At 58.0% G+C, this 68,304-nt stretch overlaps 1 protein-coding gene across 1 annotated transcript; it reads right to left on the minus strand.

Moving 5' to 3' along the window:
- Positions 1–20,181: 20,181 nt before the first annotated feature.
- HIVEP3 (HIVEP zinc finger 3) lies at positions 20,182–60,578 on the minus strand. Its single transcript, XM_056122797.1, has 6 exons — positions 55,015–60,578; positions 51,192–51,337; positions 33,825–34,000; positions 27,756–27,842; positions 22,942–23,816; positions 20,182–20,979 (listed from the first exon to the last, which is right to left on the minus strand). Exons 1-6 carry the CDS (start codon positions 60,112–60,114, stop codon positions 20,182–20,184), a joined length of 7,182 nt encoding a protein of 2,393 aa, XP_055978772.1. The 5' UTR covers positions 60,115–60,578.
- Between the last annotated feature and the right edge of the window lie 7,726 nt (positions 60,579–68,304).

The raw sequence follows: 68,304 nt of genomic DNA on the forward strand, positions 1-68,304 counted from the left end.
CCAGAGGCCTGGGCTTTCCTGCCCCATTCCCAGGAAGCCCGAGCTGGGAAGGACCCGGGAGGGCTCCCCTGGGTGCTGGGGGTGGGGTGGGGGGGAGTTGTCGGGGCCGTTGGGACTGAAGTGGCTGCCTGGGGCTGGCTCGGGTGTGAGGGTGAGTCAGGGGCCAACCCAGTCCCCCCTGGAACCTCTGAGGCTGCCAGCTTCAAAGCTCTGTGACTCAGGCACCAGACCTGCCCCCTGTCCCTACAGAACGGTGCCCAGCACGGTGGCAGGCCAGAGGCAGAGTAGGGCAGGGCTCTGCTGTCCCCCATCAGAGCTCTTGTCTGTCTCTCATTAGCGCGAGACACGGGAGACCCCAGTATGAACTTCCTGGGGGTCAGAGGCCACATCCAGCAGAAGAAAAAGCCCACCTCACAGCTCCCAGGACTTTTTTTTTCTTTTCGGGTCACACCCGGCGATGCTCAGGGGTTCCTCCTGGCTCTGCACTCAGGAATTACTCCTGGTGGTGCTCGGGGGACCATATGGGATGCTGGGAATCGAACCCGGGTTGGCCGCGTGCAAGGCAAACGCCCTCCCCGCTGTATTATCACTCCAGTCCCTCCCAGGATTTTTTGAGGCAACTGCCCAGAGGTTCGTCCAGTTGCCCGAGACCAAAGGACTCTATCCGCCGACCTCTCCCAACCCTTCCCCACCCAGACATGGGATCCACTGGACTCCCATTGAGGACACACTCCTGGGAGGAGCGGGGTTGTGTGCACGTGTTTGGATGTGGCAAGAAATCCAACCTATATGCCACCGGTTCAATCCTCTTCGGTGCCCCCCCCCCCCCCCCCCGCTCTGGTCACACAGTCTCTCTACAGGGCAACCCCTGGCCTTGTCCTTGGCAGACAAGAAGTGTGCAGAGGCCAAGCTGGTCTCCTGGAACCTGGCCCCAGCTGCCAGTCTGTATCTGGCTCAGGCCCGGTCAGGATGAGGGACCTTGCTGGCCACAAGTACTTGTTCTGGTGTCCACTCTGCTTGGGTCTTTCTTTCCTAACCTCAGCCGTGCTGACCTAGCGTCAAGGACTTGATGATGGTCTCCTGTCCTAACTGGCTCTCCTCTGCTCAACCTTTAAGACCCATCTCAGGGACTAAGTGATAGTACAGTGGGGAGGGCGTTTGCCTTGAGCTCAGCCAACTCAGGTTTGATCCCTGGCATCCCATATGGTCCCCCGAGCATCACCAGGAATGATTCCTGAGTGCAGAGACAGAAGTAACCCCTGAGCATCGCCAGGAGTGACCCAAAAAGCCCCCCCCCCACCCAAAAAAAGCCCTATCACAGATTGTTGCCTCCCTCAGGAAGCCCTCCAGTTCTACCAGCGACTGGATTCCTCAGAAGTGTCCCTTTCCTCCTTCATTCTCACCTCCAGCGGCGGCTGGCTGGCCTTCCTCCTGCCACAGGGCAACCTCAAGGAGCAAGGGGCAGGCTCTGATCCTGGCTTCAGGCTGAGCGGGCTTGGAGGCATCCAGCCGGCCTCTCTGGTCATGTCCCTCCTCCTCTCCTGTTTCCTCACCTATAGAGTGGGGGTGATGGCAGCACCCTGGATGGGACTCCAGACAGGGGGAAGTTAGAAAGGGCGGCTCACTGTGGTCAGGACTCAAGCCTGGCCTGCAACCCGGGTCCATTTCCAAATTCTCGCTCTGCCCCTGGTCCAGCTCAGGTTCCATAAAACCGTGTCGTACGGGAGATGGGGAAAGTCAGAGCAGTTCTGTCCTGCCTGTGCATCCCACACTGGCCCAGCCCCTGCCCGCTGGGCCCTACTGCTGGGCCCTATTCTCCTGCGTGACGGCATCCCACCGAGACCAAGGGGTCTCGGGCTGATTGGCAGCACAGTGCTCTCTGCACTGAGCACCAGGAACAGGGTGCAGGCAGCGTGCTGTCCCGAAGGCGTGTGGGCTTCCAGCAGGGTTCTGAGGCGCCCTTGCAGGGCACACGAGCTCTGGAGTCTTCACCAGGCCGTCTCTGACCTGGAGGGGAAGGGATCTTGGTCCCAGGGCGGGCCAGAGTGACACGGTAAGCAGAGTGGCTGCAGGCAAGCCCCAGCTCCTGCACCCCACTTCTAGACAAACAAGGTGCTCTGGGGTCCCTGGCAAACCAGACAGTGTGTAGAAAAGCCTCTTCAGAGAACCCTGGGCCCATAAAGACGTGCAGAGTCTAGCCGGCACGGGAATTATCAGTGCTGGGAGCCCTTCCTGGATGTCATTTGTGCATTAGAGGAAGAAGCAGATCTGCTGCTGCCCATCTCCCCGTCCTTCCTGGACGCCTCTCTGGCTTCCTGGGAGCCTGATGCTTTAGGAATTAATCAGAGCTACTGTTTGTCCTCGGAAACACTGACTCATGTCAGGTCCCAGGTGCTAGAGGCTGCACCAGCCCTGCATGTGTGTGTGTGTTATCGCAGCCAATCACCAAGGTGGGGGAGGGTGCTCGCCCATCATCCCCATGTGGAAGGGCTAGCGCAGGACAGCCTGCTGAGGCCATGTAGCCATGTGAATCTCCCAGGCCAACCTCGGGCTGAGAGAAAGAGAGAGAGAGAGAGAGAGAGAGAGAGAGAGAGAGGTGTATGTGAGAGAGTATGTGCATATGTGAGGATAGTATGTGTGAGTTTTTGTGAGTGTGTGAGTGAGAGTGTATGTGTGTGTGTGGTGTATATGTGAGAGAGTGTGTGTTTGTGAGTGTGAGTATGTGTGTGTGAGTTTGTGTGAGTGTGTGAGAGGAGTGTAATTGAGAGTATGTGTGCGTGAGTTTGTGTGAGTGTATGTGTGAGTGTGTGTGATAGCATATGTCTGTGAGTGTGTGAGTATGTCTGTGTGAGTGTATGTTTGTGTCTGTGTTTATGTGTATGTGTGTGTGTTTGTGTGTGTATATGTGTGTAAGAGAGTGTGTGAGTGTATGCGAGAGAGTATGTGTGTGAGTGTGTTGGTATGAATGTGGATGTGTGTGTGTTTTAGTGTGTGTGAGACTGTGTGAGTGTGTGAATATGTGTGTGAGTTTGTGTGAGAGTGTGTTAGTGTGTGGAGTGCTAGTCGAATCCAGGGTCTCACATTGCCTCTAACGCAAGGTGCCCACCACACAGCCATATCACTGACCGTCTCAACCTCTACCTTGACCTCAGTGATCCCATTTAGAACCCTAAAGGATCACTGGTTTATTCTGATTGCCCTCCATTTTTCAGTTGGGGAAACAGAGGCACCTGTCCAAGGCCCCTTTCTGGGTCTTTCTGTCAGAGGCAGAGAATGCCCTTAATCCGGCCATGTGGTTGGACCAGGGAGCCTGGGCTCAGTATTGGGGGGTTTCAATGGGAAAGCGCCCCATGCCTCTGCGGCTGCTGGGACTCTGCAGCCGGGGGCACTGTGACGCTTGGTGGGGGTGGGGCGGGGGGCGGAGGCTGTTTATGTAGTGAGCTTTGTGCTGGGCATGAGGTGAGCAGTGAGTCAGGGTGGCAGGCCCTGAGCAGGCGGGCAGGCTGTAGGGGCAGACCAGGCCGGCCCGGGCCAGGGCTGGGGTCCCCTGGAAGAGGAGGTTTGGGTAAGGCAGGCTTGAGTCACAGCGGCGAGATGGGGCAGGGAGCTGGCATGGCCCGATGACCTCACGCTCTTGCTGGTGCTTGGCAGGAAGCCTGGGGCCCAGGCGGGCCTGGGAGGCCCACCCCACTGGACAGGCATGCCCCTCCTGGCTACCCCCAGCCAGGGGAGGTCTGTGGTGGGACCCCGAGGCTGCCTGGGCGGCAGTGGGTACAGGGCACAGGGCAGGGCCTGGGTCAGCCCGTCAGCTTTGTTCTCTCTCTGTCCTTCAGACTCACATGGAGGTCTTCTCACTGAGGAGAGCTGTCTTAGCCTTGGCACACAAGCTGGCATCACGGCACAGGGAGGGAATCCCTCAACAGCCTGGAGCCCACAGAGGGCAGCGGGCGGTGGACCCACACACCCGCATCCTGGTTTCGGGCCGCGTGGGCTTGGCTGAGCGCCTACAATCTCGGGGTCCCCGTTTTCCCACGTGCCAGATACGGCGGCTGCTGGCTCCCAGGAGGATGGGCAGAGGGTTCCAAGGCACCCACCACCCTGGGCTAGACCTGGAAAGGAGGATAACAGGAGCCATTCGACCCCCACCCCCACCCCCACCCCCACCCCCAAACCTGCCTGGCAGACACTCCGGAAACACCCACCTCCCTCCAGCAACACCCCAAGGCTGGTCCAGAGACTATGAGCATGTTCAAGGCCTCCTGGCAGCTGCTGACTGGTCCCATCCTCTGACGGGAAGGGGGTCTTTATCTCTTCAGATAAGAGGTCCGGATAGGCTCGAAAGGCCTTGGATTAGGATGAATTCTGGGGGTGGGCAGGAGAGAGCCAGAACCGGGCTGGTTCAGGGACTGGAGAGCAACCACGGCGAGCCGCCTCCTCAGCCTGAGCTTGCCCGCCACATGCCGCCAGCCTTGGAACCCACGCCCCAGGCACGGGGCAGCTCGCAATCCTGTGTGGTGCTGGTGACCGTGGGTGCGGTGTCCACGTGCCTGCCTTCCCTCTGCCTGCCTTCATTTGATTCTCCCAAGGGTGTGGGATGCAAGCGGGGCCTGGCCTGAGTGGGGTTCGGGTACCCTGGGTACACAAGCCCAGGTGATCTACCAGGGTCTTGGGGCCCCAAGGCCATGCCCTTTGGCCTCATGTAACCTAGAGGCTGAGTCTGCACTGGGGTACACTGGGTCACAATGTTCTTTATATACAATAATGGAGAGAGAGAGAGAGAGAGAGAAAAAAAAAGAGGAAACTCGAGGGTCTCGGTTGTTCTAATATTTAGGGAGTGGGCGCCCACAGATAGGGGCGTTTGTTTGGGCTGGGGACCCGGGAGTGGGGAGCGCCCAGGAGGAAGGTTTGGGGCCTAAAACCCAGTGGGGTTGAAACATCTCTGGTGAAGAGGAAGAAGGCAGGTTTAGTCCCCACTGACCTTCCTGTGTGCCCCTGTGGTTAGTGACGTGTGTGTGTGTGTGTGTGTGTGTGTGTGTGTGTGTGTGTGTGTGTGTATGGGGGGTTGTCTAAATGTCAGCCCACAGGGAAGGGTGGACAAGCTGCCTGCCTCTGTCAAGACATTTGGGCAAGACCTGGAACAAGAGGAAGCCTTCCCACTGAGGAAGCGAGTTGGTGAGTGCCCAGGAGAGCACGGCGTGTCCCATGAGACAGGACGGGGAGCTGGAAGCCTCACCTGCAGGGCTGGGAGCTTTCCTGAGCCCAGACCAGCGCTCCGAGGATCTTCCTCCCAGTGGACACACAAACACTGCAGGGGGAGCTGCCACTGAGGGTCAGGCCTCACCCTACAAGGTCAGGCCTCTGCCCAGCACCCAGAGCTCCAGAGAGCACCCCTTCTCTGAAGCAGCCCGATACTTTGGTGTTGCTGTTTCTCTCAATCACTGAGGGAGGGGGGCACAGGGTGGAAGATTTTGGAACCGAATCCACCTTCCCAGCAGCCCCCTCGACTAACAGGGGAGGGGATGGGTTTAATAAGGCGAAGGCAGTACGTGTGTGTGGGAGTGGGGGGGGGACCCTGGAAGGATCCCACCGTACCCCAGGTGCTCCAGCACTCAGAGGACAACGCCGCTCAAACTCCAGTTCTGCACCATTCCTCTTCCGCCTCAAGCAAAACAATGCCTGCGCCTCCATTTTCCTTCCTGCCTCAGTTTCCCTATCTCTAAAATCGGAGCGGGGGTGGGGTGGGGTGGGGGGGGGGAGGGAGATAGTAATACCTTCCTTACAGGATCACTTGAGACCTGAGATCATTCACTCCAAGTGCCTCCCAATCGCTCCGGCCCGTTTTCCTCCGGCCAATGGGGAAACTGAGGCTCCGCCACAAGCAGTGCCCCGGGGGCAGGGGTTCATCCCCAGCCCTCTCCGCCTCCCACCCTCCCTCCCCTGGTGGCCACCCAGTGCCCCGAGGCCGCCTGACCTTTCCCGGGCACCCCGTCCGCCTCCCTCCCCTTGGCCGCTCATGCCTGTTTTGGGAAACCCTTGGCAGCAGGCGAGCCCCGGCGCTGCCCGCCCGCCCGCGCGCTGGCCAGTGGGCCGCGCTCTGCAGGGCCCGCCCTCTGCTCGCGACCAATTTTGGGCAAAGCGGCGGCGGCTGCGCGCGGCTACGTGCGGGCGGTGAGTCAGCGCCCAGGAACGCGCAGGACGCTTTGTTCCCCGCGGTGCGCTCGGCCGGCGAACGTGCTGGGACCCGGGCGCGGCGCGCCTGACATCACCGCGCGGGCAGCGCGGCCACGTGCGCCCCCCCACCCATCCACCCCGCCGCAGGCCCCCGCTGGGGGGACCCGGGGGCCAGCCCGGCCCTGCCCGGCCTGGCCGCTCCCCTGCCCCAGCGGCGCGGCGGCTCTGGCTCAGCTGAAAGGGGGGCTGGCAACCCACCCGCACCCCCCACCCCGCCCCGCCGCGCAGCCCCGACCCGGTCAATGGGAAGCGTCGGGTGGGGCCACGCGGCGTGGAAGGGACAGGCCTGTCCGGCCCTTGGCGGTTCTTCCCCGGCCCGTGCCGCGGGCCCTTCTCCACCCCGGCCTCCTGCGTCCCTCACCCTCGTTGGGCAGGGCTCTGCGGGTTACAGGGACAGGCCAGTGCTGGGTCACGGGGTCTCCCAGGGCCTCGCAGGGGCCTCTGAGTCTGGAAGCCGCAGCTGGCCCAGAGGCTGCCGGGCTGAACCTGAAGCGTCCTCAGCGACGCCTTGGGGCGGGCATTGCTCCCTGTGGAAACTGAGGCTCGGAGAGGCCAAGCCACTGCCCACACTTGAGTGCTGGTGGAGCAGGTGGGAACGTAGGGCTGCCCGCTTCCCGATTTGTGTGGCCCCCTCCTGGGCCCTGGGTTTCGAGGTGCTCTGCCTAGAGGCCTGCCCCGTGGGGCCTCGGCTGGGCCCTGCTCTCTGGAGTCCTCCCGTCAGGGTACTGTCCTTCCCCTTAGCATTCGGAAGCTGGACCCTGCAGGACGGCCACTGGGAAGGAGGGACCCACGGATGGGATTTTTGCCACACTCTCTCCACTCCTTCCTCCCCAGGGTTCGCGACGCCAGGGCATAGCCCCAACCCCAGAGTCCCCAGCAAATAGAAGAGGCTGGAGCAGGGGTCAGCTGGCCCCAGGCAGTTGTCCTGCATGGGCTCTGCAGGTAGGCGGGCCTTTTCGGGGGTCCCAGTCAGCCCCTCCTACTGCTCCTTGTTCTCCCCCTCTTGAGATGGGGGCTGGCTGCTCCCACTCCAGGCTTGCCCTGGTGCCCACTTGAAAAGGCTCTCTCAGTACCCCGACATGTCCCCCCACTCTGGCTCACTAGTCCTCTGTGGTTGCACTAGCTGAAGAGGCTGGAATCCCCAGATGCCTCCCAATCTGGCCCCCCTGCCTGGGTGCAGGGGCAGGTGGGGTGGGGTGGGGAGGAGGGTCTTACAATGGACCCAAGCTGTTGCTTGAACAGTGAGGCTGCTGCAGACCCCGGATGTCCCTGGGCCACAGAGGGACTTTGGGGCAGCTGCCAGCTGTGCTCTGCCTTGTGCATCCTTGCTGACAAGAGTGGAGGGATGGAGGCAGAGGTCCCCAGCTGCAAAGCCCCGAGGCAGAGACCCTCAGGTTGCACCCTGAGCCCTGGAGTCAGTGAGCCCCCGGGGCTGGACAGGTCACCTCACCTCTGTGCCCTTGACCCCGCTTCTTCTTCTTAGGCTTTCGGGGTCACTCCCGGGGATGCTCAGGGGTTACTTACTCCCGACTTTGCACTCAGGAATCACTCCTGGCGGTGCTCGGAGGACCCTATGGGATGCCAAGGCTTGAACCTACATTGGCTGCGTGCAAGGCAAACACCCTCCCCACTGGACTATCGCTCTGACCTCTGACGATGGAGTTAATCAATGATGCTTTCCTTAGCTTTTGTTGGCTCATACTCCCCGAGTTCTAGTGACTCCCACATCTGCCCCTCGTGTCCCTTGGCTTGAGTCAGTGACACCTGCAGACCTCTGCAGGTGCGCCTTCTACTGGTCCTCAGCGTGGAAGACCATCCGTCTGCTCCTCCAGCTCAGCCCAGCCACGGGGCCCAACTCACCAGGCAGATGGGCTTCTGCCATGCTCAAGGCTGAGCAACAGAACCTGCTCTCTGCCTCGGATGGAGGACCGGAGAGGGTCAGTGAGACCTTTGGGCCTCCAGGTCCCAGATGCTCTTAAGGGCACGGGGTGAGGGGAGCAACGGCAGGGAGCACATGCTCCCCCACCCAGTTCCTGGCACCGGGGGGCCCCGCCTGCCCGGCCTGGCACACCTGCCCAGATTCCTGTGCGTGTGGTTTCCCTGGGCCTCTCCCTCACGTCCGCTGGCAGAGCGTCCCCCGCTGTCTGCATTCCTCTGCCGTGAAGACGGTCACCCAAGGGCCGGGCTGGTGAGGATGTGTGGGGACACGGCCGCGGGCACCTGCCTCTCTGTGCCCATGCATGGGAAGGCAGCGGTGTGTGCATGTGGCTGTGCTCTGTGTGCGTGTGTATATGGGCATGAGCGTGTGTGTGCAGGGTCGTGCCCTGCGTGTGTGCGTGTGTGGATGTATGGGGATGGGGGGCGGGCACCGATACCTCGAGAGCATGCGTGAGTGCATGGGGGTGGGGGCATATTGTGCAGAAGGGAAGTCCCTGATTCTGGGGGTCCCACTGGCCCGTGGGCAGGGGTATCGCTCAGGCCTCCCATCCCTGAGGACCCCCCCACAAGTATGGGGGTCCATGACCGAGTGTGTCCTTGCTCAGCCCCTGGAGGAAGCGGGAGGAAGCGGGAACCGGGGAGTAGAATTACAACTGACCGCGCTGACCCGGCCAAGCTCAGCTGTCCAGGTCTCTCCCTAACTGGCCCTGATTTACCCACCTCAAAGCGGCCTCGGGAGGATGTGGGGCTTGCCGAGGGCTGCTCACTGGCTCGGGCTTACAGTGGCTAAGTGCAGCAATCCGCACTTGCCAGACACTAGAGGCCCTCGTGGGGTGGGGACGCAAGACGGCCGTTCCCCTAGTACCGAGGTCTCCTCGGCTCTGGCTGGGTGACCATCTGTGCATGCTGTGTATCTACTGTCCACCACCCCTCACTCCTGCAAGGGGCTGTGTAGCACGGGTAACACCATACCACCATACAGGACCCTGCCCAGTATTGCAGCACCATCTGCGAGAACTGAAGCTCGCGGGATCCTTCTCACATGGGAGCTGGGGAAACTGAGGCACGGGTCTGTTCCGTGCCTTGCCCAAATTCCGCAGCCTGGTGAGAGTGGGCCTGACCTGTGGTCTTCCCCAAGGGCCTCCACGTGCAGGAGGAGACCACCATCTCCCCCGCTTTCTGCAAGGTGGGCTCCAGCCCCACCCTCCACGCAGGCCACCGGACTCAGAGACAGGGAAAGTGAGTCAGGGCTGGCGTGGGGAAGAGCCCATTGTGGCCCGTGTGTGCGCTCCCAGCCTGGGCTTCTGGCCCGCCCCGCCCCCCCCCCCCCCCCCCCCCCGAGAGCAGGGAGGAAGGGCTGCCCCAGAGTTTGCAGGTGGGGAGCCCTGGCAGGAGGCGGGGCGGGGCTGGCAGCGGGCACCAGTGGGCAGGCGGGTGAAGGGGAGCCTGCGCGGGGCTGGAGGGAGGCTGGGAGCCGGTTTTCCCAGGCCGTGTCTGAGTAATCCTGTGTCTATATTTATCTCCTCCTTTCTTGGGTGAGCAAACAGAGCCCCACGCCAGCCCGGCCCGCCACCCCCCGTGCCGGCACGTTTCCCTCAGCTGCCGGGTGGCCCTGGAGAGCTCCAGCGTCTGGGCCCTGTGCTCAGAACAGGGGCGACCCCGACACTCGAACCCAGTGACCTCACAACAGGTTGCACCTGTGTCCGTCAGCCACAGCCTGGGCTGCAGAGTCCTCCTGGGGAAGGCCCTCCTGCAGTGCCCCAGAACTCAGGTCCCTGGGTCCCTAACACAGGCTCACAGGCCTGCCATGCTGCTGCCCCAATGGCACCTCCTTGACCCCCAACTCCCCCAGGATCCGAACCCCACAGGACCTGCGTGGGGCAGGGGGTGAGACTCTGAAGCCAGACTTTTTTTTTTCCTTTTTGGGTCACACTGGCAATGCACAGAGGTCACTCCTGGCTCTGCACTCAGGAATTACTCCTGGCAGTGCTCAGGGGACCATATGGGATGCTGGGAATTGAACCCGGGTTGGCCGCGTGCAAGGCAAATGCCTTACCCGCTGTGCTATCACTCCAGCCCCTGAAGCCAGACTTCTTAAACACGCCCGTGACCCCGTCAGGCTGAGTGGGGAAGAGGTTTCTGCATGCACAGGAGCGAGAACAGATTCACACTCAGCCGTGTTGCAGGTCTGCAGTGTTTCTGGCAGCGCTTGGGAGAGTTGTGTGTCTTGGTGAAGATGATTCGTGTAGGTAGAGGGATTTTCAGAAACTCTGAGCTAGGACCCAGCTCAGTCTGACCCCAGTGGGGGGTGGTCCTGCTACCCCGACCGTCGCTCTCTGCTAGTGTCTCTTTGCCTGGTGAGCAGGCCTCGTTCCTCTGCTTCCTGGGGACCATGAGGCACCGTAGCTGGGGATGGGTGGGCTCTGCCCCCTGCTCCTGCTGCCCCGGCTTGACCAAGGCCCATGTGTTTGCCTGCAACCCTCCCATCATGCAGCCCCACGGCCCAGACTGAGGGGTGCCTGCACCAGGGACCCAAGGAGCGTGAGAGGCAGGCCCTGTCGCTTGGGCCCACCTTTCTCCATGGCTAGGGCAGGCAGACACATGTGGCCACAGGCAGGATGGGAAGAAAAGGGCGTTGTGGCCAGATGAACCAGGCCCGGTCCCAGAGCCCCTTGCTGACTGCTCTGCTGCCCTGAGATTCTGACTCTCGTCCCAGGGTGGGTGGGTGGGGGGGGGTGCCATCTCTGTGACCTTGGGGAGCCCTGGGCCGGGTGCACGTGCACCACAGCCTGCTTGCTCCCAGGCTGGATTAAGCAGAGTCCGAGGACGTGCCGGGCTGGCAGGCCCCCGGGCGGGGCGGGTGCCGGCGCTGGGGCTGCCCTATGCCGGCTCTGGTCTGGGCTGCGGCAAGGCCTTGTATGGCGCTGGCAGGGTGCGCGGCGGCGGCACCCATTGGCTGGGCTGGCACTCCCAGCCTGGGCTGCCCGGGCCCCAAACCACGGTAACCAGAGCCGCGGGAGCTGGTGGATTAGCGTGCCTGCCTGCCCTCCCGCCAGCCCGCCACCGCCATTGGGGCTGCTCTTTTCTTTCCTAAAAAGGCAGAGCCGGGCAGCTGAGCCGGGGCCGGGGCTGGAGGAGGGTGGGTCGGCTGGCGCAGGTGCTCTGCCCAGGGTTTTGGGAATCGTAGCCCTGGCCCGGGGCCAGCCTCTTCCCGGCTTCAGACCCGAGTTTTCTCACCCTTTGTCGGGGGCCCGTGGGCTGCTGGAGCTCCCAAGAGTGTCCGGCAGATGGGGGAAGATGTCTCGGACCCTGGTTTTCGGGCCACTTGGTAGCCCAGAGGCCCCGACATCTTTGTAGGAAGTGAACGACTTCCCAAATGGGGAGCCCACCTCGAAGCTCAGCCCTGCCCCTGAGGCCTGCATGGGGGAGAAGCTGCCCCACTTCCTCCAGAGGTGATGAGGGGGGGGGATGCCCCATCCAGGTCTCATGCCCAGGTGCCCCCCGCCTGTCCCCTCAGCTCTGTGCACCGGAAGTGTTTCCCTCTCATCACTGTCCTGCTCTCGACAGCCCTGGGTACCTCCAGAACAGACAACGGACTCCAGGTCTTGCACCCAGAGAGGGTCCAGGTTTAAGGGCGAGGCAGGATCCCATTGTCCTCTGGGCCCAGCCCCTCCCCACCTGCCCGTGCCCTTTGCTGCTGGAGGGGTGGGGGGAGAGGTCTAGACACAACGTGCTCTAGAGGCCAGAGGCCCAGCCGAGACCGGAGGGAGGCCCCGCTGCCCCCAGAGCTCCTTCAAGTCACGGCAGGCTGGTTCTCACTTTGCCACTAATTGTGCATGGAAATGGGGACCTCTGGACTTAGGTGGTCTTCTCCAGAAAGAGGACAGTCAGCCTCTGTAGGATAACAGTTTTGTCCTTCCTGCATAGCCTCAGGTAGTTTAGGTTTATTGGGTTGCTCCCATCACAGTGCTCCCAGTCTTCTGTGTTTATTTGTAACTTCTTTCTTTGTGCTCTGTTGACTTGTAAATATCGTTTTTCTCTTCTCCGTGGGCTGGAGCGATAGCACAGCGGTAGGGCGTTTGCCTTGCACGCAGCCAACATGGCCGACCCGAGTTTGATTCCTCCGCCCCTCTCGGAGACCCCGGCAAGCTACCGAGAGTATCTCGCCCTCACGTCAGAGCCTGGCAAGCTACCCCTGACGTATATGATATGCCAAACACAGTAACAACAAGTCTCACGTAGGAGATGTTACTGGGCCCGCTCAAGCAAATCGATGAACAACGGGAGGACCGTGACCGTGACTCTTCTCCGAAGTCCTTTGCATTGTCTATTCAGAGCAATGTCCTTTTTGTATGGACACAAGAAGACATGCTTTTGTAATGTGACTCTCAGTAATATTTCCCTCCTGGGCATCTGTTCTCTCACCTAAGCCTCAGCTGCCCTTTCTTCCTACCGCCCCCCAAAGCAGGGTCCTGAAGAGGGACTGGATTGATCCAGGGCAAGCGGTAAGCTATGTGCTACCCTGGCATCGAGATGGGCCTGGCCAAAGCGTCATAATGCTTAACTATAAGTTAAGAGCTTAGTCATGGACAAATGCAGTCATGATCCAAAAACTAATAACAAGATTTGGACCCTGCTAGGGTTAGGAATGATTAATGTGGCCTGAACGCTGTAGTCCGAGTCTGTGGCAAGATGTTCCCAGGAGAGCTGCCCTACAAGTCTCCGTGTTATCTCTTACTGTGTCCAAGACTCAGAGACTATGAAAACCAGCTCCTGGAAGAGAACAGTGCAGTCTCCTGCCCCCACGCCTGGCTGTCCTCACTGGGGCCCCTTGGAGGGGAGCGGGTTGAGCTTTCCTCCCCGCCCCGACCAGGACTCCGGCAGCCGAAGACCTCCAGGACCACTGGACCACTCTCCGCACACATGAAGGTACTGGCAGAGGGACAAAGCCACGCGGGTTCCGGGGCCGAGATCTCAAAGCCTACTCGGATTGGGGCTGAGCATCCTCCACCCAGATCCTCCAAATTCCAGTAGGTGGGGGTCACACCCACCAACTGGCCCCCTGGCGCCGTGTAATCCCATCAACGGCCAAGATTCAGAGACTATGAAAACCAGCTCAAATGCGGCCGTGCGACATCTTATTATGACATCTTATTATCTCATTCCTACTTTGGACAAACTGGCAGGCTACCGAATGTAGCCTGCCCACACGGCAGAGTCTGGCAAACTCCCCATGGCGTACCCAATATGCCAAATACCAGTAACAATGATGGGTCTCATTCTCCTAAAGAGCCTTGAATATAATCTCAGGGCTAGGATGAAGGAGACGTTACTGGGGCCTGCTTGAGGCAATCGACGAATAACAGGATGGTCGTGATTCGTGATTCTGTGACTGTGTCCATAAAAAAATAGCTACTATAGATATGTTGATAGTTATTGGACTAAGGAAAAGAGGAAAACACCTTAGGAGGTATTTTGCCCTTGGGCAGTCAGGAAGGGCTTTGGAATGCCTTTTAGGTGGTGTTCCCTTTGAACTTGGTGGGCCTTCAGGAAGGGTATTCTTTTGTTGCTTTGGCTACCTGATTGGGTGCAGTGTGAGCCCAGAAGGCAGGGGAGTTGGAGGCAAGAGAGCGGGAGAGAGGAGAGAGCAGGGAGGCCAGATGGACCACTGAGAGGCTAGCAAGGGGAACACGTGCTTGAGAGAGCCTGGGCCCTCCTTAACATAAATTTCTTCTATGGGATAAACTTCCTTGTAATAAACTGCTACGAAGACCAACCAGCCTGGCCCTTGTCTCTTTCTTCGTCTGCCCTTGGCCAACAGGTGTCCCGATCCAGGCCACACACAGCGGCTCAAGAGCACCGAACGCGGGTGGTGAGAACAGAGCCGTCCAGAGAGCCTGTGAACACACAACCTTCAGCGTGTTTAGTTTTTTACAGGCTTTGTCCTGCTGGGTGACTGTCAGGGCTGCCCAGGGATTCTGGAGAAGGCCGCTCCCAGCTATGTCTGTATTTGCTGCCTCTCTAAGCCTCACTGGCCTCCAGAGGCCGAGCCCTGCGGAGGAGCCTCTGGGCAGCTGCTTCCTGGGCATGGCCCTGGCCGTCCATGCCCCCGGTTCTGATGCCAGGTGCCAACCCTGCTCCCTGTGGCCCCTGGCAGGCCAGGCTTTCTCTGGCCCCAATGATGCTAGCCGGCTGGCACCAACCATGCTCCCCTCTGGGCTGCCCTGAGAATCCCGGAGGCGGGGCCGGCTGTTGGGCTATGGCAGCTGTTCCCCATCTCCTGCTCCAGTGGACGGTTCTGGTTCTGGTCTCCAGGTGGAAGAGCTCAGGGGTAGCCACAGGTGCTGGGTTGTCTCCTCTCTTCCCTGGGCACAGGGGGTTGATCCTTCCTCAGGCCAGGTCTCCTGGCTGGCCCACACGGGACACGGGTGAGGGGAGACCAGCTTTGGCACCTTGAGCCCACCGAGTTGGGGGCTGCTGGTTTCTGCAGCTGGATGGCACCATGCCAACAAGGTACCTGGTTCCCCACTGTCCACGGGGGCTCCTGCCCTCTGTGGTCAGCTCCCTGCATGCTGGTTCCTGCCTCTCCATATCCAGGACCCTCCCCGGCGGTCCGTGTCCCTTCACCCACAACTCCTTCCTCTCGGAAATACCTCCGAGCCAACTCACAACCTTCTCTGTTCCTTTCCTGACCTTTGCCCCGCCCCTGACTTTGTCTGTCTTGGCCACCTGGTTTGTTTCCTGCCCAGCCCGTAACTCTGTGGCCCACAGTCCCACACGGCTACTTGCCCATTGCCCCTGGATGCCTCTGTCCTGCCCCCTTAGCCCTGCTAGAGCCTCCGCCACCATGGCCCCGCCCTAGGCCCTGTTCTGTGCCCATGCAGGCCTGAAGCTGGAGAGCCCGCCCGCTGAGCTGGGGCTCCCCCATCACTTTCCCCTGCGTCCTCCAAGCACCTTCCCAAGCCTCCTCCACCCACCGCAGCCTCCTCCCCGCCCTGAACCCCATTCCTAGGGGAAACTCCTCCGTGGGGAAGTCTTCCCCTGCTCCCCTCCCCCGCACCCTCCTCAACCTCGGTCCTGAGGTCACGGCAGGACACCATCAGCACCTCAGTCTTGACCAGGGCCTTCCCATCGGCCCCCAAACACCTTCGAGTCTCTCTGCCCCAAAGCCTATGTCCTTTCAGCTTCTGCCTTGATCATCCCCCTTCCTCACCTTTCCTTTCATGCCCCCCCACCCCCATCTGACCCTGCTCAATGACCCAGTATCGCCAGGCCAGCCCCGGCCTTGCCAGGTCTTCCCAGGTCAGCTGTCAGCCCTGGAGGCCAAGCAAACAGACTTCGTAGGTCCTTAAAGCTGAGCTTCCCGGCAGCCCTGATCCTGGGGCTGCTCATGAGTGTTTGTCCACCTCTGTCCCTGGCTTCCCCTTCCTGCCTGGACCCCAGGATTTTTCCAGGAAAGGTTTCTGGATGGGTCAGAAGCCCTGGCTGTGAGGCTGCCGAGCAAATTCCCGGAGGCCAGCCCGTGTCGGTGTCAGGGTGTCGGGAAGGCACAGTGGAGCTGTGGCTAGAGAATGGTGCTCAAGTCACTGCTTAGGGAAAAGGGTGTGGAAACCTCTGTCTGTCCCTTTTCATCTTTGTACCCTATTTAGTAACCTGCTTGCGCTCACGGAGCCCCGGAGTGGCCCCGGCACGGTCTGATTCTGGGTCTTGCTCTGCGGTGAGCTGAATGGCGTCCCCTTCCCTTTCGTGTCCACATTCTGATCCCCAGAACCTCTGCGTGTGATCTTAGTGGGGGAAAAAGTGCCTGCTGATGCAAGGAAATTCAGGACTTGGAGAAGAGAATCCTGTTGGTTTAGGGGGCACCGCCAGGATCGTTTGGCCAAGCGTCAGGAAAGGAGAGCGGCATGAGCAGGGCGCATGGTGGAGGGTAGGCAGCGACGGGGCAAGGTGGGACACACCCGGACAGGTACGCAGGTACCTGTACCTCTGGGCGCAGGTTCCCCTGAGGCGCTGGGAGGAACAGGCTCTGCCTGCAGATCTCTGGGCTCCAGAAATGCGGAGAGGGTAGACTTCTGTGCTTCCCAGTCCCTGATGGTCCCAGTGGGGGCAGGCTGTAACACTCTAGGGGAGAAATGCGGCCCTGGTGTCCCCCCTCCCCTCACCCCACCCCATGCCAGCACACCCTCCTTGAGCCAGGAAAGCAGCGGCCACAAGACAGCTTCAGCAGGACTGTGGCCCTGTCCTGTACTTCCCATGGGCCTTACCGCTGTGTAGTGAAACAAGCACTCAGGAGGTCAAACGTCCCTCTGATGGTGACATTCTAGGATCCTCCAGAAAAACCAGGAGCCAGGCAAGCAAGGCTATGTTGGGATTTTCAAATTTATTCCAACATGCTGTTTTGTTTGTTTGTTTTTTTTTAAAAAATATCCTCGGGCTGGACACAGCCAGAGCTGTAATAAAGGCCATTATTATACTCATAAAAACATCTCATTCACAGTACAGATGTAATTTACAACGAAGGTCACACACGTCGATACTGAGCAATCTTCTCCTTTTGTATGTCAGACTCTGTGCTTTAGACCTGCATGGATTTTTTTTTGTTCCATTTTTTTTTTTCTTTTGCACTGATATATACCATACCAACATTGCAAGATGCAAGTGTAGAAACTGGAGTTTAAATAAAATTACAGGCAAAACTACCCCATCCCAGCGTGGTCACTGTACATATCTACAGTACGATTTTTGGAATGTATTGCCATTAAGAACATATAAATTCTCTACAGACACTTTCACATACAGAATACGTACACCCTTTAGAAAAAAAAGGCAAATATTTATCTTACAGAGAGCGTGTCATCTCACCTCTGCCTACACGCTTCTTTGTCCTGTTTCCTTTTTCTTCCTTTTGTAACACTAGATTTAGTAAAGTGATCGTAAGTGCCAAAAGCAGTTTTCTAAGGGAGAGTGGGCTGGATTCACGACACAGAAGCAGAATATGTGGAACCGGCCTCCTGGAACTTTCTTCCCCCATCAGGAGTGCAGCTCTGTCTCCCCACATGACTAGCCAGGCAGGACAGCTGCTTTGAGAGGATTTGTCTGGAGAAAGGACAGACGTACAGCTGGTTGGAAGGGGCCCGGCGGGAATGGCACAGGTCGGAAGGCTCTGGAAGGTAACGGTCTGACTTTTTCCCACAGAGGGAGGCCGAGGGTCTTCCGGGTGTAGCAGTGGGACTTAGGAAGGTGGGCGTCGTGGGGCCACCAGACTCAAGCTGGGCAAGGGCGCACTGGGTGTCAGCCTGCAGCAAGGTGTCCCAGAGGCCCACGGGAGAGTGTGGGTGCTGAGGTTGCTGATGGTGGGCCAGGTGGGAGGTGGCTCGGCCTTCCCCTGGCGAGATGCCTCCCACCCTGCCCACTCTTGCAGCCGGAGCAGAACTGTGGCTGGGGCTGGACACGGCGCGTTGTGGTGGGGGACAGAGGGAGAGGGGTGGGGAGGGGGGAGAGGTGTGTGCTGATTTCTCGCTGTGGCCCCTGGGAGTCACAGCATCACAGCCAGACTGGACGCTCGAGGGTTGGGGACTGAGGCACCCTGCAGAGGGCACGGGCTAAGCTCCTCTCCCTCTGAACCGGGAAGGTGCCTACACAGGGGCGGGGCGTGGAGACTGGCAGAGGGTCAGAGCTGTGCCCAGGCACGTGGGTGGCAGGGCTGCGAGGGGGCAGCTGGTGGCGTGGTGTCCAGTCCTCTGGGCACCTGTGCGAAGCTGCTGCCCTCTGGCCGGATGCTTTGGGGTGTCTCTCTGTCCTCGAGGATGAGTGACGGTGATAGGTGATCCCCAGGCGGGCCTGAGTGACAAGTGATCCCCAGGTGGGCCTGAGTGATGGTGAGGGGGGGTCTCCCCTGCTGGGCCCTCCTTCCATGAGGAGGCTTCCCGGAAGGGAAATGGGGATGAGGGCAGGTGGAGGGGTGCTCCCTCCCGGGGTCAGGGCTGGCCGGCACAGCCCTACTGCCTGCTGCTTTGCAGGTCTGGGTTGAGGACTGAGCCCGGGAGGCCACAAAGCGACCAAAGCAATGTCCCATCCCAGCACCCAGGCTCAGGGCTCAGAGCTGGCAGGAAGGGGGCACCCTGAGAGCTCAGGGTGTGGGAGAGTCAGTTCCTTCCACTCCCCGCCAGGCCAAACAGTTCCAATGTGCTCAAGGGGGCTTGCTGGCCGCTCCCAGGTGGGCCAGGGCCCCGGATGCGGGGTTAGGCAGCTGGTGGCATTGCTAGCAAGCTCCCCGTCTCCTGGGCACCCCGCCGGGAGGCACTTCTCGGCAGGCCCGTTAGTTAGGCTTAGCTCTGGGAGAGACCAAGAGGAGCTGAACGAGGTGGCCTGGTGTTGGCTGCACCTGGGAGCAGGTAGGACGGACGGACGGACAGACGGACGTCTGAGCTGGGTCTGGGCAGCGCTCACCTGGCGCATCCGAATCAGGTCTGAACCACGCAAGAGCACAGCGCTTCCGGCCCAGTACTGGGAGCCGCCGGGGCGGCCCCTGCTCCGGAAGGTGGCACTGGGGCATACTGTGGTGCCCGTGCCCTCACCCTGGGGACAACAACGGTTTCTGGAAGGTTGAGGACAGCCCCGTCTCCCTCCCGGACAGGATGAATGAGCCAGACCTTAAGTTCCCTGGTTCACCTTGAAGCTTTGCGTTCTAATCAGGGTATTTTTACATTACAAAGCAGGTTTCCGCCCCAGGTAATGCCAGGGAGTTTCTCGAAGGCCCAAAGGGGCTGGCGAAGGGGCTTGACTAGGACAGATTGCTCTGGAGGAGGATTCAAGAGACTCCAGGAAAACTGAGACAGTTGCCGGTGCACAGGCCTGACGAGGCCCATCAGAGGGACAGACCCCACCCTCTCTCTTTCTCGCTCTCCAGTTTAAACTTTCGAGTTCTAAAGATTTCAGCCCAAGTGAGCGAACAGGCTTGGGCCACGCCCCCACGCGTGGTCTGGGCATTTCCTGGGGAGAGTGTGTGTGCTGGGGGATGGTTCTGGAAAGCCCCGCCACTGAGGCACATACAGCCCTTTGACCCCTGGGGTCCAGGCACCAGGGAGCCTCGGAGGAGGCAGGGCTGGGCTCCCCTGGGGGACAGTCTGTAGCACAGGGAGGGAGCCTGAGACCAGGCGTGGGGGAGGGGCCGCTTTCCCAGCCCAGGGGTGAGGGTGGGGGGCTCCGAGGGCAGGGTCCGGGGCAGTTGTGGGGGTATCACCAGAAAGCAGGATGAGCCCCTGACTCATCCTGAGTGGGTGCTGGCGGGGTTGGGGGAGGGGGGTCGGGACCTTATTCGCGCCCATCCTTCCTAGATGACGTCCTAGGAGAAGAAAGTTGGGTTTTCCGGGGCCAGCCTACGGTGGCTGCGTGGGGTCCCCTGCCTGCCTGTGGCCCCCTTCCCGGGACTCCTGGCCCTTCTGCTGATAGAGGCGGGAGGTCCTCAGGCGGAGGGGGACACAGCAGCAAAAAGTAGGAACCGTGGAGATCTATACAGCGGAGTGCTTGCTTGTGCCTTTAATAATACATATTTTTAAAGTTGTGTGGTGATTCTTCTCTCCCTCAATTTCCTCAGCAATGGGTCGCCTTTTGCCAGCCTGGCTGGGGGTGGCAGAGGGGGTGCTGACCACTCTGGTGGCCCAGGAGGCGGGTGAGGTGACACCCCCCGCCCCCAACACATCCTTTCTCAAAAAAAAAAGCACAAAATATTCACAGCCTCAAAACTCCGTGTGTGTGTGTGTGTGTGTGTGTGTGTGTGTGTGTGTGTGTGTTTAGTCTCTTTTCAAGCAACACAAGGTGTAGAAAAGGCACAGGGAACTGCATACGTGGGACGAGCTGACAGGCGGCGGCACAGAAGCGGCTTGGACGAATGGGCAGATGGACGGGCGGACGGGTGTTCAGACATCCGAGGGAGCCACGGGAGCAGGACGATTCGAGAGAAACGTCTGTTGCTGGACGCTGGAAGCCGGATGTTGAAGCGGTCGAGAGAGGCTAGGTGCTGGGGGGGCCCTCGCCCTTCCCTGGCTGGCGTGGAAGCGGCCTGGGCGCCCCACTTCCTGAGGGCTCCGGGGAGTCCTGGCCAGTCCTGGGCTCCCCAGAGAGGTTCCTCCTCCTCCGGGTGGGGGTGCGGGCAGCGGCCTCGGCCAGGCACCCCAGGGAGCTGCTCCGGTCCAGCGTGGGGGCGGCCGAGGCCGTGGGGTGGGCCGGCCGGCGCAGTGAGCCCACGCGGGGCCTCCAGGACGACTCTGGCCAGTGGCCCGGGGGTGGCCGGGACCGGGTGTGGGATCTGTGCGTGGGCTCCGTGGGCACCTCGGCCACCCGGGGCTCCCAGTCCGGGGGCTGGCCCAGCCCCCTGTTCGCCCTCTCGCTCTCCCTGGGCTCGTCCCCACCCTCCAGCTCGGAGGAGAGCGCGAACTTGCACACCTTGGCCACGGGGGACACCGAGGCCGACGAGCTGTCGGTGGGACTCCAGCGGCCTCGCTCCTGGGCCTCCCGGGCCCCCGTCAGGTCGCTGCCGCCCCCCGAGAAGCCGCTGACCCAGGCCACTGTGGGCCCTGGCAGCAGGCTGGGGTGGGCCCCCGGCCGGGCCTGCACCATCTGGATCCCCCCGATGGGGATCATGGTGCAGGGGGTGCGGGTTAGGAGCTGGGAGTGCAGAGGGAGGTGGCTGAAGATGTTCTCTGTCCCAGTCGGGGGGTGGCCGTGGGCGTCGTGGGGGGCGCAGGGGCGTGAGGAGAGAGGCTGGGCAGGGCCAGGCAGGCAGGATGGTCTTCGGGACTCGGGCTTCTGCTGGGGTGAGAAGACAAGACAGGGTCAGCGGGGGCACCCACAGGCCAGGAGGACACCCGAGGCCTGGGGGGTCAGTGGGGACTAGCCCAGGCTCACGGAGCGCACGGCCACCGGGCTCTGGCTCCACCTGCCCTCAGGCCCAGCAGGGGCCCCGGGCTCCGTACCGGCAGCCCACACGTCTGTCTCCGAGGAAGGGGAGCTGCTTCTGCTGCCTAGTCTGTTCCTAAAGTCATTTTGTCCCTGCTTGACCCTTGAACTTGAGTTCCCACTCAAGGCTCTTGACCTTCTCCCTCAACACGAATTTTCATGTGACTTCAAAATTGAAAATCAAGGAAATGTTCCTAGGGCGTGCTCCTCCAGAGGCCTAATTCAGAGTGAGGATGCTGCGGTTCTGGTGGTAAAGGGAAGTGAAAGGCGGAGTATGGTAGTGAAGAGTGATGGACAGTGGTGAGTGGTGAACAGTGGTGAGTGGTGGTGAATCGTGGTGAGAAGCAGTGAGCAGTGGTGAGCAGTGGTGAGTGGTGGTGAACAGGGTTGAGTGGTGGTGAGAAATAGTGCGTGGTGGTGAATAGTGGTGAGAAGTAGTGAGCAGTGATGAGTGGTGGTGAGTAGTGGTGAACAGGGGTGAGTGGTGGTGAGCAATAGTGAGCAGTGGTGAATAGTGGTGAGTGGTGGAGAATAGTGAGAAGTGGTGAGCGGTGGTAAGTGGTAGTGAACAGGGTGAGTGGTGGTGAATCGTGGTGAGAAGCGGTGAGCAGTGATGAATGGTGGTGAGTGGTGGTGAACAGGGGTGAGTGGTGGTGAGCAATAGTGCGTGGTGGTGAATAGTGGTGAGAAGTAGTGAGCAGTGGTGAGTGGTGGTGAGCAGGGATGAGTGGTGGTGAGAAATAGTGCGTGGTGGTGAAGTAGTGAGCAGTGATGAGTGGTGGTGAGTAGTGGTGAACAGGGGTGAGTGGTGGTGAGCAATAGTGAGCAGTGGTGAATAGTGGTGAGTGGTGGTGAACAGGGGTGAGTGGTGGTGAGCAGGGGTGAGTGGTAGTGAGCAATAGTGAGCAGTGGTGAATAGTGGTGAGTGGTGGTGAGCAGGGGTGAGTGGTGGTGAGCAATAGTGAGCAGTGGTGAATAGTGGTGAGTGGTGGTGAGCAGTGGTAAGTGGTGGTGAACAGGGGTGAGTGGTGGTGAGCTGTAGTGAGCAGTGGTAGATAGTGGTGAGTAGTGGTGAATAGTGGTGAGAAGTAGTGAGCAGTGGTGAGTGGTGGTGAGTAATGGTGACTGGTAGTGAATAGTGGTGAGTGGTGGTGAAAAGTAGTGAACAGTGGTGAATAGTGGTGAGCAGTGGTGAGCGGTGGTGAACAGCGGCGGTGGGTCCTGGCAGCAGGTGGGGGAAGGAGGATGGAAGGGCAGCCCGAGCTGAGAACAAGGTGTAGCAGGGCTGGGGCTGTGGGGCTGTGGAGGGCAGAGACGGCAGGGACGGGGACCCGCTCTAGAGGAATGGCCCTGACGGCTCTGACGGAGAGACGGGAATGGCGGGCTGGACAGAAGTGAGGGTGGCAGGGCCTTGGCCACGGTGCCGGAATTGTGTGGGGGCAGGGGGTCTCACAGGGAAGACTCCGGCGATGGGTCTCTGAAGATGCGGGTGACTGAGCTGTCGGCGGAGTGCTCTGGATTAAGCCCCGCAACTGCTTGGAGAACATGTGGGGTGGGGTGGGGTGGAGACAGCCGACGCCCTGACACCCGCACCCACGGCCACGTGGTAGATCCCAGGGGATGGGACGGCAGTGGACCCAGCTGGCCTCTGTGCGCTGCTCCGGTATGGCCTGGCCCAGGAGCAAAGTCCTCAGCCACCTCAGTGCTGCAGGAGCACTGGCCCTGGAGAAGGGCACCGGGGGAGGGAGGGGGGTCTCTCTCCCCGCCCTGAACGCCCGGCCTGGGAGAAGGAGCCGGGTGGTGGCAGGAACTCACCGCGGTGGAGGCGCAGGTCTCGGGGCTTCTGCCGAGAAGCGTGTGAGGTAGAGGCGTGGGCCGGAACAGAGCCCGCGGGGCTGGCCCCGAGCCTGGGCCGTGCTCTGCCGCCAAAGGGCTGCCCGACCCCGCCGAGGTCCACTTCCCTGGCAGCGCTGACCGTGGCGGAGACTCGGCCTGGCCCGGAAACCAACTCCCGGGGGGTGGTGAATGTCGGGGGGAGCCCATGTGGCCCTTGAGTTCGGGGGGCAGGAGTGTCAGCAGGGGCGGTTCTCTCTCCGGGGGCTGGGCACTGAGAGGGGACAGTTCAAGTCTGGGATACCCACGGGGGGCCGGGGCGCCCGGTGGGCTCGGGGTGGAGGTGGGTGGGCCTCGGGCGGGTGCACGTGGCTGGGAGCACGAGTCACTTGGGGAGGGGGCGTGTTTGTGGGCAAGTGGTGTGTGGCTGGCCGGTTCTTGGCTTGGGGACCATGGTCTTCTTGGGGACTCGGCCTTGGTGCTGGGGGCCGAGCCCTTGTCCTTCTCCACAGGGCCCGCAGGGGTTGGTGCCAGGTGGGGGCCGCACTGGCTGCCTGGGCTGGAAGCAGAACCGCTGCCAGCTGCTGGGCCCTCTGAGACCGGGCTGGCCCGTGAGGCCTGGCTGCCAGAGTGGACGTCCCTGTGCCCGGGGTCTTGCCCTGGTGGGGAATCTGCCTCCAGGGGGCCTGACGGCTCGTCCTGGCTCTCCTCTTCCTCCTCTTCCTCCTCCTCCTCTTCCTCCTCCTCATCCAGGTCTGACCCCGAGTCTGTGTCCTCCAGGTCTGAAAACTGGTGTTTTGCCGCCGCCTCCCAGCCCTCTCGCCCTTCGGAGTCCTGGAACGGGTCGTCACTGGTTCCTGCGGGGGACAGAGGCAGCCCCGGTCACAGCCAGCCCCGCCTCACCAGCTCCGCCCTATGCCAGGCCATCCTGGTCTGCAGGCGACCCAGGAACCGCAGGCCCCATGAGAGCCTGGGAGGGGCTGAGGACCATGGCTGGTACCGACAGAATGGGAAGCCCACAGTGACCGACAGTGACCTGCAGCTCCCCTGCGACGGGCTCAGGTCGAAGGACACTGCGGCAGGTGGTTATGGAGTCGGCAGAGTACCTGGGCTTTGAGACCTGCCCCTGCAGGGGTCAGGGGAGGAAGACCGAGGGGCGCCAGGGCCGGGCAGGGCCTCGGTGAGAAGGAAAGGGCTTCCGCTGCCTTCAAGGTCAGCAGTTGGGCGCTGGCTCCTCTGTGAGCCCAGGAAGTCACCTGGCCGTGTGTGCCTCAGTCTACTCTTCTGTGGCATGAAGGCGAGAGCCCAGGGCTCAGTGGGCCAGCCTCAGTGACGCTGCCTGGGTTCTCTACTCTGAGGCCTAGCCATCTCATATGTGTCCGGGCTGAAGCTGGTGGGGGAAGTGGCCTCTGGCCGGGGCCCTGCATGGAGTATGGGTGAGGCTGGCCGCCCGCACAAGGCATGGCCCATCCAAGCTCTTGTCCAGAGTGTCTGGGCCCCTGCAGAACCCAGCCGCTCTTGCTGGTGGGCAGGGCCAGGGGTCTGACCCACCAGCCTCCTGAGCTGGCATCTTATGGGGCTGCCCCACCCAGCCAGGTCCCCTCTGCTATGACCTGGATCTCACTGGGGCACCTTGGAGTCGGCCACCAGGACTCCGGGTGGCGCTCATGAAGTCAAGCCACCTACCTTCCCCCACTGACCCCCCACCCTGCGGGCTCCCCACAGGACTGCAATATGGTGAGCCCAATAGGACAGGGTCTGCAGGGTGAGGGCTGTGACCTGGGGTGAGCCTGGACACCCCAGCATTTAGCCGAGAGGGACACCCCCCACAGCCCCTGCTGGGGCCACTCAGACCACCTTGTCCAGCACGAGGAGCTCGTGGGGCACCCAGGAGGCCCAGGCCAGACCCCCTGGGCGTGGCAGGTGAAGGACTAGCCTAGAATTCCTGGCATCAGGGAGCAGCAGGTGGGGTCAGGGCTGGAGGTAGGGGTGCACAGTGCAGGGATGGGTGCTCCGGGCTCTGACTTCCCTACCTAGGCTTTCAGTACCAGGACCATCCGCAGCCTCCTCCGACTTATACATGGGAAGCCCAGGCCCGGGGCGGGAGTGTTCCCCCGCATCCTGATTCCCCGGGAGTCGGGACCTCCCCCATGACAACACTCTCTGCTCTTTGCATCCATGTTTTGTGCTCGGAGGAGGGTCACACCTGGTGGTGCTCGGAGGAGCCATGTGGTGCCGGGGCTTGAACCTGGGCCTGCTGCATGCCATGGGGGGGGGGGGGGGGCTGTGTTCAGTCTCTCCAAGAACAGAAGAAGCTTTCAGCGGTGGAGCGGGTGGGGCTGGCGGAGGGGCTCCCAGACCACCTTCCTCCCGGGAAAGGGACCACCTACCCGCTGTTTCCTTGTCTGTGGAACGGGGCCAGCCCATGAGCGGCTGGGCATAGCAGGGCCCTGACACATCGAACTTGCCCACATGAACTTCATGACTTCCCAGCACCTCCGGCTTCCAAGCCTCAGCCCACAGGCCCCACTGGGCGGAGGCGTCTGAGTGGCGGGTCAGAGGGCGGTCGCCAGGGACCCATCTCACTCCGCACAGCAAGTCCGCCCTCTGACCCCCCTGGACCTGAGGACGCAGAGGCCCAGAGAGGGACGAGGCCTGCCCAAAGTGTCCTGCACGGGAAGGCTAAAGGACAAGGGTCTCCTGCCCCGTGGAGGGGTGGATCGCCACGTCCCCACACCTGAAGGGTCCCATGGGATGTCCTTGCTGGGCCTGCCTATTCTCAGCGCCCTTCCAGGTCCCGAGCTGGGACCCAGGCCCAATAGAGGCTACACCTGCTTTCCACGCGCGCGCGTGCGCACGCGATCCTGCACTGACAGGGTCTGGCCGCACGGTGGCGCTTGTACCCACCCCACCCCCGCCTGCCCCGCGCACCACCGGGGAGCGCCCGCGGCGCGGAGATTGACCACCAGGGGGGCAGTCGTCCTCCCCTAGGCTGAGCGCCAACCCCCCTGGGTCTAACACACTTGCTCCCCCAGAATCTTCCTTAGCACGAAAGTCGCAGCCCCACCCCCTTGTCCATCTGGGCTCCCGTTCCCCTCAGGCCTACCTTCCCCAAACCCCTTTCCTATTGGGCACCCAGATCCCCACCTCTGCTCTCCCTCTCGTCCAAGACAGCCTGTGCCTCTCACGGTGCCCGCTGCAGGCCACTGCTCTCTGCGAATGGGTCCCTGGACAGCCCAGCCCAGCCCAGCCCAGCCCAGCCCAGCCCTTGGCCTTCACGGCCCCAGCTCGCCCTGACCTCATCTCTCCCCCCTTCTCAGCCCTCACATGTTTGGCTTCCTATGCATCTCCCCCGCCCGTGTCTGCAATTACTCGTGGTCCAAGCTCCTCTCCTATGCCGGTTTAGGATGTCAAGGGTGGGGTCTTCCTCCCTCCTGGATTGCCAGCAGCAGGTACGGCTTACATAGGGTGGTTCATGATTTCATCCTCTGATATGGTGGGAAACTGAGGCAGGGAGAGGCTCAGGGAGAGTGGTGGCAATGATGACCTCCTGGACACTCCCCAGGCCGCCCAGCTCAGGCACCCAGGGTGGCACGGTGTCTGTGTTCCTGTGTGACGCCAGCTGCCTGTGCACCCGCGTTCACTCTCCTCAGCTTAAATGGGGCAGCACATGTCTCTCCTGCCAGTTTGCAGGACTGGATGAGATACGAACAGCATCATGGATATTCCTGCGGGAGGGTGTGTGTTCATGGGGTTGGGCCACACCTCATAGTGCCCAGGGCTCACTCCTAGCCTTGTGCTCACAGATCACTCCTGGGGGTGGAGGGAGGGAGCTCAGGGGACCATATGTGGTGCCAGGGATGGAACTCAGGTGGGCTGCATGCAAAGCAAGTGCCCCCCTGGCAGTGCTCTCTCTCTGTATTGTACTATTGGCCCCTGATATACAGTGTCCCCCACATTCCTGCTTGGGGAAAAGGACAGTTTTAAGTTCATTGTGTTTTGTCCAATAAAAGTGAATATTCAAGAAATAAGCGAATAAACATTCGCCTAAAAGGAAACTTGACCGGACTCTGTTGAGGGACTATACAGTTAGGTCTTTGAACTAAGAAACCAGAAACGAATCTCACACACACACACACACACACACACACACACACACACACACACACACACCCTCTCTGATCGCACTGTAAGTTCCGAGTCTGATTGAGGGGCTCTAGTCAAAGGCGCTGGTGCTGGAGAAATGTCTCCGGTCTTGCCCTGAGGTGGCAGGGTCCCTCAGTTCACTGACCACAGCCCCTCTGGGTCTCCACTGAGCCTGGGCAGGGCCTGGCCTCTGATTCTGCTGCTGTCCGCCCCTAGTGGGCACTGTGCTCCTGGAAGCTCATTGGGAAAGGGGTGGGGGGCTGGCCCAGGCTCCATGCATGCACGTGTGAGTGTGGGGGTGTACAGTGCCTCAGAGTGTCCTGGTGAGGATTTCAATGTCTGGGCCAGGCCTGAGATGTAGAAAGGGACCAGGAGGCTGTCGTGGGGCACCGGGGCTATGGGTATGCCCTGCCCTGTGGACCACAATGCCCAGCAGACAGCTCTAGCTGCCCCATGCACACAGGTGTGTAGGGGGCCGGCCGTCACTCTGTGATGCTAATCAGTGTCCCCCAGGCTGAAGGAGGTGGCGTGGACGGGAGGGGAGGTAGGGGAGGGAGAGGAGGAGCGGGAAGGAGGGGTGAGGTGGAAGGGCAGGCAGAGGTGAGGGAGGGGCCGGGGCAGGGCTGGGGAAGCAGTTGGCCGTCTCGTACCTTCCTCGGCTTCCAGCTCCTCCAGCACCCCCGTCTCTTGGCACTTTTTGCTGTGGGCCTTCGACTTCATGTGCTTAGTCAGATTCCCTGGGAAGAATGGAAAGAGACTCAGATCAGAGCAGGCGCGGGGCATGACGAGGTGGGCCTGGAGGGCAACCTGTGCGAGCTGGGGTGCTGGCAGGGCCAGGGACCCCCTCTGCCCAGGGGTTTGGGCTGGGATACTCCAGGCGGCACATAGGAGCTCGGGTTGGGGGTCGGGGGCAGTGAGGGGACAGAGGGATCCATGAAGAAGATACTGCTGTAAAAAAAAATATTATAAGAAAAACACTTGATTCAGGGGCTCTTCCTGCCACTGGTTAAACCGGGCCTGGGAGCTGGTGAGACTGAAGGAGGATTATTGGCTATGTCCAGTGCCTGGAGTCCAGAGGCGCCGGTCACCCCACTCGGGGGCTGGTCGAATGGCAGCCTGCAAGGACAGGTCCCAGGGCTTGGGAAGGGGAGGCAGGAAGCTGTGTTAGAAATGGAGAGGGGGAGGGGTGTCTGGAAGTCTGCGGACAGGGCAGGGCATGCGTGCTGGGGAGACAGGGCAAACGCTGCCCTTAGGAAGTGTCCAGTACCCGAGTGGTCAGCGCAGCCCCACAAGCAGGCGGGCAGGGGCAGCACCTCCAGTTCTGTCCACAGGTGCAGCACTCAGGCTCTGGGAGGGAGAGTGAGCGCCAAGAATCACAGGCCTCCGCTGTTGTTTTGGGTCCCGGCAACCACCCCGACACAGTGCCACACTCACTGCTCTCTCTAAAGCTTGCTCTTTTTCTGCACGGCCCTTCACATAATAAAGCATTTGCTCCCTGAGTCAGATGCTGTTTTTTTATGAATCTTAGGAACTGACAGGTTTGGGTGAATAGTAGAGAGAAGAATGAACTTCTGGAAGAGATGGCCAGAGAATGGGTAGACGGTCGGATGGGTGCAAGGATAGATGGATGGATGGACAGAGGGATGGATGAGTGGGTAGAGAGATGACTGGGTGAACGTATAGGTGGATGGGTTGATGAATGGATGGGCAAGTGGTTGGATATATGGGTGGGTGCATGGTTGTATTGAAGGAGAGGTGGATATATATGGGTGCAGTGAGGATGGGTGTATGGGTCCGTGTATGGGTGTATGGATGGATAGGTGGATAGACAGGTTTAGATAGGCATAGTGAGGGTGGATGGGTGGATGGATGGGTAGATGAGTGGTAGATGGATCAGTGGATGGATGGATGGGTGGGTGGGTGGGTGGATAGGTGGATAGATAGGGGTAGTGAGGATTGATGGATGGGTAGATGGATGGGTGGATGGATGGGTGGATGGGTGGATAGATGGGGTAGTGAGGATTAATGGATGGGTAGATGGATGGGTGGATGGGTGGATAGGTGGATAGATAGGGGTAGTGAGGATTGATGGATGGGTAGATGGATGGGTAGATGGATGGGTGGATGGGTGGATGGGTGGATGGGTGGATAGGTGGATAGATGGGGTAGTGAGGATTGATGGATGGGTAGATGGATGGGTGGATGGGTGGATGGGTGGGTGGGTGGATGGGTGGAGGGGTGGCTGGATGATAGATGGGATAGATGGATAGATGGGTGGTTGTTTAAATGGGAGGGGAGAAACACAGAGTAAGGAAAAACAGAGAGAAGAGGCAGGTGAATGGGATCCCAGGTGAGTAAGTAAGCAGATGGGTAGATGAGTGAATGATAAAATATTGGAAGTGGAATGGCAAATGGGTTGATAATCAGCTGCGAGGGGAGGAAACAAGAGAGGAAGAGGAAACATGGAGAGGGGAGAGGATGGCCAGCTGCTCGGTGAGCCGCGGGGGGGGGGGGCAGAGATTCTGGGAGAACAGACAGGGAGGGGTTCGAGCAACCAGAGCAGATTGCTCAGGGAGGGGGTTGGGGGAGGCAGGCAGGAATGAGAGTCAGCGGGTGGGCGGACAAATGATCAGATGACAGGTTAGTAAATGGATACACAGAGAGAGAGGGAGAGAGAGAGGGAGGGGGAGAGACAGAGGGGAGAAGGGAGGGAGGGAGGGAGGGAATTAATCATGGGTTTTGTTGTTGTTGTGCTCAGGGGTGATTCCTGTTGGTGCTCAGGGACCACACGGAGTGCTGGGATTGAACTTGGGTTAGCTCCATGCAGGGCAAGTGCCCTACCCACTGTCCTATCTCTCTGGCTCTCATCCGGGAGATCAAGGACACCTTTAGGGCTTTCCTAGGAGAGTACCGGGAACTGTAAACTGGGACTCCCTGCCTGCCGTGTGCAGGGCGGAGAAGCTCGTTCCCTTCCTCCCCCTCCCGAGCCGGGTCTGGGCTGCCTCCTCCAGACTCAGAGTCTGCTCCTGTGCCTGGACAGTCACCCGGCTCCCCATCTCCGGCCAAAGGCAGAGCCAAGCCGCGCTCCACAGCTACCCATCCTGGGTCTAGAGGGTCCCCAAAGCTCCTCTCCGATGATGCTCCCTGCCTCACCCCTGCAGGCTGGCAAACCCTGAGGAGGATGCCAGGAGGTGGAGCCAGGCAGCAGAGGAGCAAGAGATACCCCGGTCCCTGGGGTGTGGGCCCAGCTCCCCGCACTCTGGCCCCTGGGCCCACTCGGATGCGGCACTCCTGCGGAAGCAGAAGGTTTGGGGCAAGTCACATGTCAGGCGCAGGAGTGGCCCGAGAGCGAGGTGGGAGAGCGAGGGCCTCGTGGGAAGGAGCCTCGCAGACAGAGTTAGCCCCTCACGCAGGGCTCCGCCTCTGGCCCAGGGGCTGACGACCCCCATGGGCTGACGACCCCCATGGGCTGACGACCCCCATGGGCTGTGTCCGCAGCTGGGATGCCCAGTGTGTGGCGGGGGGGGGGGGGGGCGGAGCGGGCCCTCAGGCTAAGCCCGCCCTGCTCACGGGTCCCATCTAGAAGAAGGACTCGAGCTTCTGGGATATGTGGTCAGCAGGCAGCATGGACGCAGGACAGTCCGGGAGCCTGGCTTAAGGCCGGGTTTGATTTGGGCTCAGTGGGGTGCCCTCAGGCAGGGTCCTTGACTCTCTGGGCCCCTGATACCTACCATCAGGGTGCTGGGAGGAGCGGAGAAGAAATGCTGAGGAATGGCCTGAGCGCAGGACACAGCCGATAGAAGCCCGGGGACCCCCGACAGTGACCCCGACAGTATGAGCACCCCGCCCCTGCATGCCGCGTCATGATTGGGGGTGGAGCAGAGAGATGCAGAGATGGTGGAATGTTTGAACCGCTCTGCCTGGGATTGGGGGCCCCCAGGAGCCCCCCGCCCTTCAATCCTCTGTGCCCCCGACACTTGTGGGGGGCTGCAGGGCATCTGAGGCGATGGTCTGGACAGTTTGTGTGGTTCCGGAGTTGAGTGGGTGCTCTCCCCACTGCCCCCTCCTTGCCCCGGGACATGTTTCTCTGTCCATGCACAGAGCCTGGGCCTGTTACCCAGTGTCCACAGCCTGACTGACCCGCCGTGAAGGAGAAAGCAAGTGGCAAGGAGGTGGAGAATGAGGGGTGTGTGTGGGGGAGAGGTGGCAGCCCACGGCACCGCCCACCCCTGCCATCCCCGCCCCCCACCTTCCCACAGTCACCACCCGCTCTGCCCACCGTGCCCAGGCCCGGGCACCACGTGGCCACCATGGCCGGGAACGGGTGTGACAAGGCTGCAGGGGCCCAGACCACTGCAGAAGGCGTCTCCCGGTCCCGCCCACCTCGGCACCCCTCAGCCAGCACCCAGGGGCCAGAGCAGCCACGACATCTAACACGGAGACAGAGACACGGACAGGCAGACACACAGACAGGGCAGCCAGGTGGTGGGGCAGAGCCCCCAGGACCACCCCTGGGCCAGAGCTCAGCCCGGGGCCCAGAGCATGGCCGGGGTTGGAGGCTCAGTGCTTCAGGGGCCCATCAGGTGCCCCAAGCCCTGCCCTTGCCCCGGGCCTGCTAGGTGGCAGAGCCAAGAGCCAGCTCCATGGATCTTCCCCATGCCCGCCTTGGCAGTCACGACCGTGCCCGCCCCCACTTTTTCCTCTGCTCCTGGGCACAGGCAGCGCATAGGGCCCAGGATGCAGAGGGGATGCCCACTGCCTGCCCCATGGATGGCCTGAGGAAGGAACACAGCTCGGCCCGGCGCGCGCCAGCCATGGGGGGGCTCCTGTTCCAACCCTGGCCCAACAACCACTGCCGGTTCTTGGGGTTCACCCCTCCACAGAGGGTTCTGGACGTCCAAGTCAAAGCCTGAGTTAACTGTCCATCATTCAAGGCAGAGGATGTGGAGCTGTGGATTCTCCGGGGGGGTGGGGGACACTGGCCACATCCCTGCCCCCCCCCCCCGGCCCGGCCTCAGGAAGGCTGCCCAGGAGACTCTGAGAGAGGAAAGGATGAGGAAGCAGGATGGGACAGCTCCACGGCCGAGTAGAACACCTGGGGGGAAGGGGATGCCCCTTTCGGGAACAGTGGGGATACGGAGAGGGCCGTCAGCGGGGCGAGGCAGAGGCGGGTGGCTGGAGAGGAGGTCCCGTGCTGAGCGTGGACAGAGCAGGGAGGGTCCTGGCAGCCAGGGCAGGAGGAGGTGGGGAGCCCGGAGACCCCGGGCCCCTCCCCCACTGCTCTCAAGCTGTTGTGCCAGCAGCTTTCCCCACGGTAGAAGGGCAGCTGGGATGAAGCAAAGACTTTGTCTTGAGAAACCAGGAGGCTCCAGAGGTGGCCACCAGGGAGACCCCCAGCTCGCTGAAAGCAGAGGACCCACAGTCTGACTCTGCCAGCGAGACTGAAGCCATCAGGGGGATCCACAGCCCAGGTCTCCCTCAGAGGCGCCTGGTCTGCCCAGCCACCAGGAGCCCCAGGCAAGACGGTGTGTCCTGTGTCCCGGTGTGCCCCTGCCCGGCCGGGGGAAGTGCCACAAGGAGGTAGGAGCAGCGGCCCCTCTTCCACACCAAGGCCCTCAGCTCCCCTCTGGAACTCAGACCCTCAGCTGTCCTGTCCTTCCTAGGTGACTGGTGGGCCCATGCTGGGCCGTGACGAGGCCAGGATGGCAGAGATGACCGTGAGGGCAGGGATGCTGCTGAGACGACCGCCAGAGCAGGGGCCTGGTCTGAAGGGCAGGTGAGGGCGGGGGAAGCTGCCAGGGGACTTTCTTGTGCTACAGTCCGTGTGCTAAATGACTGCGGTGGCCACACGCAAGAGTGGCAGAGCTGAGTGTGGATGCTGAGCTTGGTGGGTCAGTGGGAGGCATGCATAGGCCTGGGGGGGGAGGTCAAGTCATCACTGGGAACAGGTGACCTGGGATGCTCCAGGCCCAGAAGGTCCAATCATGAGTGTGGGGTTCCAGGAGGAGGGGTGCAGCCAAGTATGGGGGATGTGGCCCAGCATAGAACCCAGAAAGTGGGGGTGGGGATTAGTGTGGAACCCAGGAGGTGGGGACATAGCCAGGATAGAACCCTGGAGGTAAGGGCATGGTCAATGTGGAACCCTGGGGGTGGGGGCGTGGCCAGTGTGGGACCCTGGGGTCGGGGTGTGGCCAGCATAGAACCCTGGGGGTGGGGGCGTGGCCAATGTGGAACCCTGAAGGTGGGGGCATTGCCAGCATTGAACCCAGGAGGTGAGGGCAAGGCCAGCATAGAACCCAGGAGGTGGGGGCATGGCCAGTGTGGAACCCTGGCTTGGAGGCATGGCCAGCGTGGAACCCTGGAGGTGGAGGCGTGGCCAGTGATGAAACCCTGGAAGTGGGGGCGTGGCCAGTGTGGAACCCTGAAGGTGGGGTCGTGGCCAGCATAGAACCCCGGGGGTGGAGGCATGACCAGTGTGGCACCCTGGGGTGGAGACGTGGCCATGTGGGACCCTGGAGTGGGGGTGTGGCCAGTGTGGGACCCTGGGGTGGGGGCGTGGCCAGTGTGAACCCCTGGGATGGGGGTGTGGCCAGTGTGGAACCCTGGGGTTGGGGGCGTGGCCCAGTGCCCGGGCAGAGAGGGACAGCACCTGAGCTCTGTGCTGGGGCTCCCAGAGGGGAGCTCCCGCAGGCGGGACAGCGCCCGCGACTGTCTCTTACCTTTGGTTTTAAAAGCAAAGTGACAGTGCTTGCACACATAAGGCCGGACGTCAGTGTGGGTGCGGATGTGTTTCTTCAGCATGCTGGGCTTCTTGCAGCGAATTCCACACTCCTCACACACATATTTCCCTCGGCCGCGGCCTCGCACATACACATACTCTTCGTTTGATTTGTACCTATGAGCAACAGGCGTCATGGTAAAGGAACAACACAGGAGGGAAGAGGCAGGCCCCCACCTCAGGAAACGCACGCGCGTCCCACCGGCGGCTGGCCCGGAGTGGGGATCAGAGGCCGAGCAAACGGAAGGCGGCGGGGCGCTGGGGGCAGGGCGCACGGCCCTGGGATCATCCTGGACCCCACGCCTGCCTGCCCCCGACAGGTGGGGCTGCCCCTTCCTCTCTCGAGACAGCAGACTTGGCACTTCCCCTGGGGAAGAGAAGGTACCGGTTCCCAGAGGCCACACAGCCCGGCCAGCTGGGTCTAGAGCAGTCCTGCTTGCAGAGAACAGCCCCTCTGGGCCGTGCGAGTGAGAGCCAGGACTGAAAGTTTGTAGCCAGGACTGAAAGTTTGTAGCCAGGACTGAAAGTTTGTAGCCAGAACTGAAAGTTTGTAACCAGGACTGAAAGTTCACAACCACTTTGCTCTGGAAGAGCCCCTGGGGGGGGGGGCCCATATTACCTGAATCAAATTCCAACCAGCCTGGGCACTGACGGAATGTGCCAGGCCCACCCTGCGGCCCCTAGTCGGGCTGTGCACCTGCACTATGCTCAGATGCCTTGGAAAGCCAGAATGTGAAGGGAAGGGCCACACGCAGTCACCACTTCCTGTCCACATGACGGGCAGGACCCAGATTCCAGTCACCTGGCCTCTGGCTGGGCTTGAAGGTCACGGAGATCATCATGGAGGTGCCAGCAGATGTCAGGTGCCCCCCTAGGGTGGCCAATGCACTGACTGGGCCCCAGGGTACCGATAGGACACTTTTAGTACCTGAACTAATGTTCCACCAGGAGGCCGAGCCCCCGGCTCTTGACATGGGACCCCACCAGAACAACTGATGGTCTCAGGGGACAGCCATGCCATCTCCTTGCTGTGCATTCTGTGTGGGCAGTGGGTCTGGGAGGGAGCCCCTCCCCATTAAGCGCATTCAGACTTGAGACCTGGGCAGCAGCCGGCAGAAATGTCTGTGGGGCCTGTGCCCTCACAGATACAAGCCAGAGGCCCTCTGTGCTCTCAGGACCCCCCCCCCCCCACCACCAGTGAGACTTAGTCCACCTCCACTGGAACCCTCAGCTTAGGCTGAGACAGTGACATAGGATGGGACTGAGGGGGCCACCAGGTGGGGACCTGAGCAGAAGGATCAGTGCACTCCCACCAGTACACACAGAAACCCGCATCTACACTGTCCCTTCACCATGTCCACTCTCACCCGCACATGCCCACACTCAGCCCCACACTTGCACATGCTCCCAAATCTGCCTTGAACACACACACACACACCTACACACACCCGTACTTCCTGGAGCACACGGACACACACACAGCACACTGCTGTACTTCTCTTCTGACACACACACACACACACACACACACACACACACACACTCACACACTCACAGCCTCATCCACATCCACACAATCTCAGACTCAGGCACTACCCACATTCAGAGAAACACGGACACACACACACACACACACACACACACACACACACACAGTTGTACACTGCTGCCGTAAGTTCAGGTGGATCCTTTTCCTTGGCGCCTCAGCTGCCCCTCAAGTGGTCTAAGACACACTTTCCTCTCACAGCCAAGGAGCAGATTCCAGGCGCCCAGGTTAGGGTCCGGGCACCTGGCCAGGACCAAGCGCCACCTGGTGTTCAAGGGGAGAAAGTGAAACCCATAGTGGCCGGGTGCCAACCACCTGTCCATGCATGTGGTTCTCAGGGCACACGGAGACCTTCTACCCCCAGACCCGCCACCAAATTCAGATTTCATTCCCATGTACCTCAGGGGACTGGAGCCCAGTCCTTGGCCCAGCTGAGAGAAGGAAGTGATACATTCTCCCACCCAGATGCCAATCTCCGCTCAGCCCTGCTCGCCGGGTCCACACGCCCCTCCCTTCCAGTGCCCCCCCCCTCCCCAGGTGTCACTGTGCCTAAAGGTGAGAGGCAGCCAGGTGGGAAGAATTTGGGTCCTTTGTTCAGAGAAACCATCCATGAGGCACGGGCACTGCCCATGCGGACACCTCAAGTTGCTGCTTGGGCATGTAGGTCTGGAACCATGAGAGAAGTTCTCGGGGCTCTTGGGGGAAGGAGGCGGGTCTAATGAGGCCTGGGGCTTCTTTCTTTCCATGCCACCTTGAGCTGTTTTTCCCCTCACAGAGGAGGGGGGGGTTCTACGTTGAAAATGAGCTGCATGGATCTAAAAGCAAGTCGGAAATCAGCGGGAAGGGACATGGATGTGTTGAAGGTTCTAAACTTCTCCATTTTCCAAAGCACGAGGGGCCCCATGTCCTTTTCAGGCAAATTCATCCACTCCCTGGCCTGGGTGCAGATGTCTTTGTGCTCACAGTACACAGGCTCTTTCCGCCACCCGACACAGCTGTGAGGCTGTGCTCCCACCACTGGCTGGGCTCTGTATGGGAAGCACCATCCTCTTCCCGGCAGCAGACTCAGAGAGAGGCCACCCTCTGCGGGATGCCTGTCCCCCAGGTCTGGCATTTCCAGGTCCTTAATTCCTCCCTCAGGGACTCCTGATTCCTCCAGTTGGCCTTCTTCAGGTGCGATGATCCACCGTGGACAGTGGCCTGCAGAGGCCTTCTCCAGCAGGCATCTGGTCAACCAGTTCTCTCCTTTCCTTGTTCCCCAGTTGGAAACCAGCCATGCACGGGCAAGCAGCCAGATCCTGGAGATACCTCCTGCCTGGCTGTAACTCAGTGCTCTAGAACGTAGCTTATACTGAGGCTCACAACCTCGCCAGCTGTGAAAAGTTTGGCAGTAGAAACAGGTTTCTGAATGTGTGATGACCACAAATTAATTTGAAATCAAACATGTTATGGACTCAAGGTGCTTCTGGCTGTGCTCCCTGGTTGCATTTCTTGGATGAAAAGTTTACAAAGTCCCATGCTACCCCGGTGGTTTTCAACCTTCTTATGCCTCTGGGCACACCCTCATCTGCAGACTGGTGGTTCCAACTGCTTTACTTCCTGTTCTATCTTTCTGGTTCCCAGACTGGCCATTTGCAAGACCACCGGAAGGCACCCGTTACTTTGCAAGCTGAAAGTTACTGGAAACTTGTGACCTGCTGGTGAAGCAGGAAGTCAGGTGGGGTGGCAGGAGGAGTGTGGGAAGTTGGCACTATATTCTCAGGAAGAATAAAACCTAGATATGATTCAGGAAGTTGCTCTGTCACTAGCTGAAAGTAGTCAAATAGCATGAAGGCTGGCCCCATTTTGTGGACATAGGAACTGAGGCTGAGGAGACTCTAACTGCTGCCGAAGACTGTTGGGAGCCTCAGAGAGGAGGAGCGCCAAAGGGACAAAAAGCTATGATAAGAACATGTGGGTGTACCACCCCAAGTTTTTCCAAGCTCTTCCTCTTGACAAGGCCCTAGCAACGGACTCTTTCTTGGGGGGCTGGGCACACTGGGTAGTGCTCAAGGCTCATTCCTGGCTCTGAGCTCAGACATCACTGAGATCCTGGGACATTGGGTTCCCTGGCAGGGCTGGGGGACCATTACATGGTGCTGGAGATTGAACCCAGGTCTGCAGTGTGCAAGGCAATTGTCTTATTCACATGTTATTCCTCCAGCTCTACATCTCCACATAAAAAATCTATATAACAAGCCCCACAGTGGGGCAGTTTGGGAGAAAACCTATCAAGTCAACTTTGCAAAGACAGCATACTTCCCCATTCTGGGTTCACCTGCATTTCCGTTTGGGATGTGTAATTCTTTTTCTTTACTTTATGGGGTGCCTTCTGCTCTTTTCCCTCTGAAGAAGCTCACATCATCTCTTAAAGCTGTTGGTCCTCTCCCCGTCCTCCCCATCTCTAAACTGGAACTGTTCTACGCCATTGCTTGCCTCCTCCTGAAATTCCCTTCTGTGAGAAAACTGTAAAGAATCCGAACAGAGGTTAGGGCTGATTTTCCTTCTTGTGCAGAGAGCAATTCTTCACTCCAGCCTGAGTTCTGTGGCTCTGCAAGAAATCAAGTGGAAGGAATCATTCCCCACGCCGTGTAGATAAAGTGGGGCTCTTGGGCAATCTGATGATTGCTGGGTGCAGTTAGTGGGATGTGATGTCCACGCTACGGAGGCGCGTGTGGCAGACTTCCTCGGTCCTGACTCTCATGGGCGTCCTCCCAGGCGCCCAAGTGGGTAGAGAGGAAGGTGGTAGACTTGACTCTTGAGGGTGTTACATCTCTTCTTCCTACTTCACCTCAGCCACCTGCAACACCGGGCTTCGTGCCAAGCCCTCTCTGAAGGCCTTGAGTCTTTAAAAGCCTTTGTTAACCCTCACTAAGACAATTATTATGCTTAAAAAAAAGCACAAGAGAGAAAGTCAGCCAGGGCCGGAGGAGTCCTCTTTTACGAGGCTCTTGTCTCTGGGGGCTGACATTTCTGCGTGAACTACACTAGGGAATCCTATGCATTGGGAATGACAGCCAGATACAGACCCGTGTTTAGGGACCGCAGGCAACGTGGGAACACTCAGCAGGCACTCAGGCTGCAGGGTCATTCCGAGGGAGCGCTCAGCTCCAAAGCTCAGGTTTGTCTTGGAGGCAGTAGGGCTGGGGAAGGCATTTAGCTGAAGGGGCACTGGGGACACAAGGGCTGTGGAGGAATGCTCAGACGCATCCTTGAGGGCTGGGCACAGTGGGAACTAAAAGGGAAGCTCACCAGGGTCGTCTAGAGTGCTGCCCGTGAAGTGGGGGCTGAACGATGCCCACGGGTCTGAGGCTAGAAGGTCTCGAGCGAGCCCTGACCAAGTGGAGGGAAAGGCTGTGAGCTGTGTTAGAGCCCCACTGCAGTCACTAGGGGGCGTTGCTGAGCTGGGAAATGGGCTGTGGTTGCAAGTGCCCAGGCAAGCACCACCCCTGGAGAAGTCCTGGAGGGGCCAGCCTGGACCTCTGACTGCAACCTTTCTAGCAGGGCACTGAGGGCAGCAGTGAAGAGAGTCCAAATGAGGAGCTTAGGCACCTGAGTTGTCCAGGGGGGAAATCCAGGCTCAGGGCTTTCCCAGCTGTGTGACCCTGGGCAGGCTGTTTAAACTCTCAGTCTCTCGGTTTCTTCATCTGTGAAGTGGGGCCATTTTCTAGTTCTTGACCCCTGGGCTCGCTGGCCATGGTTCCAAGGCTGTGCTCCTTTTACTGTTGCTCGTGGATTCTAACTTATAATGGGGATTTTTTTTGGGGGGGGGGGGAGGGGTGACTTTTGAGATTACCAAACTGAATAAAGTCCACTCAGAGTCACCGTGAGGAGCCGAGTCCAGGGTGTATGCTGGAAAGAGGATCTTGCACTGTCCAAGGGGGCTCAGCTCTCTGCCTGCCCGATAGCACGCAGCACAGTTAATTAAGCTTATGCTGTAACAGTCTAAGGGAAACCTGATATCCCTCTTTTTGATAGACTGAGCAGCCCAGGACAGCCCCTACCCCACTCCCAACCCCAAAATGAAGCCAATGGCCTGGTGCGGAGATGCCGGCGGAAAATGGAGAGGTAGAGGAGGAAGACAGCACCCCACCCCCACCTGCCTCTGCAGCCACAGCTGGGCTACAAACACATCCAAGGGGGTGCAGATGCCCCGGAAGCACATCTCTCGTCCCACAACCAAGAGGACAGGAACAGCCCCCAGTGACCCGGAAGGAGCTGCCGATCCGGGGAAGCGGGCTGGCCCAGCACCTGGACTTGGCTCGGAGGCCAGAGCTGAAGGCGACTCCTGTTCCCTCCAGCTGCCCCCTAAGGACAGCGCTGGGCACAGAGGCTGGTCAGAGGGAGGGGCGGGTCCAGGTGAAGAAAATGCAGTGGAATCACTTTCCGTCAGGAGGACAAACGTGTGAGACGGGTACAAGCCTTTCATTTTATTTCTTGCTCTTTTCATTATATTTTCTGTATTCTTTTCTAATGTTTGTCAATAGAAATGTGTATTTTATATAACCAACCACCACTATGTTGATTAAAAGTACACCATCGTCTTACTTTGAGTTATTTTTTTTCCACTTTCAACAACTTTTTTTTTTTTTTGAATTATTGAATCACCATGAGACACAGAGTTAAAAAGCGGTTCAAGGTCGGGTTTCAGTCATCCAGTGTTCCAACACCCATTGCTCCACCAGTGTACATTTATAATACCCAACAGGGGAGGAAGAGAGAGAGAGAGAGAGAATGAGTGAGTGCTGGCCAAAGAGATAGGCTGGGAGGAGGGTGGTGGGAAGGAAACTGAGGACTTTGGTGGTGGGTGCAAGCTGCCAAGTTTAAGATTCAAAAGATCGATCAGTGATCAGTCATTTGCATTCGAAAAGCACAACCCTGCCCCCCCCACCCACACACACACACAGGGCTCTTTTGCTGGACCTGCTAACTAAACATTTTTTTCCTTTCTTTTTGGGTCACACTCGGCAATGCTCAGGGGTTACTCCTGGCTCTGTACTCAGGAATTACTCCTGGAGGTGCTTGGGGGACCATATGGGATGCTGGGGGTTGAATCCCGGTTGAACGCCCTACCCACTGTGCTATCACTCCGCCTGTGCAAACTAAATTTACTGTTCACTTTCTACGAGTGCTTCAACATCCGACCAAGTCTGCTGCTGAGTGCTCAGGAACTCAGGGATGTGGGCCCAGCGGGTTGCAGCTCTGTTACCCGCAGAGGGATCCAGGGACCCCGGGGGCCTCCTGCTCGCTCAGCCCTGAGAGGCTTCTGAGAGGCTGCAGTGAGAGGCCAGGATCTGGTGGAGAGCTGCTTCCCGTAGCCGGCCTGGCTGCCTCCAGAACTGACAGCAATGCCCGGTGGCGGGCTGCCGAGTGAGCAGAGGCCACCCATGAGCTCCTGAGGGGGAGCCTGCCCTGAGAGAAAACCCGCATGGGGAGATAAGGAAAAGGTGCTGGGGATGTGGCTCTCTCTTGGCGTCACACAAGTGAACCCGGGAGAGCCCGGAAGCTTCTGAACCTCCCTGACTCACCCTGCGGCCATGCTCCCCCACCCCACCCTCAGGACTCGATTCAGTTCAAGTCCTGGGGGCAACAGTGGGCACTCCTGGCTCATGCACTCAGGAATTACTCCTGGCAGTGCTCAGGGGACCATATGGGATACTGGGAATCAAATCCAGGGTCAGCACATGCAAGGCAAACGCCTTACCAGGCATGCTATTTCTCCAGCCCCCCAGAGGAGCTTCCTACCCGTGCTCAGAGGTTAGAGAATGCACCAACCCTTTCCCATCCCCCCTTTATTTATTTATTTGCCCTTTTTTGGGGGGGATCCCACCCAGCGATGCTCAGGGGCTACTCCTGACTCTGCACTCAGGAATTATTCCTGGCAGTGTTCGGGGACCATATGGGATGCCGGGGATCGAACCCGGGTCAGCCGCGTGCAAGGCAAACGCCCTACCCGCTGTGCTATGGCTTTGCCCCCTCCCCTCCAATTCCCCCTTTAAAGAGGCTGGTGTCTCTGCAGCCCTTTTCTGTGCCGGACCCACAACAGCAGGATAATGGACTCACCACAGTTTCCTAAGGACAGACACTCCTTGATCCCTTTCTGCGAGGGGGGGATGCCATTCCTCTTTGCGCCCAGGAAGCAGAGGTTCAGAGAGGGAAAGAAGCTTGCCCAAGGTCGCACAGCCAGTGAATAAGAGAGGGAGAAGGACCCCATCCTCTCTCTGACTACCCCCATGTGGTTACCACAGCCAGAGAGGGTGTGGCTGAGGGAAGCCTTGGCCCCCGAGCCTGGAAAGGTGGCAGCAGAGGGGACAGGCTGCCTCCCCGCTGCACCCGTGTGCCCCGCCACAGCTCCGAAGGAAGTCCGACCCTGCCACATACTCCCCGCACCCCTGGGGTCCAGGCACAGAAAGGGGAAAGGGCAGGGGGCTGAGAGTCAGAGGAAGGAGGGACTAAGTGGGTGCCCCTTAGTGGCAGTAGCCGAGCAGGAGACCACTCGGGTATGACCTCAGTACAGATGACTCTGCTTCCCTCTCACTCCCGGGGGTCCTGTGCTTTTCTATCCTGGGCCTAGTGCCCAGGAGAGGACTGGTCAGCATCCCGGTGTCCCCTGAAATGCTGGGAAACTCTCCAGCGGTGCTGGCCGTGCCTGGACACAGTGTCACTTCAAGCTGTCAGTCACAGTGCCCCGAGTGCCTTGGCAGCAGGAACCCACAGTGGGACTCGGTCCTGTCAAGACGCAGAGCAAGACGCGGGGCTGGGAGACCTCTGGGCCACTGCTGGGACAGCGGCTGACTTCCCCGCAGCCCATGGTCAGAGTCCTCATCCTCCTCCTCCCAGCCACACAGCTCGGAAGTGGCAACAAACCCCGGTAAAGATCAGTCGGGTGGGCCCACACTGCCCAGGTTTTAAAAGGTACAACTTCAAAAACATACGGAGAGAGAGAGAGAGAGAGAGAGAGAGAGAGAGAGAGAGAGAGAGAGACAGAGACAGAGAGACAGAGAGAGACAGAGAGAGAGACAGAGAGACAGAGAGACAGAGAGAGAAAGAGAGAGAGACAGAGAGAGAGAGAAAGAGAGAGAGACAGAGAGAGAGTGTTATTGGGATCACAGACAGCAGGACCACCAAGGTGCAAACATCAATGCTGTCAGAATCACACTACGGGACCTGGGGATTTGAACCCGTGGCTGTATGCTTTGTGTGGTGGCAGGGCCTCTCAGCCGCTGCGAGGCTCTTCCCCAGGACCCAGGCACAGACGCTGTTAGACAGATCTGCTCTGTCTCCGGGCACTCAAGCCGATGCCACGGGGAGCCCCCCCCACCACAGGGGGAGGAGAGATGGTGTCTGACAGCCATGGGTCGGGGGCTCCATACAATGGGGGTGTTTTCCTGGGCTCCAGGAGTTGGGGTGAAGGGGAGAAGTGGAAGCATGCAGTGCCAGCATCACACTCGGGGTTCCAGTCTTTGAACCATCTCCTGCCCCTCCACATCCCAGCAGAGAGCCCCACTCTGCAATTCTGGGCTCTGAAGGGACACTCTCCTGAGACAGAACCCCACTGCCAGTGGATCCTGCCTAATCCCTGCCAGTGACTGGGATTAGCCACTCTCTGACCTTTAGGGAAAGGCCGGCTATTCCCCAGGGAGAGGCCAGGCTGCCCCTGCCTTCCTGGCCTCCTGCCCCTGCAGCTGTCTCCTCCTGGCCCTGAGGGCAGAGCTCTCCTCCTCCCAGGCCTGGGGCTTGGCTCACCTGCTCACTCACTCACAAGAGCCACACAGATCTGCACGCTGGCCAGAGCGAGGCCCTGTCACAGTCACACACCTGGAAACCCTGGCTCCCTCACCACCCAGTGGCCCTGCCTGTCTCTCAGAGCTGGTCCGGACACAGGGGGCCTGTGCCAGTGCCTGACACATGAGGATGCCTGGGATTACAGAGGACTTGCCCACGTGGTCTCCAGGCCCAGAGCCACCCCACGTGTCCTCTCTCCCCGCAGAAGGCTCCATTTCACATGATGCCCAAAGGGAGTCAAGGTAAGTCGCCTCCTGAAATTCTGGGGGACTCGCACTCAGCCCATTGTCAGAAACTCTCAGCACCACCAGTTGCAACCCACACATCATGTTTCATGGTTTCTTTAGAAAGTTAAAGTTAGACCAAGAGTGTATTAGCTCATTCAGCGGAGGACTCGGACCCAGGCTGATCAGGCAGACCTTACTCAGGCAGCTGCTCTGTGGGGTCTGAGTGAAATGTTCCATCTTAGGGCAGTGAGGGAAGAGTTCGTCTCGTATAGCCAACATCAAGGGATCAAAGCCTCCCAGTGAGTTCGAATCAGCGTTCTGGAGTTCCTTTTTAGGGTCTGAAGTGTTGGATGTTCCTAGTTCTGATTCAGAGACTGTTGTGGCTATCCGTTGGGAGAGGCAGAAATATCAGGGTGGCTAAAGTTCAATTTTTATTGCTGTGGTCACACCTGGCGGTGTTGAGGGGGGTATGCAGAGGTGAGGGTCAACCTGAGGACTTCACATATGCCAAGTCTATGCATTCCTACTTAGCTGCATTCCTTGTCCATTAAGCATCATCCTGAGCCAGCTTTAGAGATACTTGGTGCAGTGTTCGTTCGTTTTACCTGAAATGCACACTGGTCAGCCACTGGCCTGGACTCAACTGGTCAGCCACTGGCCTGGACTCAACTGGTCAGCCACTGACCTAGAAGTCACACTGGTCAGCCAATGAGGTGGAGAAGGTGATACTTTCATACTTGTCCAGACAGGAGTTCTTTTAAAACTCTCCTTTAAAGCAAAAGAGATAACACAGGGCATAGGGCATGTTCCTTGTATGTGGCTTATCCTGGTTTGGCTCCTGGCACCTCATATGGTCCCCCAAGTCCACAAGTCCCCAAGTCAGTGATCCCTGAGCACAGAGCCAGGAGTAATCCCTGAGCATCATTGGGTGTGGCTCAAAGTCCCTCACCAAATAAAATAATAGCAACAACAACAACAACACAAGAAGACTCCCCAAACCAACAAACTCTGTATCAGCCTGTCTGACCAGGGAGAGGGGTCTTGCGATGGAATTTCAGTTCTCACGAGTCTGTAGTTACCAACCAGCGACAAACAGGGTGGAACGGAGATAGTTTGCCTGCTGCACGCTTCTTGTGGTGAGTGAGCTTGGGGGAGGGGGGAATTTTTGAGGCAGTTACAAAACGAAGTTTGGCTAAAATGCACAGATTTGAGAGCACTGAGAGAAGTTGTACTGGAAAGAAAAAGTGAGGGCAGGGTCCTAAGCTGCTGCATGGCTGAGCTGCGAGTTTCACAGCATCTAAGAGCGGGAGAGCGTGACCACGGGGTGGCCAGCATCCCTGGGGGGCCGGAGGGGCACTGGGGCATGAGTCAAAGCTGAAAGCTGCACTTTATGTAGAGGTAAGGAGGTCCGCCAGACACTCAACCGAGAGCTGGAAGGTAACACTGCTGAAGGTCAGGGCTGAGAGCGGGAAAGGGAGAGCTGTGTGCACAATAGATACAAAATAACAACATCTTTAAACTCTGAACTTGTAGCTTGGCAAGAGCCAGAACGGAGAGACAGAATGAGCATACCATGGGCCCGGAGACCGGAAGAACCAGCTTCCTCACGGGCACCTGATCTGACACCCCAGGACAGGAGCGAGGCCAGGGCTGAGGAAGATGCTGTCCCCCAACCCTGAGAATGCCGAGTCTTCCCTGCCGACTTTGTTGGCGGGGGACACTTTTCATAATCCCTCTCCACCAAGGCCGAGGCCCTATGACCCGACACCCACTCCTGGAACAACAATGAGTGCCCGCCTGAAGAAATGGATTCTCCTCTATGTTTTATTTAATTTAATGAATTAATTTACTTACACTGGGGATCCCAGATAACAGGGTTGCCAGGCTCCAGCAGCAGAGCTGGTGCCAGGAGCACTCTGGAGGCATATGGGACACTGGGGATTTGAACTCATGCCCACACGCAGGCAAGGCAGGAGCTCTGAATCTCTGAGCTAGTCCTGCAGCCCGTCCTTGCTGTTTTAATAGGATGCATCAGGTCTGGCTCCAGAACTCTGGCCCTGCCTGCTCAGACACTCAGTCTGCCCCATCATCAACATGGCACTTCTGTTTTGCTATGAAATTGGGTTCCATGGTCATTCTATCAGCTTTCTCGGTGCCTGGAAAGCACATTCCTTGGGGAGCCCTCTGAGTTCCCAGGAGAAAGAACCCAGCCAGTGCAGAAGGTCAACCTAACTAAACTACTGAGTACCTGATACTCATATTTGCAGGATAATCTCTCTGAAGGAATATATAGGAATGATGGATGGTGCTGGGTATTGAATCCAGGCCAGCTGTGAATCAGACAAGTGCCTGACCAGCTGTATGATCCCTCGGGCCCCTTGAAGGAATATCTTTTTCAAGAATTAAGTTGTTATGGAGGAACAGGAATTTCTTGCTCTTGTTTTCAAAGAGGCAATTCAGAATCTGTCCTGGGGAGGAGCCCTGGGTGCAGCTGCTGGGGGTTGAGCCTCCAGGTCCGCTGAGGATATACTCAGATAGACATGGAAACTTTCTGGGGATAGCCTGTGAACTAAAGAGCTCTCAAGGCCCTCAGCTAGAGAAAAGAGACCCAAACGAGTAAATAGACAGAGAAGGAAGTGGGAGAAGAGAATAGAAGAGAAGGCCTGAGGCAGGAAGGAGGGAGTGGTGGGGGGAGCTGGCTTTGCTGAAGGTTGACTAACAGAACTGTGGAGCACTGAAAAGAGACTTAGGCAGGGGGCTTAGCAAGTGCAAAGGCCCGGGGGCAGAAGCATGTGTGGCAGCGAGCTGAGGGGTAGCAGTGTGTGAGCACAGAGTGGCAGGCAGAGGTCAGGGAGGGACTGGGCACCGGCAGGCCGTTAAGAGGGCTACGAAGGTTCCCAGGAGGGTTCCCTGCTGACATCTAATGGGTCACTCTGCTTGCTGGTTGAGAACTCTGTCGTGGGAGTTTGCAGCTGGAGAGTCCAGGGGGCAGTGGGACAGTATCAGTGGGGCGTGGCTGGATGAAGCGGGGGAGGGGGACGGTGCAGCTGAGGTATCCAGGGGAGTGGGTGGGCTTTGATAATGCGGTGAGGTTGGGGGGGGCAGGGGAGGGGGGCTCGGGGAACAGGAAGCTGCCTCTGGAAGGCTCCCTCTGCAGTATGGAATGGGGGATTGGGCCCTCTCCCGTGAGAATCCCTTCCTGCATCTTGAAAAGACTTTCAGGGAAGTTTAGCAAGAGTGTGGCTCCCTTCTATGTCTGTCCCTCTCTTTCTGACTCGTTTCACTCAGCATGATACTCTCCATGTCTATCCATTTATAAGCAAATTTCATGACTTCATCTCTCCCAACAGCTGCATAGTATTCCATTGTGTAGATGTACCAAAGTTTCTTTAACCAGTCATCTGTTCTTGGGCACTTGGGTTGTTTCCAGATTTTGGCTATTGTGAACAGTGCTGCAATGAACATATAGGTAGTACAGATGTCATTTCTACTGTGCTTTTTTGCATCCTCGGGATATATTCCCAGAAGTGGTATGGCGGGGTCATAATGGAAGCTCAACTTCTAGTATTTGAAGGAAGGACTGTCCATATTGTTTTCCAGAAGGGCTGGACTTGAGGAACTGGTCGGGATGGGAGATGTGTGCTGAAAGTAGATAATGGACCAAACATGATAACCTCTCAGTATCTGCATTGTAAACCATAATGCCCAAAAGTAGAGAGAGAGTCTGGGGAATACTATCTGCCATGGAGGCAGGGGGAGGGTGGGAAAGGGGGGGTATACTGGGGATATTGGTGGTGGGGAATGTGCACTGGTGGAGGGATGGGTGATCGATCATTATATGACTGAAACTCAAACATGAAAGCTTTGTAGCTGTATCTCACAGTGATTCAGTTAAAAAAAAAAGAGTGCGGCTCCCCTGCTGGCACTCCACCTTGGCTCACCTGCCCATGGAGTGCTGCCCCTCTCCCCCTTCCCTGCTTGGCTCAACCGAGGAGATTACTCTTTACACTTATCCCAAAGGCTCCGGGTTCCCACCACGTATCAGTTCCTAGCTTAATCGATTTGTTGCCCAGTTAACCCACAGTGCTAGTGAACAGGGCCCGGATAGGGTTCCACAGAGAGGGGGCAGTGTCTGGGGTCTGATGCTGCCTGCGGGAGGGTGGGGAAAGCCCTGGAAGACCTGCAGGGGCCGGTCCCTGCTGACCCTGACCATGAACGTGATTGAGAGTGGTTCGAGGAGAGATGGGGAAGAGAAGGTGAGCAAGCACTTGCTCTCCAAAGGAAACAGGGTATCTGGGAGACGAACTCTTCTCCCAAAGGAGCATCCACAAAGCAGGAAGCTTGCGGTTCGGGTTTGTGGCAGGAACACTCGGGAGAGTGGGTACGGGGAGGTGACAGACACGGGGCCCAGTGCCAGCCCAGGGACATCGAGGGCTCTTTGTTAGCTCAGCAACAGCTCCTGCGCTTGGTGGGTCTGGGATGAGCCTCTGCCAACGGTCTGCAGGGCAAAGCCTGGGGTGTCCCTGGGCCCAGGAAAGTGCCCCCACCTCACCCACAGTTGGTTTTCGATGCCCCCTGCCCAGACTTATGTTTGAATTAAAGCCAAGAAAACCCTTTAAACAGGATATAACACAGGGGCTGGAGAGAGATAGTATAGCGGGTTGGGTACTTGCCTTGAATAAGGCTGACCCGGGTTCAGTCCCTGGCATCCCATACAGTCCCCCAAGCCCACCAGGAATGATTCATAAGCATAAAGCCAGGGTACAACCACTAGATGTAACCCTGCAAAAACTGAATAAGGAAACATGACCCACCTCTTGTCCCTGGCCACTTTTCCGAGTTCCTTCCCCCAGCTGGATCAAGCCCTTTCGCTTCCCCCAGCTCTCACCTACTGAGCACACCATTCCCTGCAGACTCAAGCACAACTCCCCCCACCCCGGGCCCGGCACCCTACTGGGCCTGGGCCACTGTCAGAACCAGGCAGTTCCTGTCTATTTGGCTCCACCAGCCACTCGGGCTGAGCTCTTACTTTCTTAGCCTCGGCTGACCCGAGTTAGCAATTAATTCAGCATTAACCAATGGCATGCATCCACACGGTCACGACCCTCCGGGAACACTACTGTTTTTGGAAACCGTTCGGCAACAAAGCAGGGCTCTGTGACAATGGAGGTGTGTGCAGAGGTGCTGGACAGAGACTCTCACTGGAAGGACAGCCATATACTAGGACAGAAGGGGGCTGGGCGCTCCTCAGAGGAGGGGGTAGAACTGCCCTCTGAGGGCTGGGGTGAAGCACGACAGTTTGGGGGGGGGGTGGAACTCAGGGCCAAGAAGATGAGCTGTTTTTCACTGGGCCCCGCAGGTAAGGCAGTTGCAGAATGTTCTGGAGCAGGCATGATTCTGTAGAAGCACCCAGGGGAGAGAGAAGAGCAGTTTCCCAAAGGGAGTGAAGAGGAACCTCATTCAACTCCCTGTGCGGGCACAAGGATTTGGGGGCTATGGGAAGCAGAGGAACAGGAGCAAAGGAGGAAGTCAAAGCTCCCGAGATCCAGGAGCTGCTGCTGCTGGTGGGAGGGTGTGGCTGGCACATACTGGTGCCCAGGTGGCACCTAGGAGGCATCAGAAACTCAGGAGTGAATCCCCCCAGCAGAGACCAGTGCTAGCAGCCTGGGCACAGCGAGGTTTGCAGCCCATGGGCAGATGGCATCGGTGAGGAGAATGCAGACACTCACCAGTGCCACCAGATCCATGACTCATCATGCCCTGCTGCCAGCCCCCGGCTCAGACCCTTCCCAGGCATTTTTTGGGTCACCCTCAATGTTCTGGGGGGTGGGCAGGAGTGGCTCTATGGTTGGCTGTATGTGTGATTATACCCATGACCTGATTTCTGAAAGCCAGCGATCACCCAGTTATGTGACAACCCCAAACATTCTCTCTGTGACCTTCCCAACAACCTGGGGGGTGATGCCAGCCACGAGAGACCTGGAGTGTCAGGGGATCCCCGAAGCAGGGGTGAGAGGTGCAGCGAGGCCAGCAGAGAAAGGGACGGTGAGAAAGGCAGGGTCCGGCGGTGCCACATGAACTCCCACGTGCTTACACGAGATGTGGCAAGTAGCGAGAGCGGGTGACCCTGGGCCCCACAGAACAGAGTTGGCTATCCTGGTGGGACCTGGGGTCCATGAGATGCTGGCAGGAGGCGTAACACTGGGCATCCGTCAGCACATGGGACGCGCCTTCCCACAGCAGCCTGGGCTCCTCACACATGCCAAGGGGACGCCGATCCCTTTCACGGACGTGGAGCTGGAGCTGGAGAGGATCGGGGCTGGGCACAGGGGGCAGGGCCAGTGGAGAGGGGATTGGACAGGGACAGAGAGAGGAGAGTTGCAGAAACGTTGGCAGGGGTGCGGTCGGGTATACGCTGGAGGGAGCAGAGATGAGGACACAGGCGGTACCTGCCACTATCACGGGCATCTGCCTGCAGACCGCATGGCAGAGGCTCCCACAGGTCCCTGGAGCCCTGACCGCCCTCCCAGAAATTGAGAGCAGCTGTCAGTGCCCTGCTGGAGGACCCCAGTGAGGGTGCGCAGGACAGACTCGGGAAGCAGATGTTCTGTTTGCAGGCAGAAGCTAACTTGCTCATTTGCCACCACCCATGCTAAGGGGCCAGCTTCTGTCCACCATGAGCACGCAGTGCCCGCCAGCCCCCCATAGATGGATCTGAAACAAGAATTAACAAGGCAAGGGCCAGTCTGACGCGGCCTCTGCCGGACCCGAAACAGGAAGTAGGACACCAGGGGGCGCTCCAACCACGCCGCCGAAGAGAGGGGGTCTGGGGGTGGGGACGGATGAGCAGCGCTCTGGGAGCTCCCGGTTGGAGGATCTTCCTCTGGGGTGAGGGGGTCCCTCCTGTGCAGGCGCTATGCCCACCACGACTGGGAGAGTTTAGCCTGTACAGAGCAACCAGCACCCGACTTTTACCCTGTGAGTCACCCACGCACGGAGGGTTCCTGGGGCCCCGTGACTGCCTAGTGCCATTGGCATCTGCCGACGGGGACTGTCCTCCATGCGGGTGTCCCTCAGGACTGAGAAGGAGAACTGTGCGGACGAGACCGGGGACACAGACACAGACCCTGGACAGACACCCCGTCCTGGGGAGCAGACACGTGGTCACACAGAACATAGCTGGCACAGAACGTCCACACAGCCAGAAGCATGGCCCCGGGGCGGTGCCCACGGGGTGGCCCCCGAGAGACTCGGCTCACCTGTGAAAAGCCCCAGGTTGGCGTTCTCAGAATTTACCCAGCAATGATCCCCGGGACCCCAATCTGTCAGTGTTGAGAGGGAGCGAACCTGCAGTCTCCCAGCAGCCTGCCTGGCAAACACCAGAGTTGGCAGAGCTCAAGTGCTCAAGTCCCTGGGGCGGACCCCATGAATGCCAAAGCGGCTGCTGGGGGTGCAGAGGAAACGGGGTGGGGGGCCCTGGAGGCTCACCATGAACCCCAATGCAGGTGGCATCGGAAGTCCAGGCATGGCTGTGGGACGGAGGGGCAGACAGACCCTGTGGCCCCCACCCCAAGAGGAGGGTGGGGTGCTCAGTCAGAGGTTACCTGCAGGAGACACACCTGGGCAGGCACCTGGCGGTCCCCTCTGAGCACACCTGGCCGGGGCCAGTGCCGCCGCACGATGCACCGTGCAAACCGAACATGGTTCTTACCCTCCTTCGAAGATTTTGATCCTCGCCGGCTCCCCTCTCTGGGAGGCAGGAGCGTCTTCCTCCGGCTTCCCGCGCATCTCTTCTTCCTTCTCCGCTCGAGCCATCTCTTTCTGGCCTTCCGGGGAAACCAGCGAAGGGAGGTGAACCTGGCCCAGCCCGGGGAGGATGAAATCATTGCAGGTTAAATGGGCCTGGTGGAATGGCGGCCCCCGGCATCGTGCTTGTACCCATCCGCCTCACCCCGCGAACAGGCGTGGAGAGAACCTCTTTTTAAGTTTTTGGGCCAGATACTGGTGCTCAGGGCTGACTCCTGACTCTGTGCTCAGGCATCACTCCTGGTGGGGTTTGGGAACCACATGGGGTGCTGGGGATCAGGTCAGCAGCATGCAAAGCAAGCATGCTACCCCCCAACCCCCCTTACTGTTTCTCTAGCTCAAAGACTTCCTCTTTTAAACAACTTTTACCTTACTTTCATTTGGGGGACCACACTTGGGGAGCTGCGCAAGGGCTACTCCTGGCTCTGTGCTCAGGGGGTTCTCCTGGGAGTGCTCAGGGGACCATGGGATGCTGGGGATGAAGGCCAGATCTCCGGTGTGCAAAGGAAGTGCTCTACCCGCTGAGTGGTGTCCCTCCCTCCCCTGGAAGCATTCCTCTTTACAGAAGGAAGTGGTCCCCAGAGAGGCAACATCCTTGGCTTCAAGGCCCACTTATCTGACTCAGTGAGCCCCGCTGATGTCTGCAGAATTGGAGATGAGGCATGCACCCAAGCGAGGCAGGGGCTGCTTTAGGGAAGGCAACAAGACCGGATGCTCAGTGCACTGCATGTCTGGGTCAAGCCAGAGGAGGCTGGTCAGGGTGGCCTCAGTGCCGCTCAGGCCCTGTGGTGCCAGAGATTTTCCAGGACACCCCAATTGAGCCTCCAACGGGGGGACTGGCTGCATGCAAAGCAAACACTTTGATGCCTGTACTATCTCTGTGGCCCCTCAGTGTATATTTCAATTCCTTTTATTATCTCTATAGCCTGATGAGCTAATGTGTCTCTTTTATAAATGCTGAAAGCAAGTCAGAAAGAGGTTAAGTAACTGACCCAGGTCACCCAGTTAGCAAGTGAGGTACCGGAATTCAAATCTGGAGAACTAAGCCAGTGATAGTACAGTGGATAAGGCGCTTATCTTGCATAAGGCTGATCGGGGATTGATCCCTGGTATCCCACATGATCCCCTGGGTTGTTGAAACACCACCAGGGTTGTTTCCTGAGCTCAGACCCGGGAGAAAGCCCTGAGCACCGTTGGGTGTGTCCCTCAAACTAACACCACTATTAGCGGAAAGACCAAATAATCAAATCTGGACAACTTGACCCGAGAGTTCTTTGAAAAAGTGTGTGTGGTTGTTAAAATGATTCCCATGGGGGTGGGAGAGGAAGAAGTTTTCCTTGGGGGATGAATGCAGCTATGAATTGAATTCTTATATAAACTCAGGTTTATCCACGGCTAATTTATAAACAAATATCTGAATAAGATCATTGATGATAGGGTGATTTAGACTGAATATGAAGATAGTTAGGAAGAGATTTGAAAATGCTAAAATATACATTTTCTCAGAGCTACTGGAAGGAGAATGAGAGCTACAGGATGATAAATATCAGCTCAGCACAAATAAATAACTCTGTGAAAGCATTGTCTCCAGAAATGGCTTGGTTGCTCCTGGGGTTGTGAGCTCTCCGTATGACAATATACCAACAGAGACAGTGGTGGAATTATGGAAAGACATTGAGTAATAGGCCAGAAACAGAGTAACACACCAGAGGCCTGAACTTTCAGCAGGGAATATGCTGGTGAATCACTGGAATATTCCAACAAAAAGTTTGGGGCTGAAGAGATAGTACAATGGGTAGGGTAGTTGCTTGGCATGTAGCCAGCCTGGGTTCAATTTTGGAACCCCATATGGTTCCCTGAGTCGCACCAGGAGTGATTCCTGAACTTAGCCAGATATGACTCGAAAACCAAAAAGGAAAAGGAATTTTTCAAGATTCAGCTCAGGATTTTTCAGGATTTAGGAGAGCACCTTTCTAAATAAATGGTTACCAGACCCCATTCAACAAAATTGACCAAACTAACTCCTCTTTCGTCATCAAATATCTTCCTTCCAGTGTTTAGTCTTTAGAACAGAGAGGCAGGAAAAAGGCCCCAAAGAGCTTTCAGGTGAGATCTGGTTTTGAATTAAGACTCAATTCTTGCTAAAATCTTACTTAAATTTTTGTGTCTTGGTCTCTTTGTCCATCAGGTGGTGACAGTGTACCCTACCTTTCAAGGTGGTGGTAAGGAAAAAGGAAAAATTGGGCCCAGAATTTAGCAGCTAGTAGGTCACAGGGATATAATTAGAGCACCATCTTGGAAGTCACCATGGCATGGATGCTGGAGAGCAAACGAGTTAGAATATTTGTGATCAAAGCGAGACTCTCATTCAGCATTGTCAAGGACATCAGAGAATGAATCTGGGATATAGCTCTGCGAAGAATATTCAGCTGAGGGAAGGACAAATTTGATGACACAATTATTTAATGATAAGACAGGAGAATACCAAGATATGAGCATTTTATAAAAGTTTCCTGTTCCTTTACCTACATCATGGCTTTAGTCTTGGGGATTTATCTCTGATTGGATCAAAACATCTGAATTGAAGAAATAATAATGAACCTCTTTTCATGTCTACGTCATCTTTTAAGACTTCATTTTTTCAAAACAACCAGAAGAAGAAAAATAGACTCAGCGGTCAGACAGATGTGGTTCAAGGTCTAGCTGTGCCAAACAATTGCTATGAGATCTTGGTCTTGTCTCACCTTCTGACCCTCAGTTACCTCATCTGTGGAGAGGAGAGAGTTCTGCCCCCCAGAGGGAGATGAGCACTGACTGGATTCAAAGGTTTGGTTTGGTGAGGCTGACTGATCACAAGACCTACTGCTATTCCTCAAATGCAAAGCCACACAACACATCCTGGGCCGAATCCCCAGACTGTTCTCCTCAGGGGGTGAAGTGAGGAGGGCATCTGAAAGAAGCTGATTTGGAATGAAGTTTAACACTTAAACTTCCTGGACTTTCAGGAGGTAGTTAACTTCATAGATCCAGATCCGGATGCACCCTTAGGTCAAAAGGCAAAGGAAGAATAACTATGAAGAGTCTGGTGCCATTTTATAGCATAGCCAAGGCAGTGAGTGATATTGCAGCTGACTCTGGAAAAGAGAAACACTACATGGCACAGAGCTGTTTGCTATCTTGCTCATAGAAAAGGGAGGGCCATTTCAGGAGCTGTTTTCGTCAAATTCTAGAAGCTCTGGAAATGAGGACATTTCAAGTGGTGACAAAGAAGGAAACAACGAATGAAGAGGTAAGAAAAGCAAAATGAAGAGGGCAACGGGAAATATCCTATACAGTGGTGTAAAGTTCTAAGATCGTTGTAGTAGAACTTCTGAATGGCCAAGTTTTCCAACTCAGTCTTGGGAGAACTTTTTCTTCTCCTGGTTAACATGGTACAGTTGATGGGAGAAGCTAATGGGAAAGGAACTCACTTGGAAGCGAACTTTGCTGAAAGACATCTCGTTCAACAGTGTGAAAATCAATGCCGAGAAAGGACCTCTCATTCTCTCCCCTCCCTAAAGGATTAGTCAGGTGGGTAATCAATGCCGACTGGGAGGAAATCTGCTACTCATGTGGCTTTCGTTTTACAAATGCAAGATGAGAGGAATGTGGCTTTAAAAGCTCAGGAAGGCTTACAAGACATCAGTGTGTGAGCAGGGGGCCAGGCAGAGGCATGAGGCCGGACTTACCTCTGTCATGCGGGGCTTGCGGGAGCTGGATGGCACAAGCCTGTCCGTCTCAGGATGCGGAGCTGTGGCCATGGTGTATGTCTCTTTGCTCACCTTCTGCTTAGACCTCAGGAGGGACAAAGCAGCTTTAGTGGAAACCCCCGGAAGGTTGGGGTTGTACAAACTTATGCACCAACCAGCGTAAACAGAGGACCTCCTATCTGCATGCTGGATGTGATTTGGCTTAATGTAGTTTAAATAGCACCAACTGACATTAGTGGTCGTGTGGAGGCTGGGGAACTGCAGTACCTTCTTGGAGTCCGTACCTTCTTGTGACTTGGCTGGCCTGGAGGATGTTTCTGGCAGAGGCAGCGAGCTGGGAGGTGCCTGTGGAGGGAGGTCAGGCTGTTCCTTGGAATCTTCTTTCTTTACACTCAGAGGAGATAGCCCTCTTGGCTGAGGTTGACCAGATGACTGGGCATAGTCCTTCAAAGCCTCTGAGCCTGGGGCTGCCCCATGGGGCAATGGTGGGTGAGGAAGGGAAGGGACTTCCTTTGGGTCAGATGGATCTGAAGACAGCCCAGACAGCTTTTCTACCTCTCTCCTGCCCTGATCTTGGCTTCCCAGGTGGTATTTCTCTGGCCTCTTGCCGTCTTCAGGGCTGGTAAGCACCACACTGCAGGGTTTCACCAGCTCCAGTTTTTCGTCAGCCTGGGAAGCCTCCTCTTCCTTCACCCTCTTTTGCTGCTGGGTTTCCATGGTAAGCTCAAGGCTGCCAGCTGGTGAAAGTACACGCTTGCTTCCCCCCACTGTGGAGGAACTCCCCTCCAGGCTCAGGGCCCCCTCTGAGGACTGCAGCGTGCCCTTCCGCTCAGGCAAAGTCACGGGCACTCTCAGGTACGGAGTCGGGAAGCGTCCGCTCTGCTCTTCAGGGACCCTGGCCGGACCGGGCCCGACCTGGTACACCTCTGCCCCACCCACCGCTGTCCCTTTGTGAATGGGCTCCTCAAACTTGGGAAGAGCAGCCGTGACCGAGCTGCCCTGAGACTGGGTAACCAGGATCTGGGAGAGAGTAGTGTACATGGCACTCCCGTAGGATGGCATGTGAGTCTGAATGCGGACGGGCACCACCAGGGACACCATGGTGTCTGGACAGGCGGGCAGGGCCAGCGGAGGGGCTGACGTGGGTGCCGAGGAGCTGACTGGGGGCGTCGCAGGGGGCAGCGGAACGTCACCGCCGAATTCCGTGCTGGGGGAGGGACCAGCCATCCCTGTTTCTAGGGGGGCCAGGCTGGTTTTGCCCTGGGGAAGGTGACTTTCCACCTCGCCAGGAAGCGGAAGGGCATACTGGGATTGCAGAGGCAGGAAAAACCCAGATGAGAGTGGTGAGGCGGTGGGGTAGGGCATGGGGAGATAGGAAGGGGGCTGCCGGAAGGGGATGCTGGCGGGGTGAGGCAGGAGCTGGGGCAGGTGGAGGTGTCCTGGGTGCAGGACAGTGGGTTGGAGTGGCAGGGGCGGGGCCTGGAACAAGGAAGGCGGAAGGGGGGGCATGGAATAGGGCGGGGAGAGGAGGCTGGGCATGGTCTGGGCGGAGAAGAACTCTGAAGGCTGTCCCGGCTCTGGATGTAAGAGGTGCTGGAAGGAGAAGACAGGGAGTGGAGGAGGCAGGTAGGGCTTCTCGTGCAGGGGGAGCTGAGCGAGGGGGTGGTGGAACGCCTCTTCTGTGTAGGGCGGAGTGGAGCCAAGAGCGGGTCTGTCCGGAGCCTGGCCCTGGCCTTCCGGGGCCCTCCCGAGAGGGGCAGACCCAGAGGAGCTCTGGGCGGCAGGGTTACTGGGTGAGGGCTTGGCCTCCTCACCCTCCTGTCTTCCTGCGGGCACGGCCTCCAGCTCTGCGTCTGGAGGCCGGCTCAGGGACGCCTGTCTCACCAAGAAGCATTTTCTTCTCTCGGCGGCAGTGGCAGGGGCGACTGGAGGGCCAGGCGCGGGGAGGCCAGTGGAGGACAGGCTTCCGTAGTCGAAGGACTTGCTGCGCATCTCGGCCATGTGGGCCGAGGGGGCCACGTTGGGGCTCTGCTCCGAGGCCGACCTCCGCATCTCTCGGGCGTGGCTGTGGGCATGGTGGCTGGGGACGGTCAGCCTGTGGGTGCCCAAGGGTCTGGGGCGAGTGTCGGCCCCAGGTCCGGCGGCCTCGGCCTTTCCATGGTCGTCCCTGTCGAAGGAGGCCGAGCGGCTGGACCCGCTCAGGGACACGCTGCTCTCCTGGCTGGGACTGCGGGACAGGGGCGCCGAGGACTCGAAGCTGGACTCGCCCGAAGACTGGGCCATCTCGGCCAGCCGCAGCCTCTTCTTCTTGGGTGGCAGCTTCTCCGCAGGGAGCTGGGCCAGCGTCTGGCTGCGCTGCGGCCACTGGAACTCCTCGGGCCTGTCGGGCTCCTTGGGCGGGGGCTCTGGCTCCGTGTCCGGCCGGTCGGGCTCCTCGGTCACCAGGATCTCGGGGACCTGGATGTTGGGCTGGCGCACCAGCTTGGCCTGCAGGGAGTGAGGGGAGCGCGTGAGGGGGGCCGGGGGCGCCGCTGAGAAGGGGGCCGCCGGCCGCTCTTCCCCTTCCGAGCTGCAGGGCTGCTCCAGGGAGTCCGACTTCTCGAAGGAGCTGGTGTGCTGGATGACGGAGATCTCTTTGGACGTGGTTCTCCTCTCCTTCCCCGACTCGGAACCGGGCCCCGATTTGGGCGTGCAGGACGGGAAGCCCGGGAGGGCCTCCCGAGAGGGCCCCAGTGTACTGGGCTCTGCTGCCGACTTGCCGGGCTCCAGGGTCAGAGTCCGAGGTGCCTCGGAGGACCTGGGGCCACCAAACGGGCTTTTTGTGGACTCGAAGGCCGGGGGCTCCTCCTCGTCCCCCAGGCTCTTCTCTTTCCTTCTCTTCCGCAGCGGCGTGAGCTCCAAGGTGGCCCCCAGCTTGTAATGCATCATCTGGGACCAGGGCTCCTGCTCTGGGCGACTCTTCTCGGCAGCGTCAGGAGCCGGGGGAGCTGGGGGAGCACCTGCCGGGGCCGGGGCCGGGGCCGGGGCTGGGACCGGGGCCGGGGCGGCCGGCTTGGCCATCTGCAGCTCGGAGCAGTAGTACTTCTTATGGGCCTCGTAGTTGTCCCTCTTCTTGTAGCGGGCGCCGCAGACGTGGCACTCGTAGATGACCCCTTTGGCTTTCAGGCCCTTCTTGGTCTTCTTGGCGAGGTCTCCTTCCTTGGGCTCTGGCGGCTCCTCGGCGGGTTTGGCGGGGGCGTCTTTGCCGCTGGGCCCCGCCTCCTCGGAGCCATACTCTGCCCCCAGAGGCAGCTCGATGGCCGGCTGTCTCTTGAGCATGCGGGGGTGGGAGGTCAGCCCCTGGATGCTGCGGCTCAGGGTCTCGGGGTCGGCCACGTGGTCGTCGAAGGAGTAGCTGCCCCGGAAGGGGTGGTGGGGGGTGCTGAGGGTGCAGGCGGCGGAGGGCATGGAGTGGCTCCGCAGCAGGGGCACGGGGGCGGTGGTGGTGCTGGGCGGGTGCTGGAGGCCCAGCAGCGACGGGTCTGGCTTCAGCTTCTCGCCGTGGGGTGCCAGGGGCTCGCGGTAGAGGCTGGACTTGGGGGAGTCCATGCTGCTGCGGCGGGACAGCGAGCTCCTGCGGGGCTTCACGCTGTCGATCTCGCTGGTGTCCACCACGGCCTCGTTGATGGTGATGAGCTTGGTGATGTGCTCGATCACCTGCGTCCGGGGCACCGACAGCGGCACCAGGCTGGGCTTGTCGTCGCTGGACAGGGGCAGCAGGGGCTGGGTGGCCGTGGCCGCCAGCATGGCCGTGCGCTGTCCGATGCGGCCGCACTTGCCGAAAATGATCTCGGCGTAGGACCTGGCGTTGGTGTTGGGAGGGCTGGCCTGCTGCTCGGCGCTCTCCGAGCGGGAGAAGTAGCCCGACTCGGTGCTGCCCTTGCTGCCCGGGCTCAGGAACGCCTGCTCGTCGATCACCTTCTTCCGCTCGCTCAGGCGGAGTGCCAGCTTCTGCTTGATGCTGTGGGTGTCCTCGGCTTTATGGCTCAGGGCGTGTTCGGAGGGGGGTTCGGCGAATGGGGCAGGGTCCTCCAGGGATGGGGCCGCGCTGGACTGGGACAAGGAGCAGCGCTGCTCGTGGCTGGAGCCGGGGCTGCCGGAGCTGTAGAGACCGCTGGACAGGAGCGGGTGTTTGGGCCTGCCGGGGAGCTCGGCGGGGTGGGCGGCTGCCGTGCCCGTCTCCTCCTCTGAGTCAGTGCTCTCCCCTTCGGTGGGCTCCTCGAACTCCTCCCCAGGGAGCCGCTCCATCTCCAGCCCCGGGGCGTACATCTCGCCCCCCAGGCCCGAGGCCAGGCCGGCCTTGATGCGGTGGGCGTGGGACTTCCGGTGCTTGTACAGGTTGCTCTTGGTCTTGAAGGAGAAGCCGCAGGGGCCGCAGGGGTAGGGCCTCTCGCCCGTGTGGGAGCGGATGTGCTTCTGCAGCACGCTGGGCTTGGCGCAGGGCCGGCTGCAGTACTGGCAGATGTACTTGCCCGGCTTCTGGGGCTTCCTCTCCTTCTTGTGCGCCTCCTCTGCGGGCTTCGGGGGCACCTGGGAGGCACGGGGCACGTAGACTTTGGGGATGCCCGGCATGTCCTCGGCGGGGAGGATGGACGCGTGGGCAGGAAGGAGCTGGCCCTGAGGATGGAGTCCGGGGGTGACGAAGGAGCTAGAAGGGCCGGGCCTCATGGGGTCGACCAGCTGCCACGTGGATCCTTCCAGGAGATGCTCCGGCTGGCCGGGCGCCCTGAATGCTGGTGTCAGAGGCTGCGGCAGCTGGGAGAGGTGGACGGAGGCTTCGATGGACGGCCTCTTGGGGGGCTTCTGCGGTGGGCCCGTCTTCTCCTGAGGGCCTTCCCGGAGGATCAGCGAGGGCCCCGGGAAGGGCTGCGGGACCAGGAGCTCTTGGAGGGGGCTTTCCTGGGGGGCAGCGACGGTCACGCTGCTGGGGTACGGGGTGCTGGACGCAACACTGGTTTGAATGGCCTCTCCCTTGGTCAGCCGCTTCCGGGGACTCCCCTCAGCCTTCTTGGTGCCCTTGACGCTGTGTTCCGGATCCATGGCCTCCGCACAGGCTCCGGGTGCTCCTCAGACCAGGGTGGGGCAGGCTGCACTCACGAGTGACCCACTGGTCCCCAGCCCGGCCTTGGCCACATCGGGGAAGAGTTGCAGGGGCCGAGCCCAGGAGGGCTGGGGAGCTGTCTTTTTTTTTTTCCTTTCTTTCACAAGTGTCACGGGGCAGCCAGTGGACGCTCAGCAGGTGCTCAGGGCCCGCTGCACTCAGGCTGCCGAGGCATGGTTGGCGACTCTGCATGCAGAAACCATTTCAGCATGTCCCACCTGAGTGACTGGCGTGGAAGCATCACAAAGGAGGTCAGGGTGGCCATCCTACAGTCTCAGTGGGCAGTGGCAGGGGGCCCCCCATGCGTCCCCAGGGTGTGATGGGCACCTCCGGAGGCCGGGAAAGTCCGCCTGCATAGCCTGCTCATCCCTGGTCCTGGCACAGGGGATGCCGCAGTGGAGGCTTAGGGGGTCTGGTCCTCTTCTCCCCTCTTGTTCCGGGGTGCAGACAGGTGGCCGTGGAGGGAATCACGCTCTTCTATGGCAGAAACACACACACACACACGTACACACACAGACACAAGAAGATAAAGTTATTGTGACTTGTCTGCAGCCTCTGCGGCCCTTCCAGGGCAAGCAAGGGGCCTCAGCTAGAGCTGCAGTGCCCAGCTCATACCCAGGGCTGACCCCCGCTTCCAAACCCGCCCCCCCCCCCCCCGTGACTCCAATGCCAGCAGTAGGTAACTATGGTCATGGGAGCTGGTCAGGACAGACAGCGGGGCACTGGGTCAGGAGGGACCAAGCAGGAGTGAGCCCCCTCAGTCCCTTTGTCTTGGTGCTAACATGGGTACCCATTTCCGTTCCACGACCCATGGCTGCAGGACGTCCAACACCATACTGGGTGTGGGTGCAGCTGGGAGAGAGGCTGGTGAGGGGGCAGCTGGCATGGGATGGGGCTTCAATCGAGCTCCCGGGACGAGCTGTCCAGCAGGTAAATCATTCTTGGTCCCAGGTGAGTCTCTCTCTTATGCTGAGGGAGTCCATGAAGGGCACCTCTCATGGCCTTTGCCCTGGTGCTAACGCATTTCTGGAGCCTGTGTCACCTGGAGGAGTTAAAGGCTTGGCCTCGGGTGGGGCTGCCCCCAATCTCTCTGGCCCGACCATCCTAATCCCCCTGGCTGGGACAACCCCACTGTCACCATCTGGGAGGGATCATTCTGGAGACTTCCTCTGAGCTCTGCAGTCTGTCCTGGTCTGGTCAATGCCCCCAGAGAGGCCCTGCACAAAGTTCATCACCGGGGTCTTTGCCAACTCCAAGTGGCACTCTTGTGCCAGCACTCTTGGAGCCAAGGCCACCTGGATGTGGGTCTCTCGGGCCCCCCACCCCAGCAGCAAAGCCAGAAGGCCAGCCCTGTTTGTCCCGGTGGGCAGAGCTGAGAGGGGCAGCCACAGAGGGCTGGTGGCCAACACGGGTCCTGCACCCCTGGGAGTCAGGCCAGCACTGGAGTACAGGGGACTCACAGTGGTCCACCTCCCCCGTCTCGGTGTCTGGGGAAGGACCTCGTGCCTCTGCCACTGACCCCGCAGTCTCTTCATGCCTGGCCCTGCTCTTCACCAGGGTTTTCTGATGGAGACTTGGAGTGTTTGGCTTTATGCTTCCTGAGGGTGCTTAGAAAGCGAATTAGTCTGAATCTCTGAATGACAGTGGTTTGTCTCTCAAATGTAGAAACCTCAAAAGGTTATGGAAATAGTGGGGTTTTGATCTACTAGCTAAAACTTATGTAAACTTGTTCCTGTGTCGTTCCATCTTGGTTCCACAAAGACTTTTGGGAAGAGTTTGGATCAGCAGTGACTCACCTGGACCCAAGAAAAGATCTGGTTCTGTGCTCAGGGGTCACTCCTGGCCTCGCTTGGAGGACCTTATATGGTGCCAGGGGTTTGGACAAGGCAGGGTCAGCAGCGTGTAAGGCAAGTGCTTTAGCCTCTGTGGCTATTTCTCCAGCCCATTCCACAACATTTTTGTTTGTTTTTTGGTTACACCTGGTGGTGCTCAGGGGTTACTCCTGACTCTTCACTCAGAAATTACTCCTGGTGGTGCACAGAGGATTGAATGGGATGCCAGGATTGAACCCGGGTCAGCTGCAGGCAAGGCAAATGCCCTATGTGCTATACTAGCTCTCTGGCTCTCCACAACAATTTTAAAGTAACTCTACCACAATTGTATTCAGAAAATAAATTACAAATATAAGAGAACCATAAGAATAGCAAGTCTGAACAAAGGAAAATGTAACAAGGTAGGGGGAGTTCGGGATTATTTATGGGAAAGAAAAGAAAGCTAGTCTGCCAATCCTACAGGTTTACAGAGTCTATCTAGTTCAAGTATACTTTAAGTCTGAGCTTACTGGAAGCCATGAGAAAAGGGAGATGTGGCTATTACAGAGTCCTTATTGTCAAAGAGGAAGAAATATGCTAGTTCCTTGTGGGAAGCAAGGAATTATTCGAAAAGAATTTGTTCACGTGATACTGCCAACAGGTATAGTGACTAATGCCATAAGCTCAAAACCAGTGCTCCTCCTAACGATTCTTGTGCATGATATCATATGCTAAACGTGCACACACATGCATAAGTGGACACATATCAGTGCCCAGGGTGCACACCCCCCCTCACACACATACACACACAGGCACGTGTGCGTGCGCAGACACACACATGATAAGAAGAATTTTTCACCCTGTAAAGCATGTCAAAGTGGCTGGGCTCAGAGGGAGGCAAGGCAGGCTAGATGAGAAGATGTGGGTGTAGGAACTAGCGAGCCCCAGAAGGGAGTTTGGACCAAGAGAGTGGCCAAGTTCCAGGGTAGGGTCATGGCTGGGAACAGTAAAGATGGCCGAGCCTGGAAACAGCTCCTATAAGTGGTTCCACTTCCTCTGAGAACAGAAGCCCCCCAGCATCAGTGGAGTCTGGCTACCCAGCAAGAATGGATAATCCACCCTTTCTTGGAGTGCTTGCACTTGGCCAGCCTGTAGTGTGCACCTTGCAGACTGCAGTCAGAGAGAGAAGTGCTCGCCCCATTCCTCCTCCTTTTCTCAGGAAGGGACATGGAAGCGGAAGCTTTGATGAGTCAACTCAGACCCCATGGACTGGAGAATAACCTCAAGAGCTGGGAGATGAGAAGCCCGGATGAAAAGAAGGTATGATGTGAGCTACCTTCTCTCTTATGTTAAGCCACAGTTCTTTGAGCTCTCGATCCCTTTGGGAGGATTTGAACCAACATTAAATCATTCAGGATCTAAAGTGAAGTACCGGAGCTGGGCGCTGGGGCAGGGGTGGGCTAAGGAGGCCTCGCCAGGGCCCAGGACTGGTATGGCTGGGACACAGGGAAAGGCAGAATCACAGATAGTTCTTACATCTACAGGTCCAGCTGGATACCTGCTTGGGAGGTACCACTGGGTCCCAAGGGCAACCACACAGCTCAGCGAGTCCAATGGCAGCGTGGCAGCTCCTACAGCTCGTGCCTGAATCCCATCTCTTCCAGCTCCTAACTGGAAATTCTTTTTTTTTTTTTTTTTTTTGCTTTTTGGGTCACACCCGGCGATGCTCAGGGGTTACTCCTGGCTCATGCACTCAGGAATTGCTCCTGGCGGTGCTCAGGGGACCATATGGGATGTTGGGAATCGAACCTGTGTTGGCCATGTTGGCTGCGTGCAAGGCAAACGCCCTACCCGCTGTGCTATTGCTCCAGCCCCCTAACTGGAAATTCTTGGAACCTCTCTAAGCCTTGTTCTTCCTTCCCAGCAAACGGGGACGATAAAAGCCCCACGTGCAGCTGAAATGAAATCAAGTCATAGAAAGTGCTTAGCAGGGGACTTGGCCTAGTGGAAGCATCCAAGAATGACTGGATAGCTGTTGATGCTGGGGTGTACGGGCTTCCCTTGGAGGGAAGGGCCTGCCAGGGTCTGTGGAGAGAGTCTGGGTCTGAGCTCCAATCCTGGGTGCTGCCTCTGGGCTACAGCTTGTCCGGGGAACAGACTCTGGTTCTCAAGCATGTGACATTCCTGGCACGCAGGTGCTGCTCTCAGGAGGAGGCGCAGGTCCAAGCAGGGTGTCAGAAGATGCTCACACATTGCTGAGTCATACAGCTAAGGGAGAAGATCTCTCTTCCTGTTCCTCTGGTGAGGGGCGCAAAGATTCCCAAACTGGTAGGGTCCAGCTGATTCAGAAAGACTCCAGGTAAATGGCAGAGATGTGCATTTGTGCCAGAGCTTTCTCCCCACAAGTAAAGCACTCTACTTGTTCTTTTGTGTCATGGACTGAATTTCTTGGTTAATACTCCCTTGGGCTGGAGCGATAGCACAGGGGGTAGGGTGTTCGCCTTGCACACAGCCAACATGGCCCACCCGAGTTTGATTCCTCCGCCCCTCTTGGAGAGCCCAGCAAGCTACCGAGAGTATCTCGCCTGCAGGGCAAAGCCTGGCAAGCTACCTGTGATGTATTCAATATGACAAACACAGTAACAACAAAGTCTCACGATGGAGACGTTACTGGGTCTGCTCGAGAAAATTGATGAACAACGGGAGGACAGTGATACAGTGAATACTCCCTAACCTCATACACACAGTGAAAGGGGGATCAGACACAGCCCAGAAGCTCCCAGTTAATTTTTCCATGAATGGCTGTGCTCTCTGAATCCCTACTTTCGCTTTCTCACCTCTCTCCCAATGTCAAGCTCCACACTTAGCTTGGAATTTCTTCATACTGGTGACAAAGCAAATTCTGTTCTGAGCAAAGAGAATCCCAGACAAGTTGGGTGAGCTCTACCTGACTAGAGTTTGTCTTCCTGTCAGAGGGCCCAAGAAATGACATTACCAGGGAGGCATGAGGTTTCTGGCAATAGCCCTGAGGATGGCAGAAACATGGTTTACGGTCAAGAGGAAATGCTAATGTAGTCTGAATTCTGATCCACCATGCCCGCAGATATTTACACTCAGCCCCGACTGTTGGTGGTAGTGAGGATGCAGAAAGGAGGGGACAAATCAATGTTCAGTGTCCAGACTGAACAAGTGAATGTTTGTGCATGGCCACTGTCCTTAGTATCTACACCAGAACTCTCTCAGGCTGGGAAGTGACCATCTCATTTTACAGAGGAACAAACAAGGCCCCAAATCACAGCGCTGGGCAGGGCAGGGCCGGGTCCTGAACCTAGGCCACATCTGAGCTGTGTGACAGATGGAGACGTAGCGAGAGCCAGGCCAGTCTCAGGTGGGAATCACGTGGATCTCACCGGTCCTGGCTTCTTCCTGTCCTTGTGTGGGTGGGCCCCCTGATGTGCTCTCCTTCACCCTGCCCCAAGAGACAGTGTTTGAGTCCTATTCCCTCTGAAAGGAAATGAACTGAGAACAGGGGTTCCAGCGTCTGCTGAACAACGGCCTGGTGAAACCCAGACGGTTGCAGTTAATGAGCCGCTGAGCTATCTATGATTATAAATCCAGTGATCTGCACACCTACCAGTTCCTCAATGTCTTTCTTGTTTATATTTGCCAGTGAGGATTCAAGGCGGCTTCTGAACTGAGAACCTTGTGTGCCTCTGAAACTGATGCTTATCTGAAATGGTCTAGGAAGTGCTTGTGGCTAAAACAGCTGAAGGAAGACGTCTGAACTGAGAGGTGGGCAGCGGTGTCCAGCTCTGTCTCTGGCTACTTGTATTCTGCCAGTCTCCTAATGTGTCTGAGAGAGAGAGCTGTGCTTCAGTGCTGCTGCCTCGGTCTCTCTCCCACTGACCCGCAGGCCTCTCCACGGCATCTGGCTTCCACACACATGATGCTGGTGCCAAAGCAAGCCACCCATCTGAGCATCCTCAATAGCGAAGGCTCTTTGGCCTACTATGAAGTGTAATGCAGAGAAGATAGCAGAACACACACACACACACACACACACACAGAGGGTGATGTGGCCAAGGACATTGGGTGATACATACAGTGTATTTTTAAAAATTGACAACAGCAGAAGCAGAACTCCCTGAGATCTCTGCTGTTCTTGACCATGTGGCAGGATGGATCTAAAAAATGCTCATAATGATAAGGCAGTTTTAATGCAACTCATGGGTGGAGCGATAGCACAGCGGGTAGGGCGTTCGCCTTACAAGCGGCCAACATGGCCGACCCGAGTTCGATTCCTCCGCCCCTCTCGGAGAGCCCGGCAAGCTACCGAGAGTATTCGATATGCCAGACACAGTAACAACAAAGTCTCCAATGGAGACGTTACTGGGCCCGCTCGAGCAAATCGACGATCAACGGGAGGGCCTTTATTTTTATTTTATTAATGCAACTCATATCTCCATTCATTCAGCTGTCCAGCAAGCATTACACAAGTCTTCTCAATCAATGTCAAGACCAGTCAGGTGGAAAATGACACAAACTACAGACCTTACTGTACAGTCACGACCATCAAGGGAGTGTGATATCAACACAAGGAGAAACCAGAGATTATCAACAGAAACAACTGTAGCACTATCCTCCCACTGTTCATCGATTTTGCTCGAACGGGCCCAGTAACGTCCCCATTGTGAGACTTATTGTTACTGTGTTTGGCATATTGAATATGTCCGACAAGCTATTGAGAGTATCTCGCCCACATGGCAAAACAGAAACAACAGGGTGAAAAAACAAACTCACAAATATAATTTGCAACCAAGGTGCTATTTAGTAGGAGGAATAGTTGCCTTTTCAATAAATGGCATACTAGAGCAATGGGAGATTCATAGGGGGGAAAAGGGGGAAACTTGACACCTATCTCATCCCAAATATGCAATTAATGTAGAAGGATCGGTTGGTTTGAACACCAGAGATAAAACAATAAAGCTCATAAAAGAACACACAACACTGGGGCTAGAGCAATAGTACACCAGGTAGGGCGTTTGCCTTGCACGCGGCCAACCCGGGTTCAATTCCCAGCATCCCATATGGTCCCCCAAACACTGCCAGGAGTAATTCCTGAGTGCAAAATCCAGTAGTAACCCTTGTGCATCGCCGGGTGTGACTCCCCCCCCAAAAAGAAAAAAAAAACACACAACAAAAAAACCTAGAAATTGAGCTTCCATATCACCTAGCAATACCGCTTTTGGGAATATACCCTAAAGATCCAAAAACACAATGCAGAAAAGCCATTTGCATTCCTGTGTTCATTGCAGCACTACTTACAATAGCCATAATCTGGAAACTACCCAAGTGCCCAAGAACAGATGAGTGGATAAAGAAACTATGGTACATCTACGCAATGGAACACGACACAGCTGTTAGGAAAAATGAAATCATGAAATTTGCTTATACATGGATGGGCATGTAGAGTATTCTGCCGAGTGAAATGAGTCAGAGGAACCGGAACAAACAGAATGACCACACTCATTTGCAGGTACAAAAAATAAACTCCATAGTATGTGAACAATGCCTACAGAGAATAGAAACAAGAGCCAGGAGGAAGCTTGTCAAGGGCAGGAAGCTTGCCACAAAGAGGAATGGGATTGCACCAGGAGAAGGGATGAATGATCACTCTGGACGGAGACTGAGTGCTGAAAGGAGGTCAGAGAGATACACGCGATAAACTTTCAGTAACAGTATTGCAAACCACAGTGCCTAGAAGGAACAGAAGGGAAAGGAGGGAGAGAGGGAGGGAGAGAAGAGGAGAGAGACAGGGAGAGAGGGAGAGGGAAGGAGTGAGGTAGGGTGGGGAGAGAGAGGGAAGAAAAGTGTCTGTCATAGAGGCAGACTGCAGGGGTGGTGGTGGTGGTGGGGGCGCCAGGGAAACTGGAACAAGATGGCAAGAAGTGTGCACTGGGGAAGGGAAGGGTGTTGGAACATTGTATGACTGAATTTCAATCAGGAATAACTTTGTAACTGGATCTCACAATTCAAGTTTTTTAAAAAAAGGACACACAAGAATTTTGAGCTAGCAAACATAGTTCACAAAAAGTGTAATCACATATAACCACAAAGGATTGATAAATTAGGCCTCATTAAAATGAAAAACTTCTGTTCATCACAAGATACTGATAATAAAATCTCCACAGATTGGGAGAATACATTTGCAACATACCTAACAAAGGACTTGTGGGGAATAGAAAAAAAAAACTTCCTTAAAATGTGTTTTTCAAAAGCAGAGTCAAGTTAAAAACAGCCAATGTTAACGCAGAAAGG

This window comes from Sorex fumeus, unplaced genomic scaffold (assembly GCF_029834395.1).
Source record: "Sorex fumeus unplaced genomic scaffold, SorFum_2.1 ptg000047l, whole genome shotgun sequence".
In the NCBI taxonomy this organism is placed as follows: Eukaryota; Metazoa; Chordata; class Mammalia; order Eulipotyphla; family Soricidae; genus Sorex; species Sorex fumeus.

Excerpts from the sequence above, each read along its gene's own strand:
- HIVEP3 (XM_056122797.1), bottom strand. The coding sequence starts at position 60,114 with ATGGATCCGGAACACAGCGTCAAGGGCACCAAGAAGGCTGAGGGGAGT. Across the intron at positions 34,001-51,191 it reads ATCAAAATCTTCGAAGGAGG|GTACAAATCAAACGAAGAGT; the intron begins GTAAGAACCATG and ends TGTTGCTCATAG. Across the intron at positions 20,980-22,941 it reads AGACCTGCGCCTCCACCGCG|CAGAAGCCCGAGTCCCGAAG; the intron begins GTGAGTTCCTGC and ends TTCTCACCCCAG.